Here is a 72,089-nt window from a genome sequence, read left to right on the forward strand (position 1 = left end):
CGCGTGGTTTTAGATATTTGGCAGGTGTCGCATGATTCTACGTGTTGTTGTACGCGTTTCATCAAATCTGGTACTCGGTGCCGTTCACGAATGCGGTCGTATGTTTTTTGTATGCCGGGGTGTCCTACTAAGTCGTGATTTTCCTTCAATAGTTCCTCTATTTCCTCGTCGCGGTATGTCTTAATTGGTTCCCACGCGAAATTTAATTCTCTCACGGTGTCGTTCAGGAATAATAAAATTTGTTTGATCGCGTTCTTTTCTGTTTCTGTGAAACTGTCGTCGCCTATACCTATCTTTTCGTTTGCATGGATAATCTCGTTTAACTTGTTCAACCATTTAGTTTCGTCGTAATTCCCTAGCTCTGTCTTGTATAATTGATAGAAAGATTTATGGTTCGGAGGCATTTTGAGAATTTTGGGTAACGCGTCGGTAGATTTTTTCCAATCGTGATATTTTTTTTCGAGTTCTATGTTCAAATTTCTGTTTCGTCTAGTTAAAACATGTATCCTAGATAGTGCGTCGGCTGCGGTATTATCTTTTCCTTTAGTGTACTCTATATCGTATTCGTATTCCTCTAGTTTTAGTCTCCACCTCATCAGGCGTGACGAGGGGTCTTTGCAATTTTGTAGCCATTTTAGCGCTTGGTGATCGGTTCGAATAAGGAATTTCCGGCCTAACAGATATTGTCGGAGGCGTTTCACGGCCCATACGATTGCCAAGAGTTCTTTTTCGGTTGTGGAATAATTCTGTTCGGGTGGGTTCAAAGTTCGTGAGATGTAACAACAGGGGTGTCCGTCTTGTGATAAGATAGCACCTAAACCTTCGTTACTAGCGTCAGTCGTTACTATGAATTGTTTTGTAAAATCTGGGAATTTTAACACGGGTGATGAGCAGAGTTTGTCTTTTAGTGTTTGGAATGCTTCTTGGGTTTTATCTGTCCAATGAAATGGTGCGTCCTTTTTCGTAAGTTCGGTCAATGGTTTCGCGATTTTGGAAAAATTTTTGATGAACTTGCGGTAATAACCCGCTAGTCCTAAGAAACTTTTGATGTCTGTGGGATTGCGTGGCTGTCTGAAATTACTAACGGCTTCTAATTTCTTGGGATTTGGTTTTACACCTTCGGCGGTTACCAAATGCCCGAGATATTCCAGTTCGGGTTTAAGGAATTCGCATTTATCAGGCTGTATCTTGAGTCCGACTTCGCGTAAACGTTGCAATACTATCGCGAGATTGTTATTGTGTTCCTCGATTGACTGTCCGAATATTATGATATCATCCAAGTAAACAAAGCAATGTTTATTTACGAGTCCTCTTAAAGCGGTGTCCATCATCCGTTGGAATGTGGCAGGTGCGTTTTTTAAACCAAATGGCATTCTATTGTAATGGTAATGTCCTTGTGGCGTTGAGAATGCTGTGTATTTTTTAGAGTCTGTGTCCATTGGGATTTGGTGGAATCCAGAGGATAGATCGAGGGCCGAGAAGAATTTTGCGTTGCCTAGTTGGGATAGTATGTCGTCTATGTCGGGTAATGGGTATGCGTCTTGGTCAGTTAGTTCGTTTATTTTCCTAAAGTCTATTACAATTCGCCATTTCTGTTTCCCTGAGGCGTCTGCCTTTTTTGGTACTACCCAGACTGGTGAATTGTAAGGGGAGTCAGATGGTTCTATTATGTTCTTTCGTAGCATTTCGTCCGTTTGTCGTTTGATTCCCTCTTTGTGGCATTCGGGTGGTCGGTAAGATTTTGTGTTAATGACTTTGTTTTCTTTTAGCGTTATTCTGTGTTTAGCAAGGTTAGTGCACGGTAAAAGTTCGGTTTCTAGGTTAAATACGTCGAGGTAAAACAGCAATATCTTTTCGATTGGTTCACGGAGAGTTTTCTCTATATGCGAGAGTCTGACTAGATCTTTAAATGTGGAGACTTGACCGTATGTATTTGAATTTTCAATGAGATTAGTTATTCTGGTTGGGTACTTACCACCATTGATAAAGCATATCCTCGTCGGTTTTCCTTCCAGATAGACCATTTTTGACAATGCTTGTTTAGGGGGTACGTTGTTTTCCTGTTGCAACAGGAGAATGTTATCGTCCAGTTTGAGCTGTTGGTTTGAAAGTTCGAATTTAAATTTAGATAGCGCCGGCACACCGAGTATGCCGTCCTCTATAATCGGAAAGTTATCGTCTACCACGAAGAATTCTATGACCTTACCGAATAGTTTTATTAACGCGTGTTCATTAGTCCTAAACTTAGAATGTCCCATCGAGAATTTTTGTTCTTTCACTATTGTTGGTCGTAATACACATCGTCTTTTGAGCACATTAATTCCTGCTCCGCTGTCAACGAGGAGTTCATGTCGTCGTCCGTCGGATCGTAGAACCACTGTGGGTAGTCTTCCTGTTGTGGCGTTAATTCGAAGGTCTGGTCTATTGGTTCCTTTGTTTCCTCCTTGTGTGTCTCGAGATTGTGGACTGCCGGTGGTCTCGGGTGTTGGCTGGGTGTTCGAAAATTTTTTACACTGATTGGAGACATGTCCGATTTGGCTGCATTTGAAGCACTTCAGTTGAGTTCTTTGGGTAAGTGGCGTTCGCTCAGCTTGCTGGAAGTTTCTTGGCATTGGTTTAGGTGTTCCTTGGACTCGGGTTTTAGCTCTCTCAATTGGTTGATACATTGTTCTTCCCAATCTTTTGTTGCGTTCGATCTCCCCTATGACTAATTCCGCCTCGAAAGCTGCATCTTGCGCTTCTTGAAGATTCTTCGGCCTTGTAGCTGATGTGCGTATCTCTATTTCAGGTTTTAAATTCAGCACGAAAACTTTGGTTGCTCGTTCAGTTTCAAGATCTATGGCGACTGCTCGGCGTACTGGATCGCGAATTTCATGTTGAAGCGCGTATATCAGTTCGTTGAGGTTGTGTCGGAATCTCTTCACATAATTGTGTACCGATTCGGTTTGTCGCGTACGTTGCAACTTATCACGAGCTCCATTGGAAGTAATACTTACGGATACAAATTTTCTGAGGCTTTCAAATAGGTCCTCGTAGTTTTCGATTTCAGAGTGGCGGATACTACGTTCCGCTTCTCCAATGATTCTTTGTGTTAAAATTAGTCGTAGTAATATGCGTTTTTCTCTACATTCGGCTCGAGCTTCCCTTACCCGTTTAATAAACCCTTCTACTCCTATATCATCTTGTCCGTTGAGTATAGGGATAAAGTCTAAGCAGGTTTTTGCGCTGTACATGGGGTTGTCAACACTTATTACTTCTTCTTCACTGTCCATATCGTCCGTTTTGTCAGATTTTACAGGTGGTCGCTTTATCTGAGTACTGCTGGTATTAATTTCATCTATCGTAACATAGGAGTCTAATTCGGTAGTAGCGTCACGTCCTGAATTTATTTTAGACATATGTTTTCCCAACAGTTCTATCTCCGCTGCAAGTTTTTTGTTTTCACTATCGGTTATTCGTTGCGCCTCTTCCACTCGTACCGCAAGAAGTTCGAATCGTTGAATAAGGTTCTCGCTTTGCTTTTTCATCGTGTCGAATATGTTACGAATCGAATTATCCATAACTCCGGTTGCGGAAACGGTCTCGGTTTCGTCTTTTCGCGATGTAGACATGATTCTAATTAAATTCACTGAGTCTGAACTATTTATTTGAGCTCGAAACGCTCGAAACGCTTGAGAAACTTGATTTTCTCGTACGGTAATGTACAAATGAATCTAGATTTCCAGCTTACCGTAGTAGCTATGGCCGTTGAGGAGTCTCTGGGATGTTTCCTCTCTGGTTGGTTCTAGATCCCGAATCTTATTCGTAGGCTTGCTCTGCGCTGACCGTAGTCCTCTCGTCTAGTTTCACCGTAGTGGAACGTTGAAAGTTGCTGCAGGGCTTCGTAGTAGCAAAGATTCGCAGTGGTCCGCTGATCCTTCAATCTTCAATGATGCGCGTACGCCGAAATCGTAATTTCGTTTTCACTGAAGCGAATGGATCCTGGCAGGATCGCCAAAATGTCACGTAATTTTTAAGTAATTACACGACTGTTGATTTTTTAGTATAGTCTTTATTCTTTAGACTCAGAGTTTTATTACAAAGGTCAATATTGTGACTGAATTGGAATTAGAAATAGAACCGGATTGAAATTAGAAATAGAACTGTCTAAACGGACTCGTACCATCAAAGAAGAAAGCTCGGTGTGGGTGTTCCCTTTGGAACTCAGAACGCGGATTCGTTGTCCACACTTTTTGGTGGAAAAGTGAGGGTAACGATCCGCGATGCCCATTGGTAAATGAATTAGATAGTAAAGACAAGGAGAGCTAGATATGGCTCGTGGGCATCCTTGTTCGTGGAAAAACTCTTATCTTGCCAGACACCCGCTTTCTCCGTATTAGGTAAGAGTCGAGTGCAACAAACATAAACCGAAAATATTTACGTGAAGGAAACTGAAACTGAACAGATTCGGTTTATGTTTGTCTTCCTAGGCCTGTTGCGAGTTAATAGAACAATAGATAGGTCTTGGCGTCCGGACTACGTGGAATTTTACAAGGACCGTCACATCTGGCGTACCACATGGCAAAAGGAAAGTTGGTACGTGACACGTGCATAGCACGTATACATATATATGCATGTGTTCCATATATTTTGTAGTCGCAGAGTCGTGCCTTAACTTCGCGGTTGCGCGCGTCTGATCGCAAATGGGAAGAAGAATAAAGAGTAGACTTCGTTTAAAGGATCTTGCTACGGAGTGGGGAAAGCAGTGATGCCTTTTAGTAAGCAGATTGTGAGGTTTTCCAAGTTTAGGGATAAGAGTAATTCCTGATATTTTCCAAGATTAGGATAGTATTCAAGGCGACGAATTGCATTAAAAATAGAGGTAATGAGAGCAATCCCTTTTATGAGAAGCTCCTTGATAGCTTTCTTACTTATCTGATCATGTCCCGATGCTTTCCTGGAGTTTAGACGACGGATTAGTTCTATAACTTCCAGAGATGAGAAAGGTTCAATAGGAGGAGACATCTGGAAAGGAGAGTGCAAGTATTCCGTTACTTCAGACATTAGTTAGGTGACTTGCAAACAAGTTGGCTTTTTGTATAGGGTTACGCGCCCACCCACTATGCGGACAGCCAATTGGAGGGATTATTTGCGGAGGATGGGTGAGTTTCCTGGATTCCTCAAAAGTGGTTACGTCTAACGATTGAATGCTTCGCGCGGCCTGTCCAGTCAAGGATGATCGGAAATAGTGGAATTTTTATATCGGTGTTAATTGTTTATTACAAATGTGGATGATTGCTGTTCGTTTACAATATTTGTCTAAGTAGTGACTATCAGCAAAGATGTATTGTTCCGAGTTGGTTAATATCAAGTCAGTTTCTATTACAGGCGCAATGAATACAGAGTTTTGTTTGGAAGGTATCGGATAAATTTTAGTTATTTTCCATTCATTCTTTTCCAATACCGGCACAGTTATTGTATATATATTTTTAGTTTACTTAGATCTAGAATTAGTTGAAAATTTTGAGCTGAAGGTTCGATATGATTAGTCATAATGTTTTGTCTCGTTATTTGGTCAAGTGTTTTTAAGAGTTGTTCAGGTTCTACAACTTGTGGATTTATGATTCCTTGTTTTCCTAACGTGACAGTGTTAAAAATTTCGTCGATGATAACATGGAGTTCCGATATGGTAGATTCAGTTTCAATTACTAGGGAGACTAATATTTCGTTTTTTTCATTGTGGTTTTCAATCTTGTGTATATCGTTGGCAAGGTTTTCAAGTTGATCTGTTTTGGTGTCGTCTAGCACAGTGACAAGTGACATGATATGATAGATAAAATATAATATAACATAATGCTACGGCGTCTTATTATTCGCATCGCGAGAGAACTTTATCTCAAAATAAATTAATAAATTCTTACAAACTGTTGAATTTTCCTGCAGAAACCCTGTGTGAGATGTTTCACACGTTGAAAAAATTGTATACTTATTTGTAAAAATAATTTTATCATGTTCCGCGATGATTAATAATTTTTAGCACAGATATTTTCCTTCTACTCTTCTACTACTACTATAGTACGGTACATTGCGGTACGGTAAGGGGTGGAGCATCAGTGACATTTGATTGGTCGACAACTTGCGCACTTTGCACAGTGCCCTATAGTGGGATGAAGGGATCACTGTATAAAATAGGCACGTCCTAGCAGCAAGGTTTAAGATTCAAGGTTCAGTATTACTGTAAGAGTGGAATAGTTCGTGTGGTTCATTCGTACGACGTCGTCAGTATCAGAAATGTTGCCGATGCAAACGATTAATCCAATGTCGTCGGTTCCATCGACGTCGCGTGGCATTCAAGAACGATGTGATCTTCGTTTTGAAACAGCAAGACTCTTGACTTTTCGAAACTGGCCTGTATATGTTGCCATTCCCCTTGCAGCAGCAGGATTCTTTTATACGGGCACATCGAATACAATCAAATGTTTCGTGTGTCAAGTGAAGTTAAATTACCGTTTAGAGCCTAATACTCCCATGCAAATTCACAAGGCATATTCACCAGAGTGCGGATTCGTCCGCAATCAAAATTGCGGCAATGTGCCAATGAAAAGACAGAGCCGCTTGGGATCAAGAACAGTTAGCAAAGAAGCAAATTCGAAATATGATACTTACGAATCCAGATTAGGCACATTCGCAACATGGCCTAATACACATATAAAAAGTGAAGAATTAGCCGATGCAGGCTTCTACTTCAACGGAGTAAATGATACGGTTGTCTGTCACCATTGTGGAATTGCTATGGACAATTGGAGTCCAGGAGAAGATCCGTGGAATCGACATGCAATTTCGTCTCCTGGATGTTGTTATACAATCAAAGCACGGGGTTTGGAATATATTAAGAATGTAACAGGCCAAGACTTCTACGAAACTCCTACAGAAGTAAGTAGAAAAACTTACACCCTGAACCATATGTATAATTAATAATTCCAATATATACTTATGTACATTATATTTATTACAGGCACGAATAGAAACTACAGTTGGCAATCATGAGAGATCCCATGATGAAAATGAAACTGACGAGATGACTCTCGTTGAGAAATGTGGTAAGTAGTGAAAATAAAAACACAGATCATTTTTTCTTTAATTTGTATGAAATCCGTATACGTATAACAAATTTGTAATATATATTATATTTAAATATACTATTTACTATTTTAGCTGCTCTGGAACAAGAAAATCAGGAATTGGAGGATGCTCGATCGTGTAAAGTTTGCATGAGACGAGAAGCAACAATTGCATTCCTACCTTGCGGACATCTCGCAACATGTAATTATTGCGCCCCTGCTTTTCTGAAATGCATAATTTGCCGGGAAGAAGTTAAAGCTGTAGTTCGTATAGCTTCTGCTTAACGCATGCACTTGTATATATATATATATATATATATGTAATTATGTACAAATAATAATAATTTTTAACAAATATTAAAACATTAAAACGTAATATTAAAATGTGTGATAATATGCAAATAGAAACATATTATTAATCTAATCTTATACGTTTTTTCTGTATATTTTTGACTTTTCTTTTATTTTAACTGTTACTTAATTAAACATTAATCTGAGTCATGTATCTTCTCTTACCTGAATAAAGTTAACTTATTTTTTAGTAATCTAACTAATTGTTCCTTGTTTTATTCCCCTTATTGTTAGTAAAATGAAACTGTATTATACATATATATTTCTAATCATAAAAGTCATAGCTTACTTTTTCTCTTATTGTACTTTCATTCTTTATGCTTCGCTTGTAATCTTCTCTATTTAAAAATAGCTACCGCAAGAAAAAGATCAAAGACAAAAACATTTAACGCTAAAGGAGAAACTATCAAGGGCTAAATCTGATAAAGACAGTAGCTCATCTTTATCCAGTATACACATATTTATGTTTCTAATTTCTGTATGATTAAGTTAAAATTACATACAATTATTATATAATTTACTAAATAGTATCAAAACAATATTGCGGTGACAATGGAAAAGATAAATCAGTTAGATCAAATGAAGAATAGCGAATTGAGTGATTGTCTAAATGTGCGTTCAATTCCGCATGATCCTAAAGCAAAAAAAAGTGTACTTATTAATAAAGTATTATCACATATCAAGAATACAACAATTTTACAGCCATTTCGTATTTGAATGTATGTAAATGTATCTTTATAAGCAAAGAATGAAATGTATCATATGTGTTCTTAAGTGTACTAAGCTGGCATAAGAAATAACACTAATATGCTATAACATAAGATATTATATTTTTAAATTTATACATTAAAACAGCTTTAGTATACAACAAATAAAATAATGATATATAATTAGATATAATTAATAAAAGGTAATAAATTCCTTTTGCGTCGCTGATTTTTTATGATCTGTTAATCACTTCGAATATAGCTTTTCTGTCAGCTTCATTTTTTATACCAATTTCAATTAAACATTCATTAGTTATAAGTCATAAACAAATCAATGTCAACCTAAAATAAATTTACAATATTAATTTGTAATAAAATTTTACACATACATACATACATACATACATACATATATATATATATATGGATACATTGTTCAAGAAATATAGGCACATATAGATCTAATCCGCAATGTTTCAGTAAAACAAACATTTTTGCTTCTTCTGAATTGAAAATTATTGCTCTTGGAGGTATCCTGTAACGTGGTGGCGTTGGTTTATTTTCCCCAAATACATTTTCATCATTCATAGTTGGAGGAACATTTTGTTGGCGCAATGGACTAAATTCAAGCACATATTCAAGACTAGTATCAGGATCTTCTTTGTCTTTACTTTAATATTTAAATCTTGTGACCGAATGGACTGTAATCTTTGCAAGCCATACGGTTAAATTAAAATATCCTAGTTATTTTGTATATGTTTCCATTGTGGATTTCTGGCATTGGCGGTAATAATAATCTCTTTCTCTTGGATCTTAGCTTTCACATTCCCTATTGTGTCAGAAACTTCCACTTCAAGAGTAATAGTTTTCCCTCTTAAGGTCTTAACGAAGGTCTGCATGTTGCTAGATCTGGGGAACTGTACAAAAAGACAAACAGATTGTATTGATGTACAATATCGTGAAAAAATGTGCAGTGGTAGTAAATCCTAAAATAAACATTTTCAATAGCTGTAAATTTTTAAAATTTTTAATTTATAAAAACATTAATCAGCTGAAGTTTTGTTAAACAAAATAATGAGGTCACAAAGTATCGGTTACTTGAAAACTCATATAATACCTTTTTACATAAACATGGAAGAAACAGCTGCTATACTTACATTTCTTGAAATAATTTATAGAATAGGGTAGACAGTTGCAACACAAGTCAATTTAAATTTCATTGATAAGCAAATATAGAAAAGCTTACAACATAATGCACAACATTAACAGAGAACGTTATTATATAGAATTATTACATTATTGCATAGAAAATCATTGACAAATGTTCAGAGTAATCCTTTTATATCAATTTATAATAAACCTTTGAATTTTTCCATATACGACTCTTTAAATCGCAAGTTGTTTCCTTGGATGTTATCGTTTTTCAGATGCCGTTTAAAGCTGTTATTACATTGGTTTTGCTTTTGATATTTAATTGATTCATACAGATTAATAAACTAATTAGTTTCGTATGCTGTGTATTTCACCACCTTGCACAACCATTTACGATACATTGGTTACGCAGATAAAAACAAACGTGACGGACGGGGGAAAACAGAAGAGAATCGCAAGCAGTTGTACCAAATCTGGATTTAGGAACCAGTGATGATACCAACATGACATTTATCTCGACAAAAGCCAGTTTAGATTTCCAGCTCAGAATCTTTGGTGCCTAAGGCGCATAAAATGCAAGATGCTAGAGAAAGATAATGAAAAATTCGAAAAACAAGCGAAATGAGAGCAATAGGATACCGTAGATACGTCGCTTCATTGAACACGAATATAAAGACATTCAACAATGAGAACGATTATTCATTTTAGCAATTTCAGGATTGTTAGTAACAAAACATAGGCATCGTCGATTTTAATGGTTTTACTTCGTCGATACTTTTTTTCACATTTGTCAAACGAGAACGTTCCCCTCGATAGTTTTCAAGATTTTACTGCTTTTCAAGCTAAGTGTATCGCTTTAATAATTGATAGCTTCGATCTTCGTTTTTACTATCATCTAGTGCATACGCAATTAACACTTTTAGTGCCACACGATAGTATATTGTTGCAAGGAACTTTTGCGAAAAGTACCAAAGACGATATATGATTGCGATATCTATATATATGTATAATAAATTTTTGAAGTTGGCCCCACAAAAGGTCACACCGACCCTGGTATGGATTACAGAATTCTAATAAGAGACAGTGAAAATAAAAGAGAGAGAGAGAGAGAGAGAGAGAGAAAAGGAGAAGAATATTCGATGTATCCTTTTCTATTTCTAATGGATATATGTTATTTTGATTAGGAAAGTTACATTTTGATAAGAGAAGAAAAGAGCAGAAGAACTTGTTTCGTAGTCGTAGGCATAGTTGTATACACAGATCTGAAAAGTCCTGTGAAGGAAATCAAATTTAATAATTAGTAATAGGAGATATGCGGTATAATTTATTTTTCAAAGTATAATAACAGTTTATTTTTTCAAAGTACAACAATGTAAAAGCTTCGTATCGCTTCGAAGTTGATGCAAATATTCAATAGAGGCTCGTTGGACGTTAATCATAAAGAGGTTTCCTTCAAGACATACGGGCAGGAAAGGCAGGAGAATAAAATTATCTGCTCATTCGTCACCTTTAGAAAACATATCTTTCCACTCGATTGTATTGGAGAAAAACTCATTTAGGCTAACGAAAATTCCATACAATCATAGAATGTTTAGCATAATAGCTGAATTTTCTTAGGAGAGATAAAGCGAATAAGAAACGCACCCGTTATTATAGAACCGTTATATATGGAAAGATTTTTCTTTTGAAATTCAACTACCTGTTTTCTTAGGAATTAGAAACATGCAGCAAGATACAACAAAAATGGGAAATTTAGAACGTTCACTTGTGGCCCTAAGAATCTTTGCCACCGAATATGCATAAAATGCAAAATGCTAGAGAAAAATAAAGAAAATTAAAGAAAAAACAAGCGAAATCGGATACCGTAGATACGCCGCTACATTGAACACGAATATAAACACTAGATATCAGACGTTCAATAATGAGAATGATCACTCATTTTAGCAATTTCAGGATTGTTGGTAACAAAACATAGGCATCGTCTATTTCAATGGTTTTACTTCGTCGATACTTTTTTTTCGCATTTGTCAAACGAGAACGATCCCCTCGATATTTTTCAAGATTTAATTGCTTTTCAAGCTAAGTGTATCGCTTTAATAATTAATAGCTTTAATCTTCGTTTTTACTATCATCTAGTGCATACGCAATTAACAATTTTAGCGCCAAACTATGGTATATTGTTGCCAAAGGTAAGGAACATTTGCGAAAAGTGACAAGTGACATGATATGATAGATAAAATATAATATAACATAATGCTACGGCGTCTTATTATTCGCATCGCGAGAGAACTTTATCTCAAAATAAATTAATAAATTCTTACAAACTGTTGAATTTTCCTGCAGAAACCCTGTGTGAGATGTTTCACACGTTGAAAAAATTGTATACTTATTTGTAAAAATAATTTTATCATGTTCCGCGATGATTAATAATTTTTAGCACAGATATTTTCCTTCTACTCTTCTACTACTACTATAGTACGGTACATTGCGGTACGGTAAGGGGTGGAGCATCAGTGACATTTGATTGGTCGACAACTTGCGCACTTTGCACAGTGCCCTATAGTGGGATGAAGGGATCACTGTATAAAATAGGCACGTCCTAGCAGCAAGGTTTAAGATTCAAGGTTCAGTATTACTGTAAGAGTGGAATAGTTCGTGTGGTTCATTCGTACGACGTCGTCAGTATCAGAAATGTTGCCGATGCAAACGATTAATCCAATGTCGTCGGTTCCATCGACGTCGCGTGGCATTCAAGAACGATGTGATCTTCGTTTTGAAACAGCAAGACTCTTGACTTTTCGAAACTGGCCTGTATATGTTGCCATTCCCCTTGCAGCAGCAGGATTCTTTTATACGGGCACATCGAATACAATCAAATGTTTCGTGTGTCAAGTGAAGTTAAATTACCGTTTAGAGCCTAATACTCCCATGCAAATTCACAAGGCATATTCACCAGAGTGCGGATTCGTCCGCAATCAAAATTGCGGCAATGTGCCAATGAAAAGACAGAGCCGCTTGGGATCAAGAACAGTTAGCAAAGAAGCAAATTCGAAATATGATACTTACGAATCCAGATTAGGCACATTCGCAACATGGCCTAATACACATATAAAAAGTGAAGAATTAGCCGATGCAGGCTTCTACTTCAACGGAGTAAATGATACGGTTGTCTGTCACCATTGTGGAATTGCTATGGACAATTGGAGTCCAGGAGAAGATCCGTGGAATCGACATGCAATTTCGTCTCCTGGATGTTGTTATACAATCAAAGCACGGGGTTTGGAATATATTAAGAATGTAACAGGCCAAGACTTCTACGAAACTCCTACAGAAGTAAGTAGAAAAACTTACACCCTGAACCATATGTATAATTAATAATTCCAATATATACTTATGTACATTATATTTATTACAGGCACGAATAGAAACTACAGTTGGCAATCATGAGAGATCCCATGATGAAAATGAAACTGACGAGATGACTCTCGTTGAGAAATGTGGTAAGTAGTGAAAATAAAAACACAGATCATTTTTTCTTTAATTTGTATGAAATCCGTATACGTATAACAAATTTGTAATATATATTATATTTAAATATACTATTTACTATTTTAGCTGCTCTGGAACAAGAAAATCAGGAATTGGAGGATACTCGATCGTGTAAAGTTTGCATGAGACGAGAAGCAACAATTGCATTCCTACCTTGCGGACATCTCGCAACATGTAATTATTGCGCCCCTGCTTTTCTGAAATGCATAATTTGCCGGGAAGAAGTTAAAGCTGTAGTTCGTATAGCTTCTGCTTAACGCATGCACTTGTATATATATATATATATATGTAATTATGTACAAATAATAATAATTTTTAACAAATATTAAAACATTAAAACGTAATATTAAAATGTGTGATAATATGCAAATAGAAACATATTATTAATCTAATCAAATACGTTTTTTCTGTATATTTTTGACTTTTCTTTTATTTTAACTGTTACTTAATTAAACATTAATCTGAGTCATGTATCTTCTCTTACCTGAATAAAGTTAACTTATTTTTTAGTAATCTAACTAATTGTTCCTTGTTTTATTCCCCTTATTGTTAGTAAAATGAAACTGTATTATACATATATATTTCTAATCATAAAAGTCATAGCTTACTTTTTCTCTTATTGTACTTTCATTCTTTATGCTTCGCTTGTAATCTTCTCTATTTAAAAATAGCTACCGCAAGAAAAAGATCAAAGACAAAAACATTTAACGCTAAAGGAGAAACTATCAAGGGCTAAATCTGATAAAGACAGTAGCTCATCTTTATCCAGTATACACATATTTATGTTTCTAATTTCTGTATGATTAAGTTAAAATTACATACAATTATTATATAATTTACTAAATAGTATCAAAACAATATTGCGGTGACAATGGAAAAGATAAATCAGTTAGATCAAATGAAGAATAGCGAATTGAGTGATTGTCTAAATGTGCGTTCAATTCCGCATGATCCTAAAGCAAAAAAAAGTGTACTTATTAATAAAGTATTATCACATATCAAGAATACAACAATTTTACAGCCATTTCGTATTTGAATGTATGTAAATGTATCTTTATAAGCAAAGAATGAAATGTATCATATGTGTTCTTAAGTGTACTAAGCTGGCATAAGAAATAACACTAATATGCTATAACATAAGATATTATATTTTTAAATTTATACATTAAAACAGCTTTAGTATACAACAAATAAAATAATGATATATAATTAGATATAATTAATAAAAGGTAATAAATTCCTTTTGCGTCGCTGATTTTTTATGATCTGTTAATCACTTCGAATATAGCTTTTCTGTCAGCTTCATTTTTTATACCAATTTCAATTAAACATTCATTAGTTATAAGTCATAAACAAATCAATGTCAACCTAAAATAAATTTACAATATTAATTTGTAATAAAATTTTACACATACATACATACATACATACATACATATATATATATATATGGATACATTGTTCAAGAAATATAGGCACATATAGATCTAATCCGCAATGTTTCAGTAAAACAAACATTTTTGCTTCTTCTGAATTGAAAATTATTGCTCTTGGAGGTATCCTGTAACGTGGTGGCGTTGGTTTATTTTCCCCAAATACATTTTCATCATTCATAGTTGGAGGAACATTTTGTTGGCGCAATGGACTAAATTCAAGCACATATTCAAGACTAGTATCAGGATCTTCTTTGTCTTTACTTTAATATTTAAATCTTGTGACCGAATGGACTGTAATCTTTGCAAGCCATACGGTTAAATTAAAATATCCTAGTTATTTTGTATATGTTTCCATTGTGGATTTCTGGCATTGGCGGTAATAATAATCTCTTTCTCTTGGATCTTAGCTTTCACATTCCCTATTGTGTCAGAAACTTCCACTTCAAGAGTAATAGTTTTCCCTCTTAAGGTCTTAACGAAGGTCTGCATGTTGCTAGATCTGGGGAACTGTACAAAAAGACAAACAGATTGTATTGATGTACAATATCGTGAAAAAATGTGCAGTGGTAGTAAATCCTAAAATAAACATTTTCAATAGCTGTAAATTTTTAAAATTTTTAATTTATAAAAACATTAATCAGCTGAAGTTTTGTTAAACAAAATAATGAGGTCACAAAGTATCGGTTACTTGAAAACTCATATAATACCTTTTTACATAAACATGGAAGAAACAGCTGCTATACTTACATTTCTTGAAATAATTTATAGAATAGGGTAGACAGTTGCAACACAAGTCAATTTAAATTTCATTGATAAGCAAATATAGAAAAGCTTACAACATAATGCACAACATTAACAGAGAACGTTATTATATAGAATTATTACATTATTGCATAGAAAATCATTGACAAATGTTCAGAGTAATCCTTTTATATCAATTTATAATAAACCTTTGAATTTTTCCATATACGACTCTTTAAATCGCAAGTTGTTTCCTTGGATGTTATCGTTTTTCAGATGCCGTTTAAAGCTGTTATTACATCGGTTTTGCTTTTGATATTTAATTGATTCATACAGATTAATAAACTAATTAGTTTCGTATGCTGTGTATTTCACCACCTTGCACAACCATTTACGATACATTGGTTACGCAGATAAAAACAAACGTGACGGACGGGGGAAAACAGAAGAGAATCGCAAGCAGTTGTACCAAATCTGGATTTAGGAACCAGTGATGATACCAACATGACATTTATCTCGACAAAAGCCAGTTTAGATTTCCAGCTCAGAATCTTTGGTGCCTAAGGCGCATAAAATGCAAGATGCTAGAGAAAGATAATGAAAAATTCGAAAAACAAGCGAAATGAGAGCAATGGGATACCGTAGATACGCCGCTTCATTGAACACGAATATAAAGACATTCAACAATGAGAACGATTATTCATTTTAGCAATTTCAGGATTGTTAGTAACAAAACATAGGCATCGTCGATTTTAATGGTTTTACTTCGTCGATACTTTTTTTCACATTTGTCAAACGAGAACGTTCCCCTCGATATTTTTCAAGATTTTACTGCTTTTCAAGCTAAGTGTATCGCTTTAATAATTGATAGCTTCGATCTTCGTTTTTACTATCATCTAGTGCATACGCAATTAACACTTTTAGTGCCACACGATGGTATATTGTTGCAAGGAACTTTTGCGAAAAGTACCAAAGACGATATATGATTGCGATATCTATATATATGTATAATAAATTTTTGAAGTTGGCCCCACAAAAGGTCACACCGACCCTGGTATGGATTACAGAATTCTAATAAGAGACAGTGAAAATAAAAGAGAGAGAGAGAGAGAGAGAGAGAGAGAGAGAGAGAGAGAGAAAAGGAGAAGAATATTCGATGTATCCTTTTCTATTTCTAATGGATATATGTTATTTTGATTAGGAAAGTTACATTTTGATAAGAGAAGAAAAGAGCAGAAGAACTTGTTTCGTAGTCGTAGGCATAGTTGTATACACAGATCTGAAAAGTCCTGTGAAGGAAATCAAATTTAATAATTAGTAATAGGAGATATGCGGTATAATTTATTTTTCAAAGTATAATAACAGTTTATTTTTTCAAAGTACAACAATGTAAAAGCTTCGTATCGCTTCGAAGTTGATGCAAATATTCAATAGAGGCTCGTTGGACGTTAATCATAAAGAGGTTTCCTTCAAGACATACGGGCAGGAAAGGCAGGAGAATAAAATTATCTGCTCATTCGTCACCTTTAGAAAACATATCTTTCCACTCGATTGTATTGGAGAAAAACTCATTTAGGCTAACGAAAATTCCATACAATCATAGAATGTTTAGCATAATAGCTGAATTTTCTTAGGAGAGATAAAGCGAATAAGAAACGCACCCGTTATTATAGAACCGTTATATATGGAAAGATTTTTCTTTTGAAATTCTACTACCTGTTTTCTTAGGAATTAGAAACATGCAGCAAGATACAACAAAAATGGGAAATTTAGAACGTTCACTTGTGGCCCTAAGAATCTTTGCCACCGAATATGCATAAAATGCAAAATGCTAGAGAAAAATAAAGAAAATTAAAGAAAAAACAAGCGAAATCGGATACCGTAGATACGCCGCTACATTGAACACGAATATAAACACTAGATATCAGACGTTCAATAATGAGAATGATCACTCATTTTAGCAATTTCAGGATTGTTGGTAACAAAACATAGGCATCGTCTATTTCAATGGTTTTACTTCGTCGATACTTTTTTTTCGCATTTGTCAAACGAGAACGATCCCCTCGATATTTTTCAAGATTTAATTGCTTTTCAAGCTAAGTGTATCGCTTTAATAATTAATAGCTTTAATCTTCGTTTTTACTATCATCTAGTGCATACGCAATTAACAATTTTAGCGCCAAACTATGGTATATTGTTGCCAAAGGTAAGGAACATTTGCGAAAAGTGACAAGTGACATGATATGATAGATAAAATATAATATAACATAATGCTACGGCGTCTTATTATTCGCATCGCGAGAGAACTTTATCTCAAAATAAATTAATAAATTCTTACAAACTGTTGAATTTTCCTGCAGAAACCCTGTGTGAGATGTTTCACACGTTGAAAAAATTGTATACTTATTTGTAAAAATAATTTTATCATGTTCCGCGATGATTAATAATTTTTAGCACAGATATTTTCCTTCTACTCTTCTACTACTACTATAGTACGGTACATTGCGGTACGGTAAGGGGTGGAGCATCAGTGACATTTGATTGGTCGACAACTTGCGCACTTTGCACAGTGCCCTATAGTGGGATGAAGGGATCACTGTATAAAATAGGCACGTCCTAGCAGCAAGGTTTAAGATTCAAGGTTCAGTATTACTGTAAGAGTGGAATAGTTCGTGTGGTTCATTCGTACGACGTCGTCAGTATCAGAAATGTTGCCGATGCAAACGATTAATCCAATGTCGTCGGTTCCATCGACGTCGCGTGGCATTCAAGAACGATGTGATCTTCGTTTTGAAACAGCAAGACTCTTGACTTTTCGAAACTGGCCTGTATATGTTGCCATTCCTCTTGCAGCAGCAGGATTCTTTTATACGGGCACATCGAATACAATCAAATGTTTCGTGTGTCAAGTGAAGTTAAATTACCGTTTAGAGCCTAATACTCCCATGCAAATTCACAAGGCATATTCACCAGAGTGCGGATTCGTCCGCAATCAAAATTGCGGCAATGTGCCAATGAAAAGACAGAGCCGCTTGGGATCAAGAACAGTTAGCAAAGAAGCAAATTCGAAATATGATACTTACGAATCCAGATTAGGCACATTCGCAACATGGCCTAATACACATATAAAAAGTGAAGAATTAGCCGATGCAGGCTTCTACTTCAACGGAGTAAATGATACGGTTGTCTGTCACCATTGTGGAATTGCTATGGACAATTGGAGTCCAGGAGAAGATCCGTGGAATCGACATGCAATTTCGTCTCCTGGATGTTGTTATACAATCAAAGCACGGGGTTTGGAATATATTAAGAATGTAACAGGCCAAGACTTCTACGAAACTCCTACAGAAGTAAGTAGAAAAACTTACACCCTGAACCATATGTATAATTAATAATTCCAATATATACTTATGTACATTATATTTATTACAGGCACGAATAGAAACTACAGTTGGCAATCATGAGAGATCCCATGATGAAAATGAAACTGACGAGATGACTCTCGTTGAGAAATGTGGTAAGTAGTGAAAATAAAAACACAGATCATTTTTTCTTTAATTTGTATGAAATCCGTATACGTATAACAAATTTGTAATATATATTATATTTAAATATACTATTTACTATTTTAGCTGCTCTGGAACAAGAAAATCAGGAATTGGAGGATGCTCGATCGTGTAAAGTTTGCATGAGACGAGAAGCAACAATTGCATTCCTACCTTGCGGACATCTCGCAACATGTAATTATTGCGCCCCTGCTTTTCTGAAATGCATAATTTGCCGGGAAGAAGTTAAAGCTGTAGTTCGTATAGCTTCTGCTTAACGCATGCACTTGTATATATATATATATATATATGTAATTATGTACAAATAATAATAATTTTTAACAAATATTAAAACATTAAAACGTAATATTAAAATGTGTGATAATATGCAAATAGAAACATATTATTAATCTAATCTTATACGTTTTTTCTGTATATTTTTGACTTTTCTTTTATTTTAACTGTTACTTAATTAAACATTAATCTGAGTCATGTATCTTCTCTTACCTGAATAAAGTTAACTTATTTTTTAGTAATCTAACTAATTGTTCCTTGTTTTATTCCCCTTATTGTTAGTAAAATGAAACTGTATTATACATATATATTTCTAATCATAAAAGTCATAGCTTACTTTTTCTCTTATTGTACTTTCATTCTTTATGCTTCGCTTGTAATCTTCTCTATTTAAAAATAGCTACCGCAAGAAAAAGATCAAAGACAAAAACATTTAACGCTAAAGGAGAAACTATCAAGGGCTAAATCTGATAAAGACAGTAGCTCATCTTTATCCAGTATACACATATTTATGTTTCTAATTTCTGTATGATTAAGTTAAAATTACATACAATTATTATATAATTTACTAAATAGTATCAAAACAATATTGCGGTGACAACTTTATAGGAAGGTACTTACTGTCTCACTCTACTACTAGTTTTACTGAATTACTTAATAAATCTAAATTTAAAATGAATAAAAATTAATAATTAGGAAACCGGAAATTTCTAAAGGAGCGTTCAGACGATCAATATTTATTATCAATACTATTGTCAATATATTAGGTTCTCAATATTGTATTGACAATGTACAGAGTATTTAATTTTGGAAAACTAAGGCCAAAGAGCGGTTGTAGATGACATATGTATACACTCATACAGAAAAGTAATTCAATACTGATATTTAAAACATTTCAAGCTCATCAAAATCGTTGCAGCATTTATCCAATTAACTGTGTTCGACGCGTATACACGACATTGCTTGATTTTAATTACGCATCCCGTAGGAGATTTTGAAAACTCAATTCCGCAGTTAACTGATGAAGATCGAAGATAGACAGAGGAACGAAATTGGGTACAGAAAGTCGGATCTCGCAACAATGTTCGTCTCTCTCTAATGAAATCTTTGTTAAATTTCTTAGGTGGAAAATCGTACACCGTTTGTCACAGTAGCTTTACAAGAGTGCGAACGAATGAATCTACTGTGTGAAGAACTTAGAAGATCCCTGCAAGAATTAGAATTAGGCTTAAAAGTAATGACAAATTTTTATGCATTTTTACATCTTTGCTGTATACTTTTTTTACGCAAATGCTACATGGTCTCTCGCATGCACGACAACTTCTAACAAAAAGGAAATTTCTCTCTGCCCCTACCGTCGGTGTACGCATTGTATAGACCTGCAGAGTATGCGTGAATTTTAATAATTTAATATTTGTAATATTTGTATATTTTTATAATTTGATAATTTAATATAATAATTAAGATAATTTGGTCCAATTCCTCGCTTACCCTCGTTACCCTCGCTTTTCTACCGAAAAGTGTGAACAACGAATCCGCGTCCTTAGTTCAGAAACGGTTCACCCACATCGAGCTTTCCTCCTAAATAGTTCCAGATGGTTCAATCACTTCTATTCTACTCCTCGGAGAGTCAAGTCACTGCTCTTACACTCCTCGGACAGTCAAGTACTTCGCTCTAACATACCTCGGACTGTTCTATCGCTCATCGGGCTGTCACGATCTTGGGATATAACGCGCTACACTATCAACCCTCGGCTTAAACATTGTACTTTCGGCCGACATCAAAACTTTTTCTGTCTATGTTGTAATCTGGTGTAAATATATCTATCTTATATAACTGTAGACTACAGTTATTCAACCACAAAGACCCCTATTATCCCAAAAGAAATAAGGGGATCGCCCTGCTCGCGGTGTCGATTCGTGTAATCGTAACGGGAATTTACGATTCCCGTTGACGCGCCTCAACGCGATCGCGTCTCCCCGCGACTAGACGAAAATACAGGCTCTTTAGTTCACATTTTTGTTCCATATACTTACCTATTAATTAAAATAATTAAATTAAAACTTTACTGATATTTGAGCACCCTTACAGACTTATCAAGTCACGCGTTCTTTGGGTACATTCGGTACGTGGTCGGAAATGTTCGGCATTACTAATTTTTAATTCCTTGTAACTGTTTTATTATTAATCATTGTAGGAAAAAAATACGTGTCACATATCTTTCTTTCCTAAATTCATTTACATAATTACTGAATAGAGTGCAAGTACCGAATTCTTGGAAAGTCACCTCTACCGTTATCTTCCATTCCTTTTTCTGGTCCCGATCGTTATACATACTGTATACTCAATAATGCTTGCCTATTACCTTTAGTTATACTGTTTATTGTGATATATGTAATAATGCTGCATTTTTATATTACTATATTTTATATCTTTTTTATATATGTAAATAATTTTGATCGTATAAGAGCAATAAAAGATAGATCTCTATATTTGAAAATTTGAACGTCACGTTCAAGATCAGGTTTCAAGGTCACCGCAACGTACAACACACTAGCACATAGTATGTTCTCCTTCGTGTTATGCAATTTTTTCTGAAACATCTCGTGACATTCGTGTTTTTGGAGATATTTCAGCGGTTCACGATAAACCGGACACACTGTATATATGTTTATCAGTAAAATATTCTAATTATTGCGTGTTTTACAAAACACAAAGATTAAAAAAAGAGCCAGAATTCTGTTGTCTTAGAAAACTCTCTCGTTAAAAATTTATTAAAATAAATTACTATTAGTAACTGTAGCGTTAATTTTAAATTAATCACGATATTAATGAAATATTTAATAGAGATACAACTTACAGAGTGGTTTCAAACTTTTAGCTGGTAATGTATGTGCATTTCATTTAAAAATGACAAACGGAAACATTCGATAATTACACAAAAGGATCCCATGCACAATTGCATAGGCGTCGTTCCCCCTACGCGACCCCTGACGTACCGGAAATCGAATATCGCTGAGACAATGTATCTAGATACTAAATCAAAACTAAAAATGTTTCATCTTTTACCCTTCCTAAATCATTCTTTTACTAATATATTTGTGAGATCTTTCTGATTAGGATGAATCCAAACAAATAATTTTGATTATATTTACTTATTAATACGTCTTTAATTATTATTTATATAGTAAGCAAATATGCCTATTGGTTAATTTTATTGATCACAAATCAAAAATAGAAAATTTAGGTATTTGAATTAAAGGTCTCAGCTTAGGATTAGGTTGAGATTAGGTTTAATGTTTGCCTGGCGCGCCGGCCTCGACACAAGAACTGGCGCGCCGGGGTTGAGGGCCCTCGGGGCCGTCCTCCCAAACTGGGACGTTTGGCTGGACGGCGGCGCGCCTCCCCTGACCTATAGAGTGACGCAGGTGCTCACGGGGCACGGATGCTTCGGCGAGTATCTGCGCCGGATGGGAAAGGAGGCGACCGCGCGTTGCCATCACTGTGACGCAAGAGTGGACTCGGCGCAGCACACCCTGGAACAGTGCCCGGCGTGGGCAGCGCTGCGACACTCTCTCATCGGGGAAATAGGGCTCGACCTCTCGCCACCGGCGATCTTTAAGGCGCTGTTGACGAGCGAGAGAGGCAGGAAGGCCGTAACCTCTTTCTGCGAGCAAGTGATGCTGCGGAAAGAGGCGTCGGAGCGGGAGAGGGAACGGGCCTCCTATCCCGAGAGGATCGGCCGAAGAGGACGCGGCGGTGCCCGTGGACGCGCCTATATGGGGCGCGGGTGAGCCGTAGCGACCTCCGAAGGGGAATGAAGTTAGGCGCTGGACCTTCCAGCACCCGGGAGATACCAAACAGTCCGGTTGGGGATCCGGACGCCCTCTGAGAGAGGGAGAGACGTAGTATAGACGGAATATTGCGCGGCGTGGGGGCCGGTGTGTCGCCGCAGCGGTTCCTGGGCTCCCCTCGACGCAGTAGAGACAGTCTTCGTGAAGGTTTTAGTCGGTTGGAGTCCGACACTACCACGCCGCCCTCCCCCCTAGAGGCGGCGGGTGTCCGTGCGGATTTCCTCCACGGAAAAATAAAAAAAAAAAAAGGTTTAATGTTTGCCGTATGCTTCGACTCTCAGTCGCTCTTTTTCTTTCACTCGCATTTCCTCTTCTACGTTGGGCATATCTAAGAACTCAAGAACTTTTAGAACAGTCTCTATATGCCTATAATTGCAACATTTGATTTCCGATTTCCGTGCAATCACCGAATGTTTCTTATATGTGTTTCTGTAACCTAATTTCCAAATTGTATGTTATATAAAATACTTTAAAATATATCATAAAGAAAGAAATCATTGTAGAATTATACCATACGATGAGTGCAATGACAAAGCGACATTCTCCTATGATACCATTTTAATATCTTTTTACAGTGTGATATCGTTGGACTATAACTTTATTTAGTCATGACTGATAGTGTAACTTTTTAATTAACTTTATGACCACTAAATTGGTGTATTTTATTACAATATTGTACTTTATAAAAGCGGAAATGGAATCGCAATTAATTGGGGACAATTCCAGGTAAGGAATAACTGGTAATAACAACAACAAAAAAGAAAACGCGTTGCTAAAGTCAAAAAGGGAGATTTGTCCGTTCGGTCATTTAGCGATGTTCTTCACAGAGAGATCTGCGCGTTCTGTTGACTAAGTGTTAAAAAAAGTAAAAAAGCCAACACCACACGGAGTTCCCAAGCGGTCACCCATCTAAGTATTACCCGTGCCCAGCGCTGCTTGACTTTCGTAATCGGACGAGAACGAGTATTTTTTTTTTTTTTTAATAGTTTATTTAGCCAAGATTTGTTTTTTTTTTTAATACATTTTTGAGATTCACAATAGACAATGAATTTGAGTATAGTGTGTTAGGCAAAAGTACCGATACGCGACGGTACGACGTAGCCATGCTCTATTATGTGTCATGGTTTTTCGGTTTTTGTGTTTATTTTTGTTTTTTGGATTTAAGTCGCTATGGAGCGTGGTTTTTGTGTATTCTTGTTTGTGTTGTATTTTGTCCTGAAACTTGGCCGCAAAACAGGACTCTTCGGTGGTTTACTTTTGTGCGTTGTGGGATTTTGGGGGGGGGGGAGGTGGCGGGATGATAGGGGCGGGGAGGGAGATGTTAAATTGGATTATTTACAATGATTACAGTATTTACATATTTACAGTATTTACATCTAGGTTACCCGGTGGTAGAATTGGTTTTTATCGAATTGGTAGTTTTGACTTATATTTTATTATGGGTTTGGAATCCACCAATATTTTTCTGTGTTTTTTCTGTGTTTGTCTTTAGTGTCTTTTAGGGGGAGGACCATGTTGTACCTCCACCTGGTGTCTGCGGTCTGTCCGTTTAAGTTTTCCTCGTAGAGTATTGTCTTTATCCCTATTTTTCTTTTTATGTGGAAAATTATCGGGATATTGTTTTGGTCTTGGACGTAATTTTTTTCTTCTAGGTATAGGTACCATACGATGAGTGCAATGACAAAGCGACATTCTCCTATGATAACCAAATTACTGTTAAAACTCTTGGAACATATTGCCGTACTTCTTCCATCATCATTAAATCAATTAGAATATGATCAATTTAAAACTATTGAAATAGTTATATACATTATATTCGAAATTGTTTATATTGAATGGAACTGCTTATAGAAAAAATTATAACTTTTCAAATTTATTGATGATAGATGAAGGGAGTTTCATAATCTTTTGAATTTTCAAACTTTAAATGCTGCTTTGTAATATAATGCCAGACAATTTGATTGTATATAATGTGAATAGTATATGTACGCTCACTTTTTCTTATGTATTAATTTCATTTTATTATTAAGTTGGTATGATTTTTTGAGAACGCGATGTAAACTTGTGAGGACTTATAAGCTTAAACGAAAGAGAGAGCGGAGTTCATAACCGCGAAAACGAGCAACGAAGTATTGTCTGAACTAGAAGTCATGTCACCCCATAAAGGAAGCAATAAATAATTGCATTAGATTTGATATATATAAATCTAATTAATTAGTAGCTATGTAAATGCTCTAATAAGTACAATGATGTACAAATATTTTTTATAGCTACTGAATGTGCGAGTATCTTCTTATATATATATATATGTCGGGTTAACTTTATGATTAGGGGTTAGATTTATGATCAATTTATTTTATTAGGGTGACGATATTCATAGGGCTCCAAATTTTCTTGTCTCAATTTAGAAATCAGTATATATTGAACAAATAGTACCTAATTGAGCAGTTGCAAAACACGAGAATATGTCTATATCAATCATGTTATATGAATTTAAGAAAGACATAAATACAACCATTGGTGTGAAAAACATTTACTATACTTATATTTTGTTATTTGAGGTTAATATTATGTTACGCTTGACGTTTCGAAGAAATTCTTAACATGACTTCTTAAAAAAAAGAGTAAAAGACTATTTATACAGTATGTCCCTTCTATCGATTTTTTTCACAAAATGGTCTGAGAAGTTAAAGGGTATAAAAAAACAAGTTTGCAATGTAATCAATTACAATTTTGTCTTTCAACGCTCTCAAATGAGATTAACAATTAATATAAATATCGTCAATTTCGTTTTATTCTTCCGATTATATCGTTATTTATTAATTATCATAGATTAATTATTATTGTTTCGAATGTTTATCATAATTGTTTAATAAAGTATTTACGAATTTATATTTATAACATTTTTTTCATATTTTTACTTATAACAGAGACGTATGCGGTTTCCTATGAAAATTTTATTACTTTTTATAAAAAGTCAATTTTTATCAAAATTAATTGCTGTAAAATTTCATTGTAAAATTAATATACATATATACCATGTCAAGGTAACGAAATCTCTGTTCTTTTATTTATATGAAATAATGTTTATATCTGCATAAACAATTATTTTTTATTTGTATGTTAAGAAATAAATATCTTATTATACTTCATTATTATACAATTTATTTAAATAAAAATAACCTTGTCGTAAGATGTACAAGGACTTTTAATCAGTTTGATAAGTAAATATAAATACAGATAGTTACTGATACAGTACATTACATAACAGCAATTTTAAATAACTTGTAGAAAATTTGAATGGTTTCAATGCTAGACGTATGGACGTAGTAAAGTGATTTAAGTTTATCTATAAAACTGATACATCTTTTTTAAATCATTTCTTCTGCTATTGTTTATGATGTGTTCTATGATACCTTATTTGAATCTGTGACCCACTTTCTTAATGCTTGAGATGTGCCACCGAGAAGCTAATAAGTTGAATTAATTTCACGAGGGAAAACTTTTAAAAACTCGTTTCCATGTGCAAAAGGCGAGGAGGTTTAACTCGTGCATTCATCTCGCATATAATACGTACCAACACCCGTGTATTCTCTCTTTCTCTATTTTACGGATTCTTTCATTTAATTGAGGCAAACTAGGTAAATATTTTCAGGACACGTTTTGTTACATTCACCTAGAACCTCAGATAGCCGTGCACTCTTCCTTCACGCACTAATCTTAAGCATTGGGTATATGCATGACTTAATTTCAACCTACTTTTAGAAATTTAGATTCTTACAATAAAAATTTATGCAAAATTTCCATCTTTGTAATACACTTCTACTAATTATCTATTTCAACGTTCTATACAATATTCATTACACCAATTATTTCATTCTCTTCGATATTGTTCGATATTGGCATTGTGTTTATTGGACTAAACGGTATTCTGCGAGAGCATTTTACTTTGTAAACGATGTTTAGAACGTGAATCGTTTTAAAGAGTGCTATTAGTGTTTAGAATATTGGCAAATAGAGTAGAATAGATTTTAATTAAATAACTTTAACTCAATAGACATTAAATAAAGTTTAACATACATACTAATTGTCAATAATAATTTTCTCGTATAAAAGGATAAATAAATGTAAGTAAGATAGAAAAAGAGTAAGATTGCGTGATTTTTGAATTGTGTTAAATAATGATTGTACAGGTAAATATTGCATTCAACGAATGTTACTCGCCTGAAACATCAAATTACAAAATCATTGACAGTATATCTATATCTTACATATACGTGTGATTGGTCTCAATTGTTTCATAAATTATGTTGCTCTTAAAATTTATACTTGCTGTTAAGAATAAGAAACGTTAAACCGTTCTACTTTTAGAAATGTTCATTATCTTGAAAAAATTGTTGCATGCAGTTATATTTAAGAAGTGAAATCAAAACTTAATATATGTGTTTTCATTCATACAAATTTTAAAAACCATACTTCCATTCTACCTTCTATTTTTCAAACGCCCTTTCCTTATAATTAGTTCTTTCCACTCACTCTTTTGTCCCATCTATCTTAATTAACTTAATTAACAAGGACGTTTTGTTAGAATGATCAAAATAAGATAACCTTCTATCAACAATCTCATTTTAAATCATAAAATATTACAACTTTCTGTCCATAAATAATTAACGATAATTTAAACAACTTTCAAAAACGCTTCCTCTGGATTTTCATCAATTTACCACGCTAATTACGCGAGTGTATAAAAGAAGTAATTTGTGGCTAAACAAGTTCGGGAGAAGAGAAAGAAAAATATTGCAATTTGAAAAATGCGAATTAAGTTGGGCAAGTAATTTTCATGTATATTGCGTCCCTCAGAAGATATTTCCACTTCAGGGTGGATTTGTTTGTTCCTGATGTGTGTATTATTGCAATGTTTTATCAGAGTATGAAGTACAGTACAGAGTATGGAGTTAGATATGTGACGATTTTTATAAGAAAACGAGATGAATTTAACATTAAAAGCATGTTTAACGCGTTTAGTACCGAATACTTTTTTAGCTCGTGAGAAAGGGGTTGACTTTAATTATATGTTAACAGTAGAAACATATTTTCCGAATATGTTTTGTAAAACGGAAATAATGCCAATTTTATCGAAAACATATTTATTGTTTAATGAATTAATAATTTAATGCATTATATATATACAATGTGCATGAACACTTAAATACCTTTTTTACTTTTAATGATACCGCAGCATCTTTAAAGCATATAACATGTATGAATAATTGGAAAGGTAGAGTATTGTTAGAGAAAGAGATTTTACACGCTCATTTTTTCTTAAATCTTGGAAGGTCACTATTATTTTTTGAAAGTGGAGTAATTATTCTTTTCTATCGTATTTTTTAATGCTGAAATACATTGAAATACAGTCGAGGAACAAAAATAAATGAATAGGTAGTGGAAATAAATGACCTTGAATATTTAATAAGTAATATAATAGCCACAATTATATTTATACAACTTTAACAATCAATATTGTTTGAACAATTTAAAGCTATGTACAACTTTTAACCAGTAATACAACCAAAAGTGTATTCGTTATTCCAAGAAAGGATCATACCTGTTAACAACAGCAAAGAATGCTTACTTAGTTGCTGTAATGAAAGTGAAGTATAAAATGTATATCATTCTAATAACTGTATGTAATACACTGTGTATGATAAATAAATATATACTATAATAAAACGAAAGAAAAGGGGAGCAAAAACAATAGAGAATTAAAAACCTCGCTTGACGATAGACATAAAATCACAGTTTTGTAGCCAAGAGGTCACAATTTCGATTCCCATGAGAAGTCTCCTCATCTTTTCTCTGTTCTAATGTGCAAATATTTTATGTACATGTACAAAAGTTCAACAGAATTATGTAATAATGAATCTAATTTTACGAAATATATATAATAATAACGTTTGTATACCGTCTTAATCTTCCACGATGAATTACATTATACGTGCCATGTCTGTTTTCATGACTACCTTGATATGATGTTAAATTGACATTTTATTCAAGATCCCACACAAGTAGCTAAAACTTGTTAAAGCTTCAAACCAGTAGGAACTAGAAAATGTTTTCATGAAAATTAAATAATGCATATCCCTGTTACAAAACTGAAGAAGCTTAAAAAGCTTCAAACCCACTTTTATTTTTTTCAGTTGACCTATATGTTCAATTCCCCGAAAAAAAATTTTTCCGCGCCTGCCTACCTTTTATTTTTTTAATAGATATAATAACATGGACACGTTTTAAATAATAAAAACTTTATTACAAAAAAGAAAAAAACAAAAAACTGAAAACTACAATTAATAGAATAATAATAAGGTTTCGCTATATCATATACGTGCGTTATGATACGAAGCTTTATTTATTTGTAGATATTATGGTATGAAAATTAATATTTTATTAAAAACTGTTGACACCTTCTCCGGCAATAGTTCACGTCTCCCAGGTTGAAAACCGCTGTACTAATCGATGCGACTTTTTGTTCTCTTCTCTAATATTTTCTCTTTCCTGAATCATAAACCTCTTTTGTAATAGCCAAATAACCTGCGACTTGCCCCCTTACTATACAAGCTGATTAAAGCTGATTTTCATCAAAAAATTAATATTTTAGACATATCAATTAAAAAATCCATTTAACGTGTAATCTCAAGAGATAAATCCCATAGCAAGTACTTCAATACCTGCTTCGAAATCAAGAAATAAATATTAGTTTAAATGATGTTTTAACTTTAATTTTGTCAAATTTAGTATATGAAATACCAGAAAACGAAATGCATAATCTAGTGTTTCGTGTTGTTCTGACATTTTGTAGAAAATCTTGTTACATGTTCGTTATTTGTTAACTAATTGTGAATTAATAATATATTTTTTAATTAGATTATTAATTTAATTTAATATTTGGCGAATCTCTTATCTGTTTGGTGAATCTATAATCGTAGCAAGATGCTGTTAGATGTTCGAACTTGAAGATCAAGGTGTTTTGATTGATTTGAAGTGCAGCCATTAAGTGGAAGCGTTTAATCCGCGATTGGTCGGTAAAAGAGTTCATGCGTGACTAAGTAATTGCGGAGTATTTAGGAAGGGCAGGAAGGCCGTAGCCTCCTTCAGCGAGCTAGTTATGCTGTTGTTGGCGGCGGTGTAGTGGTCGAGGGAGCTGGCTTCCCATCCCGAGAGGATTGGCCGACAAGGGCGCGGCGGTGCCCGTGGACGCGCCTACACGAGGCACGCGAGTGCCGCCGCGACCATCGAAAGGGGTTGAAATTAGGTGCCCGACCCTCCAGGACCCGGGAGCCGCCAAGCAGTCCGGTTGGGAATCCGGACGGCCCCTGGGAGAGTGCGCGACGAGACATGGCAGTACGCCGCGCCATTTACGGTCAGAATGTTGTTCGCGGGGGGCCCGGTGTGTCTCCACAGCGGTTCCCGGGTTCGGTTGGAGTCCGAACTACCACGCCGCTCTTCCCCCTAGAAGCGGTAGGTGTCCGTGCGGATTTCCTCCACGAAAAAAAAAAAAAAAAAGGAAAAAAGTATTTGCAGAGTATTTGAAGATCGACGAACTAGTCAACTGGAATATGAGACGATTGATATGACCTCATTAGATACCATAAGTTAGGATTTGAAGTAAACGAGGTAATTGCTAATTTTACTTAAGTAATTACGAACATATCCTACCCAAAGGGAACTAACTGTGTAATATTAAATAAAGGAAAGGTCTTTTCGTGTTTTTTAGAAACTGCTTTTAGAAATAATTGATTAAAAATTTTATTAAACTTCTCGAGATGATATTGAGACATCTCAAAATTCAAGAAACTTACTAAATCTAAAATCGATATTATCGCTTACTAATATTATTTGAACGATTCAAAGTTGAATTTACATAAAATAATTTGAGAACATATTTTACAAAATAACTCGATGCTTTTCATTCACATAAAGCTATATAAATGCATGATATATTTGAAATTTTAAATTTATACTTTTATAATTATAAATGGAATTTTAAATGCATACTTGGGCAAATTTGATTTAAAATAATGGATTATTTCGACTTTATTTTTAATTTAGATATGACATAGCGAAAGGAACTTTATTTTGTGTCAAAATTAAATAAATAATTAAATAATAATTTTCAACAAAATCTTCTACTTTAATTCTCTTCCAAATAAAATAACGAGCATTAAATATTATTTCAAAACAACATCTAACCAAATAAGGTAGGTGATATATCATTTAAATTATTATTTTTCAAATATAGATGACACCCATAAAACGGCAGTTAGGTTTCGAAAGAATGCCATGTTATCCGAATCCCTCTTATGTGAAACAAAGAATTACTGCAAAAATGGGGATTAGGTTCCATCAGTTAACAAAAGTATATTATATTTTCATACCTATAAGAAACATGTTACTAAAAAAATTAGTAATTAAATTAAAGTATTACATATTAATATGATGTATGTTAGTTTATAAATAGTTTAAAATAAAAGAGGCCATTGATTTTTTATCTGAAACGCTCTCAGTTGCTATTTCGATACAGTGAACAAATTTTCGAGTGCAAATGGTTAATACTCCATTGAAATGAACTAGAAATAAATTACAAATTTTAATATTTTTACACACGTTTTCTTGAATGAAAATTAAAAAAATCTCATTGCGTACCGTTACGTGCAGGTGCAGGAATTTGCCCAATTCTTGAACCGTGTATTATCTGTGTATCTGAGTGCATATTCGTGTTGTAAGAGCACCGTGTTACACGGGGGATACCTTTATTTTATTTAAATGATTCTCAAGTCTGGATGTAATAATAATACTATAATAACATAATAATTGTAGAATATAAACAGAATAAACGTATGAATTAAACAAAAATATATTTTAGATAATCTCATAAGAATTTTGTAGATACAATTTAATTTAGGAATAGTGTGTAAATTCTGAATTTAAAAAGCTATTCTGGAATCATGATCATGAATATATTAATTTAATACTCTCTTGCATAAATGAAATGTCAGAAAGGGGACAGTAGTAATTATACTGCGAATATTTAAGCATTTATGGAAAATTTAAACGTGGAAAGATTTAGATTCTATAAGACATAAAGGTAAATATACAAAATATTCAAATTAAGGTAATGATGCTATGAAATAGTAGTATTTCTCTCTTTGCATTTGTTATTTATAATAAATACATTTATAATAAACATATATAATTCTGGCACCCTATAAATTTAATTTGGAAGATCGTATGAATGTTTACTTGCATTGTTATTATATTCTGTTTAAAACACAATTTAAATTTTAAATGGTTAATCCTCGAGTTCGGTTCTTAATTCTACGGTATTTAATTTTAATTCTTATTGTATATTTTACTCGATAAATGTCACGTTATCGTAAATTAAAATGAAATGCTCTAGAATTAAGTAATTCGATGATGTGAACTGAAGATTAAGTATACTGTGAAGGAAAATGAACAAGTACTTTTACAAATAACTTTCTATTCTCATCTTTCAAGATGCGAGAAAGCTATAAAGACAAAGCGCTGTACATCTCTCGGAACATCGTTTTATTGTACGTTAAAAATTCCCTGTCCTGCTATCGCTTCATACAAACGACTACACATTCCGTGTTTCAGCAATCTCCTAATATCAAGCATAGCAGTAAGCAAGCATAAGTCGGACATATTACGCAAGACTATAGCAAAGGAGAGCAATGCTTTTGCTTTTATCCATAAACAAAAATGAGTGTTATGCATATGGACAGAAGTAAGCTTTCCAGGTTTGAAGAGCCAGTTAGAAGAGCTTTCGTAATTCGTGCAAAAAGTCCGTATGGGCTCTTGCGTATACAGTGCACTACCAGCATCAAAGGCTGCACTTGCGTGGAAGAATTCGTACACAGGTGCACTCCTGCCACATATCCATACTGTTTAATCACATTTTGAGAAACTACATTGCTTCTTTAATTTTATTTTACTCTTATATAATAAACGCATATGTAAAACAGAGGAATATTTATAGAAACTTTTTACGAATATGTTCTATGTATTATATAAAGCATCTTGAAATTTCATTAGTCTCATAATAACATATGATTATCACGATTATAAATCAATCAGAAAATATATATAGAAAGTATAGGATATTCATTGCAGACATATAAATATTTAGAAAAAAAAATAGTATACAGCATGAATAGACATCTTAAAATTTAAGAAGAAGAAACTAAGATTTAAGTCTTAAATATATGATAAAAGTTAAAGATGATTCTATTAAATATTCAGGTTTATCGATATAATGGATAATTGACTGCTTAAATACATTTTTGATATTGATATACATATATACTTGCATTAAATATCCCATAGTTCCTATGTATATTTTCAGATTTATATCAAATTTTATCATATGGTAGCTGAATCTCATTACAGTGCTAATAAAATTTCAAAATATTTCATACAGGTCACATAGATTTCCATAAATATGAAAATATTTATGGCAAATCTATATATTCCTTGTCATAATTTATGAAACGGAATCTATATATATTCCATATTTATAAAAGAACTCCTTAATGAGGCTTAATTCAAAGGGTTGTGCGTATCAATACGCAATTGTTAATTTATCATCTATACAAATTTTCCTATACATTCTAAATCCTTAATTTTCATAAATATATTATTTTGGCCAACGGATCGTTTCCTTGATGATCTGTATCAACCATTGTCATGTTCTCTATTAGTACAGTTTAATAATTAGAGGTATCGTTTACTATGATTCCTATAGTCACTAGTCTACATATAAATCTAAAGTACTTATTGAAAAAGCAATAACAGTTTTTACTATTTATTATATAAGTTGATACATATAATTACTATTTAAATATCACTGTTTACATCAATACCTAGTCTTTGAATCAGCTTAGAAGTAACCTTACTTAATTTAACTTCAAATTCAAAGAAAGAATTAACGTGTCGCGTAACAAAATACTTCTATGAAATTTTATCGCTGCATACTAGCTTCTGAAAACCAAGTTAGTTGTCATAATATTCTATCATAACTACATACTTATGATAATTATAAAAAATAAGTCGTTACAGTTCGATTTAAGTAAATTATTTATTTGGCAAATTTTTAATTAAAAAGTCGGTATATCCAGATTAAATTCTGCTTAAAATATAATTAAATTTTTAAAAAAGTTAAAAATTATGGTAGAGAAATATATAAAAACGAGTATAGAATGATCTCTTCGCGAAAGCGCGTCTTCCGCGTCGACACAGTGTTTAACTGTTTGAGATCGGTGACCTTCGTTAACGAGGACACGCAAAGACTCGTCTCGTTGCCAAGAAAGGCCCTTCGCAAGGGTGTGGTAAAAATTCCGGAAAACTCCTGGAAGGCAGCGATGCGCACGGTCAATGAATCTGCCGTACATGACCTATTGTAATAGAAATAGTAAGTAGCTCAGAAGCTGCCACGGGTGGGACAAATTTCTGTTACAACTAGTTATTTTTCATATCTACTTTATTAGCGCCATACTAATTATTATTTATTGGAGGAAATAAAAGTTACATCGTCAACAGTAATTTATATACATAACATTTCTATTGTTATTACATAAGCGCTCTAGAAGTATTTTATAAAACTGATATAAAAGAACGTTAGTATGCATCAAGCATGTTTCAAGCGGTTTCTTATTGAAACGCATAACCAAACCCATTTGAGTTAATTTAAATTCGTTTGAAAGTAAGTTTCAGTTCGAGTTAAAGCAGATTATTTTAATTTCATAATTTCAACGTACAACAGTAGTGAAGAAAGGAAAATAGAGACTGAAAAGAACAAATATCTGTGCAGGTTTCATTTCTTTATATCCTTTCGTAAAAACACAAATTTGGATAAGCCTTGCAGTATAATCATAAATGCTTGTATATGTTAAGCATCTTATTAGCATCTAACGTTTTTTAATCTCTGCACCTTCGTACAAGGAGAAATTCAACATGCTCACGGAATTCCACTTGAAGAAATCGATCGTTAGTTCGAGGAAAAATCGAACGAATAAATCGATAATTCATTACCGTGTCCCCAATCTCGATTAATGATGTTAGATTGCACTTCATAATCGTGGTAATGGTACACCTAAATTCGTGTTCGTCTCGTGCATACTGAACGTTACAGGTATGACAAATCTGCGTAAGTAAGCAGCACCTGGTGCCCTTTTTTACGAAAAACACAAATTATTGCAAATTAATTATTGGAAAAAGAAAAAACACGGGAAAGTTCAATAAATAAATGCGGTATGTTCGACTCGTTGGTTTATTTGCTAACATGAAGCCGAGAAATACATGCTTGTTAAGCGTATAAAACAGAGTTATGACGGAACTGATACGACAATCTCCATATATAAACAATAAAATTTTCATTGTTGTATTTATTATTTCTGCGAATGATTTAAAACGATCGAAACTATATTGATAACCATTTTCATTCTACTTTTCCATTGAATACAGTAATACATTTCATCAGTAAAAATAAGAGATTTGATTAATGTCAATAATTATTCTCTTTAATGCGTTTATAAAACTTTCGATAAATCATTTTCTATCAATACAACAATTCATTTCCTTTCGCATCGTCAATCGGAGAATTACTTTCTGTGAAAGAATTAACAATTTGTCCAATGTTTATTGAACTTCATTAAGTATAAAATTGCGCTGGGTACAATTGGTGCTCAAAGAGGGTCGAAGTACCTACATCTAAACTGTAGCAGTTTATTTACAACAATGGCTGGCATTAGCTAACAGCAGGAGTAAAAATGAAGAAATAAAGATTTCTTAAATTGCTTGGCAAGGTAGATACAACTAAAGCTTTGTAAAATTGATAATAATTTGTAAGGAACTGTATACATACTTAGCCCGCTGTAGTGAATCTTGGGCAAACATAATTGACATAACTCACAAACAGGTATTCCTCAGTTTTATTGCTTAAGTACGGCTATACTTAAAAGTCTGGGCTAAAGTATTAGGGACCTTTCCGAACATTCCGAAACAAAGGCCCCGATGTCCTTTCATCTCCGACATATGTATTTATATATTTCTCGTGGGTGTATTGTTTTGTAAATTAATATTCGCATAAATAGTTCATCTAAAACTAATTATTAAATTTAAAAAACGTAAATTCTTTACGTCTATCGATATATATGAAATTGTATCATGTAATTAATTCCACAAAGAGGTATTAGAAGAAAATTGACTGAAACATTGTAACTCGATAACACCAATTTACGAAGGTGTGTTATGCACGATTCCAGAGGTTCTTCTCCTCTCGACGGAAAAATCAATCTTAATGGAATTCTGACGTGCCATTAACAATCTCAAACTTCAATGGACGGAAAATAATATTCAGTCGCGATTCTATTTTACCTCCCTTGAGTGACCTTGAGCAGCAAAGAAAGTGGCGTTATACACACCTATACATATATATTTTACATATTCTCAAAATTTCATAACTTTTTGAATTTCCGGGTTGAAGATTCTTCTTCGTAAATTCTTACATTATACAAAGATATGTAGTTATATGCAATTTAAATAGAAATTTTTTTTTATCTGCTAAATATTATAATGGCTCTTTACTTTCGATTTATATTTTTTGTGCAGTTTTCCATTCCTTAATTTTTTGAAAATGTATAGAGATTCGCAATGTAATTATAATAATTTTCAGAATACCTGAAATTAATCGTAGGTATTAATAATTTGATGAAATTAGCGCTTTTACGTTCTTCGGTTGAAATGAAAGCTATATCGAAACATAAAATATTCGTGGATGGCAACAGAATTAAAAATGGTAATTGATCAATGCCCAATACCGTTTATTAGTTTGCTCATAGAACATTCTTTACTGAACACTCTGTATAGTCACGAAACTTCCTTCGTTATTATATAAAAAAATAAATATACAAAAAAGATAGCACGCGTTTACTGGTTTGATCATCGAGGATCACACTTACGACAGCAATATCGTCTTGAAAGTTCACGTAACGAGTTACGAATCGATATAATCGTTGATTAGCTAAGCGAAGAATATCCTAAAGGGGATGACTAATGGGGATTTGAAGGTACACGACATTAAAAGTACATATCCAGGTATCCAGTAACCGTACGCTACAATGCGATACATTATTCAAAAGACGGAACACGATGCTTTAATAAAAGCAAAATGTAACCAACGTGCTGGTAGTTTTTAATGCCATCGTGAAAGCGCAGTCGGTGATATTTTTGTCATCGCGGGGGAAATATTTGCTGAAAATTTCATCTCTCTTACCCCTGCTTTATATCATTTCCGCCAAAAGTTTTTTACCATTTCTGTCAGATTTTTTTCTTTCAATGTTTTGATCAAAGACCCGGAAAAATGCGTGTTTAGTTCCTTCGAAGGACGAAATTCTAATTTTCTTTATCTTTAACCTGATGAGTGTTGCAGGGTTGAAAACATGTCATCTAGGAAAGGTGAGTTTCATTTTAGTTGGTGTAAATTAAATAAATTAAAAAGTAATAGTAGATGGAATTATTGAATTTAAAAAAAGCAACGTAATTGCTTATAAAATTTATTGTGGAACATTCATGCTTCAACCGAAGTGTCGATGTTCTGCATCATAGCGATATTATGTTGGAGAATATATCATAATTTTATTTGTGACTATAATATCTATTATATTCCGTATATTATTTTTTCCTACGAAAGTTTAATCAAGATATCAAATCAAGATCATACACATTTCTTTATAATGTTTTTAAATGGAATTTGAATTATCCGTTACTTTATTGCAATAAACATCATTATCGGTATTTTACTTTATGATCTTTAAATTTTTAGAGAAAATTAAGTTGTTATATATTAAAAGTAATTATTAAAAATAATATTTTTTATTAATCGTAATTATTTTATCGCAAAGTAGAGATCAGGAAAGATTTATTACATGATATTAGAATTTAAAATGTTATCCGTCTGGCGGTTTTAATTTTGCAAATAATCTAAATAAAAGTATAACGAGGAATGTAGAAGTTGTCACGAGAAAAACGATTTCATCATTATATTGAATAATTTATATAATATCATTATAATGTACACTATAATGTGTAAAACATATTAGAAATATTTTCATTTTATTACAATATAAACAGGAGTGGTACGTTCTGTGATTCAACCATATATTCTCATTCATCCATCGGTCAAGATGGTCAATACATGTTCAAGTATATCTGCTCGAACCCGCGATAATACCAAGGAAGTATTAGTGCCGCGTCTAAAATCCTCATTACTAGAATACCTACCTCATTACTTAGGTTTATTGTTCTTTACGGTATTATACGGGATAAGCCGGTTGTCTCGTGTACGGCCGCTTTCGGCCAAAGTGTGACCTTTGGTCGGAGGCGGCCAGTACCCTTCCTTCACCCCCAAAGCATTTCTTCAACCAATTGGCAGGCAACTAAACAGCCGTTTCCCTCACTTTCTTAACGAAAATTACCATCAACCAATCCGCTCGTCTCGGACTTTAGACACACCTTAGTTTTCCTTCTCGACATCACCTTCATCGAACTTTAATAGTCATCGACTCTTCCGTCAAAACACATTTCATTCGAGTCTCCGAAGAAACAGACATGCACTCAACGCATCGTCGCGGACACTTCTAGTGTTTAAAAGGTGTTGAAAATAAACAGTTATGTTTAAAGTGTTAAGTGAGTGACATTCGGTGAGCATGAAGTGGCTCTTTTAAAGTGAAATCATACATCTATCGACGACATGTGAATCTTGTTCAAGGTTATCCAGAACGAGTTAGGGGAGTTCGACGACGATGAACACGGGCGCCGATTCGATGCACTACGCGAATATCGCGCTCTCGTCGCACGATTAACGAATCTCGTCGACAGTGAACGAACATCACCTCTCCTAGACATTCATAAATGGCAGATCATCCGCAATCTCTGGGCCGATGGCGATTAAAGTGACACAACTGCATTTACCCACATTCGACGGAGCCATGGAAAGTTGGAATATTTTCTACGACATCTTCTCTGTAGAAATGGAACGCACCGACTATTTGACACCCGTACAAAAGCTACAGTATCTCCGGTCCACTGTAATGGGAAAATCCGCGTACTGCATTCGATCGTTGAACACTGCTGACGCTAATTACACCCACGCAATCGCCATTCTGAAGGAGAAGTTCGACTGTCCAGAACCTAACCTCGATCTACGTCACTGGAACGCGATTCAAAACTATCCTAAGCTGACCAAGGAATCGTCGAAAACCCTGGAGTATTTGGTCGATACGATCAAGCAATATCTACGCGCGTTGACGAACTTAGGAGCGCCAACACGTCAGACACTATTCTTATGGACATCATCCTTTCCAAGCTAAGCACAGACGTCATTCGATATTGAAAACTCGTGACGTTTTCTGAAACTCCGTCGACGATTTCACCCTCTACTCAATTGAGGCTACACCCACCACCTCCCTCTATTCGCGAAACGAGTGATCAGCTGCGAAATCGCCAAAATTACGACTCGCTGGAATTGTTTGTCCCGCTGATCGGGCAAAGAAGCTGCTACAACGGGTTTGGTAATGCAAGATCAATTGGGACGAATGTCCTCCAGCAGACATACATTAAGAATGAAACAGATGTTATCCTCAGTTACCATTACGGAACAAGATCTGGTTCCTATGCAGGATAGTAATCGAGTCCGCAATAAAGATGGAATTACACGGCTTCGGTGGCGCCAGCGAGAAAACGTATGGAATCTATACTTATCTCCGCACCATGAACTTGACGGACACGTCTGGATGCAACTACTCAGAGCGAAATCAGAGGTAGCACGGCTCAAATAACATCATTGCATGACTCTAGCTGAGTGCTGCACTGCTTCTCACGTCCGTGATCGCTACAATACGTCGTGCTTTGCCAGACGACGTTACTCGGACCTTCCTGGTGCATTTTGATACACTACCTCTATTGAATTAACATAACTAACATACGGTGACAACCGATGTCGATAACCGTGTGGCCGAAATCCTGACGATTTGGCAACCAGAATGGTTACACCAACCCGAAGGATGTTCCCCAACGTGAAGCCCAACAGCATTAGTGGAAATACCGGAGCAGAGAAAGGCGATTTGTCTACCCACGACACTCGTCGATCACAGTTTGCTAGAGGGATATTCCTCCTGGCCCAAAGTGTTAAGAATCACCACTCGCTGCCTTCGTTCCAGAAGGAATTGGACAGAAGACTCAACTAGTTCCAGCATCTGTTAGCGTTGCTGTACGCCACACACACACACACGCACAAACTCAACTAATTTCAGGTAAACAAAATATCAAATTAAAAGTATATATTAAAAGTATAAAAAATATAGTTACAGTTACAAACATTAAAGATGACTAATGGTAAATAACACGACTTGAACATGAAATTAAAAATATTTTTTTACAATGTGGTAGCATTCGATTATAACTTTATTTATTCGTAACTGATAGTGTAACGCGGTTAGCGACATAGGTTGTCAGCGTATGGGGTGACTTGTTAATTCAATGGAGGTAGTGTGTCGAAATTCACTAGAAAGGTCCGAGTAATCTCGTCTGGCAAACTCGATGTATTGTAGCGATCAAGGACATGGCGAGCGGTGCACCGCTTAGCTCCAGCCATGGAATGACGTTATTTGAGCCGCGCTACGTCTTATTTTGCTGTGGGTAGTTACGTTCAGACGTGTCCGTCAAAGTTGACGGTGCGGAGATAAATATAGATTCCATACGTCTTTTCGCTGGCGCCACCGAAGCCGTGTAATTCCATCTTTATTGCGGACTCGATTACTATCCTGCATAGGATCCAGGTCTTGTTCCGTAATGGTAACTGAGTATATCTGTTTCATTCTTAATGTATGTCTACTGAAGGATATTCGTCCCAATTGATCTTCCATTACCAAACTCGAATGTCGAGGGGTGTGATGTTTGTTCACTTTCATCGAAAGTGAACGACCACCATCACCCCTTGATATCCATAAATGGCAGATCATCCGAAATCATTCATCGATCATCAGGATCAGAAGTTTCGATCATTCGAAATCGCGAATATCGCGCCCTGGTCGCACGATTAACGAATCTCATCGAAAGTGAAATATATGAACTCGAGTCCCGAACGTTCGTAATCTATGGTGCTAACCACTGCGCTGCCGTCGTCGGACATTAATTGGTGTCGTCCACCAATTGGTGGTATTTTGCTGTCGAGTGCTGCCACATATTTATACATATACAAATATACATAGCCAATGTTTGAAAATGTTGATTGAAAATATAACTTGTGTTAGCGTATTATTAAAAGTATTCTGTTTCGTTCTCCATATAATTAGTAGAAATTAATTAAACGTCTTACATTTAATATGGCAATACTTCAGCTGTTAGCTAAATGTTTATCTTATTACGATTGTTGCGATTATGTATATTTATTCTGATGTAATTATATAAAAAGTTAAAGAGAGAAAGAAAAAGTTTGTATTCTGTAGGTTTTTAGAGAAATTCCATATTTTTCGAATGAGTATAACTAAAGTGGAATATAAATGTGGATTTATTTTATTTACTAAATGCAATTTTTGTTTAGATATTTTATGTATTTGTAGATATTATGTATGTATAATACAATATATGATGTAAAATATTGTAAAATTAATTTATATATGTAATTTATAATCTGCATTGTTTTCCATGAGTTACATTCATACATTCAAGATAGGAATAAATGGGATTATATCGTAATGTCAAAATGAAGTCAACGCCTGTTAATCACTTGCATTAGAAACGAACCATTTCCGTAAATTATGTATCTTAGCTTATAATTTCAATTGTCAAATTGTCAATAAATTATCTATAAAAGTGTCCGTAGTTAAATTTTTTAAGTATAAATAATTAAATAATCTATAACTAAGTACTAGTAATTTTGTATTTATAGCAGATTGTAATGATGTATTGTCAGAAAATAAACGTATATTTCATGTAACAAATTAGCCATTTTGTTATTTATGCCCAATTTTCGATTAAATAAAAGAAATCAATAGGAAACCTGTAAAATACCGAATTTGCTGACTTCGTCTTTCTGAGTTTTCATGTTCCTTCTGAGAAAATACGTCTGATTTAAGTACTATAGGTCACCGACGGCGCCCTTCGATTATCAGACCAGTCGAATGCTTTCACCAAAGAGGTTACCGAGACCCGGTCATCGATCCTTTGCCACGCTCGTCCAATAGACATTTCTAAGGGTTCGGCCCATGACACATGAATAACCATCAGCGCTAATACTTGCCTGCAAGCTGCTTTTCGCGTAATCATGTCCTTAAAGGTGTTTAGATAAACGACCATTATCATTTGATCGAAAGTCTTTCCACACGTAGAAACTCTTTAAAAATTCTTTCATCTTTCTTATCAATGCATAGATTCAAGATCTAAAATAGTTGCTTTGATTTTCATTAAATATGCAATATATTAATTAGCGATGTTCGTGTAAAATTCTGTATTCGGCCACATGCTGAACAATTTGACATGTATTTTCCTAAATTGATAATGTATAAATATAGATTTCTATATATTCTTTATAAATCCTTCGTGTAATTTTCTTTAAGTTACATATTCGTATGATGGCTTTCGATACGTGAAAAATATTTTAATATTTCGTTTCTCGTTGAACTTCTATTTGCTCAGGTAAGTATTTATTATAATAATCTACAGGTGTTTTCTTATTAACTTGCAAAATATCATAAAATCTTGTAAGTAGAAACAATCATCTATCGAAAGAACGTTTTAAAACCTCCAAACTACATCTGGAAAACGTAATAATATACTTTTGTTGGAGACATGGAATTAGAAAATATTTTGTACTTTATAAAATAAATTGTAATAAATCACAATTAGCTTTAGTATCTGAGATATTCAGTGCGAAAGTGGTATAAGTCAAAGAAGTTGATTACTGGATGATAAGGAATAGAGTAAAACTGCAAGCATCGACTGGACAATTCTCACTTATACTCCTACCCACAGAGAAATTAATAAAGCTATATACTTATACCACTTTTGCACAAAACAGAATGACGGTTACGCTTTTGAGATGTGGTGCTAAAAGAAATAGGTAAAAAATAAAAATACCACTTTTGCATTAAAGAAATAATTCATATTTATTTCAAATTTATCTTTAACTTAAGAAATAATTTTATAAAGTCGTGAAATTACTTAGTTTTGTGTATGTATTTAACAATTAATTTTACGATATGTACAGTGACAGTTATATTTTCTTCGCTTCAGTGTTTATGAAAAATTCATTCGGTAGAAATTCAAGTCACGGTTCTATCCATTCTTTGTTATGGCACTTCATTTAAAAACTATTAAAACTAAACTATTAAACTATTAAAATAGAACAATAAGATATATATATATATATGTATGTCGGAGATGAAAGGACACCGGAGCCTTTCTTTTGGAATGTTTGCGAAGGTCCCTAATACTTTAGTCCAGACTCTTAATTATAGCCGTACTTAAACAATAAAACTGAGTAATAGCTGTTTATGATTTAATCCAATTATGTTTGCCGAAGATTTATGACAGTGGGCTTGGGTTCGAAGTGACATAACGGGTCACTGAACGTAGCCACAGTCACGGCAGGGGCGTGTACCTAACAGAGGTGTAAAGTAATTAAATAACTCTCCTTAAAAACAAAGATTGATTTGAGGGATATAGAGAGATACGGAGAGGAGTATAGAAGGGCAGTTCCACTTGGACTGAGGCTGTATCCGATACACATCGAGTTCCTAATTGCAATCGTCATCCCGTTGACCGTGTATTCGTTATCGAATCTAGACTCATCGTTATCGACATCTCAATTATTCACTCACCGATAACCTTTGCAATACACTCGCTTCAATAAATATCATCTGGTGTACAACAATGATGGACAACTCGCAGAAGGATTCATTACACGCCCCGTTTTGCAAAGACGATCCGACATGTATATAAATATTACACATATATTAGGTATATGATATAGTAATGTCATTTATGTAGTATTATATCATGTATTTACATAACGTATATGGTAAGTGCATTTTTGTTAATTTCTCGATCTTGAACAATTTGTTAGGTTCATTAATATATGTTTCTTAAAAACAAATCACAAATCTTTGAAATTTTGGAAATAATGATATAAATAATGAATTTCAACAGGATGCAAAAATACATATTTAATATTAAGCAAAATTGAGTATAAGATTGCTTGTCATAGTTGTGTCTATGGTCTTTACATATTTTACTGTAACTACAATATATCAAGGAACTTTTAGTTCTCCAAATCTTGGTTTTAATATTGCTCAAAGGAATCAATATACCATAGTATAATAACTGTAGGGTAAAGTACGATTAATTGAGTTACAAAGATATTTGAGTAGAGCAAAGTAATTCGCCTAATTTGGTGATAAAGACTCTTTAAATAATATTTGAAAAACACTATTTGACTCGTTATTACTAGGATGATAATCGTATACATTGACAGCCCGACAGCCATACATTTCGAGGATATAAGACAATGTAAATTATGTTGTGTTATTAAAATATATGTATGTGTATTGTTGATCATCAAAAATATTGCTCATCAAAAGAAAATAAGTTTGTTCAATCTTAACTTAACTCAATTGTAATTATCTTAATTCAGTAGCGTTATATTATTTTATTTCTAAAAGTTATTTTGTTGCCTATTTTATTAATCTTTATGTAATACCTGTTTAGTGATTCAAATAACTCTACCATAGAATTATTTAAATCATTCTTCTCGGTCATAAAGCTTTCTTCTACTGGACATTGGTTTGTTATTATATTAAAGACTAATAAACTAATGTTTATGGTGTTACTAATAAACAACAAGTTTGATTATTCAGCAGAGATTTGACATTAAGATTGAATTTTAAGACATTGAAACAAGTGACTTAGTTACTCTCACATACAAGAGTTAATAAAAGTTATTATTTAAAACAGTTTGTTACCTATTGGTTGTGTCAAAAAAGTTTTACATAAATTATATCGCATTTGGTGGAACTCATCGAATAGATGCAATTTGGTTCCTTCATATCTAATATCTTCTAAGATATTAACATGACCGTGGGTTTTTTCAAAGTCAATTGTTTTAATGTTACATTATAGCTGATGCAAAGATGAATTCAACGACTTGTAATAAGTTGATCATTAGTTAATCTTGAATCTTCTAAGATATTAACATGACCATGAGTTTTTTCAAAGTCAATGTATTTTGTTTTAATGTCACATTATAGCTGATGCAAAGATGAATTCAACGATTTGTAATAAGTTGATCTTTAGTTAACCTCGAATCTCAAAATACGCTGTTGCATATTTTCTGCAGTACTGCAGCTGGTACAATGTATAGTTCGATTTTGAGGTCGAAGGTCCTCGCTTTAAGGATCACTTTAATGTTTCAGAAAATATAAGATATAAAAGAAATCAGTCTGTATCCATTCGATGAGTCTTTTCGAATGCAACATAATTCATTTAAACGTTTTTTGATACAATATATAGGTAACAAATTATTTTAGCGTAGAATAATTCTTATTGACTTACCCTGTATCTCCATTTACTTCGTTTATATTTGTATAAGTTTCACCGATCAATATCCAATCGTTTCATCCTCGATTCCGAAAAAGATTTTAATTGCAAAAATTATTACAGACGTACCTGCCTCGAAACTATCGCAATCTCTTTCAGATTTTCATCTAGAGCTACTTTTATCTCCAACTGGAACTTTACTTCGCTTAAAAAGACTTGTTGGAAACAAGTTCCCTCGAAGAAGTTCGTGAATGCTTGAAAAACAAATTGATGGTAGGTTACGGAAGAAAAATCGTGCAGTGCCATAAATTTGCAAGGCGAGAAAATGTCAAAAGACAGAGTACGATAAGTTGGCCAACAAAGAAATTTCTGCTGTTCGTTGCAAATTTATGTTCGACGTAGAAAACAATTTAATATTAACGCGCTATCGATTATTCGTTTGATGCTATCGCCGTTTTGATCCGGAATCTGTGTTCGCGTGTACGCTTCTTTGCTCAGCTGTCGATCCGCGGATTATCAGGGACCAACGCGTCTACGAAGCGTACGTTACCTCCAAGAACTTGTAGATTTGCGGTGCATCCACGAATTCGTTTCGAGAAACATGCAGACGTTAAGCGGGAACGACAGATAATCGTAGTTTCGAAAGGAGAGGAAAGGATTTAACTTCGATGGATGCGGCGATTCTCTCGAACTTCACCATCGCTTATGTCTTTACGCTGTAATGCGCTCAAAATATTACAAATTATTATTGAATAGAGGATATTTATGTAAATTCATATTTTTATTTGTAGTGTTAAACAAATGAAATCTGAATGGAATTTCATTCGTTCTTATAATATTATAATTAGACTGCAGATTTTTATGACTTCATGCAAAATTTAAAAATATGAAAATGAAAAAAATGCATATAATACACAAAAATGTAGAAAATATCTGAAGTAGTGTACCTGTTATAATTGAAAAGGAGTTACTATTTAAATTCTACTTTTTTGCTTATGTCCACAAAATTATAATTTCACATAACAATCCACAGTCTAATTATAATACTATTTTTAATGTTTTATTAAATACGTTTCTTTTTTATATACGTGGAGAAATCCTCATGAACACTTCGCCCCTCTTCTGGAAAGCGGCGGGGTAGTGTCGGACTTACCGACTAATACCCCATGGTGGCTACCTATGGCTTAACAGAAGCGCCCCCGGAACCTCATTATTACTTCTTATAGTGGTTATCTTTGTTTTAGCTTTCGAAATGCTTAGACAATCCGAGAACTATGCTTCTATTTATAGTATTGTTGGATGTGAATTTATACTTTTTAAACTGATATTATACCTATCGTTGCTCTACTTCTTAACTGTCCCAACTCTATTTAAAAAATATAATTAATCAATCCATATATATCTCATCGGTATAAAGAATATAAATTCATTATATGATGAATTAATACGATGAAAATTGTATTGTTGGAAAGCAAGAAATATTAAATTCTTTCAAGTCTTAACTTCATTTAATAATATTAACCTCCATAAATCTTAAACTCAGTTTTCTCAGCTTACAAACTGGCGAAGGTAGAACAATTAAGAACCAGAATGAATATATTTTTATCATAATTCGGACTGGTGGTCTGAATGGTGGACAAACTATACGACTTGTTACATTATCAAAAATATTATAACTTTATTTTGGATATTTTGTATGTTTTGTATTTTGTATTTACATTTCACATAAATGTACAAATATTTACAGCTTAATTATTATGCTACTAGGAGATGTAAACAATTTAACATACTGTAGGTTTCGCTATTAATAGATTATTTTTTATATTTTGTTATTTTTATATCATTATTGTTTTTTTATTATTTTTGTTAGTATAGCCACCAATGTGGCAGGTACGCTACTAGGGGACCGTGGTAACCTAAGCGGGGGAAATAGAAGCAGTAGAGTGCGTAAATGAGCGATCTAGAGATCACGACGAAAAGTAGACGTGAAGCACATGAGTAAATAGAAAATAGAATATCTTGTAATAGACACTAATTATTTTAATGTTACGTATACATTAAGTGTTATAATAAATAGTGATACAAAAACAAATCTACCATTATTATTATTATTTTTTTACTAGACTATTAACTTGATATTCAGAGGTTATTAAAAAGTACTCTAAAGTACTTATCAAAAGTAATATATCCATTCGTGTTTAAGGAAAATATAAAGGCAAAGTAAAATGTTTCATAAAAATATACTATATATAAAATATAGCTATTCTAATTACAAAAGAAAGCTATTATCTTCTGTAACACTAACTTTTGATGAATTAAGATTTTTAGAACTTTTATTTAATCCTAAAGCTCCATCAAAGTCGGAAAATTAATATAAATGTTTGTTATGTTTTCCTCCTATCATCTTTAACCATTTTAGCGCCACGCAGCGCGAACGTGCTGTTGGCATACTGTGGTGAACTGTGTCACGATGTTTGATCACGATCGTCAATTCGTAATGCACTCGGTTTCGAATATAGTTCGTCGCGAGTCATATCAGAGTTTCCTCTCGTAGTTACCTTTTTTTCAAATGATCGTAAACCACCTGCATAAATAAGCTGTTTTTATTGAATTTATTTTTAGTTACATATACTCCAGAAACATAATATAATATTTCATTTATAATAAATATAAAACTAGATTACTAATGCTCATTCTCATGTCTATAAGTAGGTCTTTCATTTAGTTCACCTATTGTCCTAGTTTCTTTCTATTTTTTTATGTTTTTAGGATGATAAATGAGAAAAGTAAACAATATATATTAAATCAAAACACAAAAATGTAAACAGACAAAGACATTAAAATTATAGTCATGGTTTCACAGGATCGTGACATTCATTATTTTTAAAACAGACATGTTTATGAAGACATAATGGATGAAGCACTTCTTTTCGCTGCACACAAATTAAATTCAATCGTTTTATACCGATAGTTTTAGTGCTACAAACTACCTATTGTCTTAAATTTCTGCCTGGTAGTCGTTAAGCCAAATATTCTGTCATCATCACTTAACATATGTTGTTTTTTGACTTGCATCCATTCAAGCTCTATTTCAGATATAATACTTGATGTAAATTCCCATCGAGTCATTGGCTTCTTTTTGGTAATTTCATTATAAAATAGATATAGAATTAAATAGATAGAATTTAATACCATGCGGGCAATGATGTGAAACGTAACTTTTTTCCAATATTAAGATAGACGTATAACATTTTGTCCGATTCGTCAACTCGCCCATAAAACGATTATAACAGTAAACGATGCATGATTTTACTCTACTTCTTTCGTTTCCATTTCGCCTTTTTAGTTACAATGGTATTGCCATTTGAAACGTGCGTCGAAATTAATTTGAATACTCTATTCGCGTGTTCAACTATTGGCATAAATTTTACGCATGGGTCGTATTTTTTATGGTTTGGTGGGAAACATTATTTATCATCGACTAAGTGAAAACAGTGATAGATAAGCTGGAATGTATTTCGCGAAATCATTTTTGAAAACCAGGGTATGCTGCTTGAATTTTTCGCCCAATAAGAAAATATTGTTGGTCGCCTCGTTATCTCATTTCTTAATAAAACTGCTATTTTGCAAGGAATGTGCCTTTACTTCGGGCAAAGTAACTGGTTTCCATGGTTTCATTCGAGATCCTTGGGTGATTTCACGTGATTTTATTAGTTGTTCGGCGTACTTATTCGTTTCGCGAACCATAAATGTTAGCAGGGATGAACCGATCAACAGATTAAAATAAACGATAGGTTTAGATTCGTTAGTTAGCGATGACTGTAGCCCAGTGTCTTCGGTAAAGGGAAATAAGTTCTCTTGTTCACCTATATCATCAATAAAAGCACTTGCAGATGTAGCAGAAGAGATAAAATTGCTTCGCTTTTAGACGTATCAAAGTTGTCTATTCTCTTCCTTTTTGAGACTGGAACGATCTCACTACAGCTATCGTCAGATTCAGAAATTGAATTAGGTCTCCAATTTGACTTTGTCTTTTCTTTTTCGTATCCATTGCCCTATACCGGATACACGAAAACAAATACTTAAATTAATTAAATGAAACTAATGTGTAGATTACCTCTTGAATTGGAAAACTAAATCCTGTATTATAGAATGTTATCACGCAATCAAAACGCAAAGCACGAATATTTGGCAAGCTTTTGAGAGTTTAATATAACGTTTCTGATATGACTGATGAAATAAAGCACGATCGCGACGACCGGCATTTCTCGCAAATAAATGAACGAAGCGCTATCGCGCAGCGACACGGATTCTTAAAAACCCCTAGCACTAAAACGGTTAAATTTAATTTGTACACTATCTCGTAAATGACGAGTCATAATTCATATTATCTTTATTGTAATATGGAACAGACTTTAGATGGCAACAAAAGGAGACAATTTATCTACGCGTGTGAAACGAACGATTAAGTAAAACTGCTGTCGTAAGGATGGGACAGAGTTCTCGAGTGATTCTTCTGGAAGATGTTTATTCCTTGCAGAAACAGCCGGACTGTTTACAAAGAAGAACGGAATCACAAAACCCTGGCAGAGAGAATTAAGTTTTCACAAGTAAAAGCATCGAAATGGCTTGGAAAAGTGTGGGAGAAAGTTGGTGGGCGCGAACGAAACGGAAGCAGAGGTAGGAGAAGGAACCGGAAACAACACGAAAAGACAGGCTCCTCTCTTTCTGCTGCGAATGCCTCTCGGTTGAATGGTGCTCGATATTCCCTTTTTTATCTTTAATTCCCTTTTCTGTCGCAAGAATGAAGACAGATTGCCACAGCGCGGTGCTCCGGTTTCCTTTGCTTGCGTCTTCCAACTTCGTTCCATCCGATTGCTTTTCTCTTTTCATTCGTATCCATGGAACGCGTTCTATCCGTTCATTCCTATATTCTTTTTCCCTTCATTCGCCTCTCAATGAGAGAAATCCTATCTTTTTCGTCATATCGATCACGACCACAATGTACGTTTAGTCGGCAGTAAGTACCTTATTCGACAAAGACCACATAGTTCCAGGGTGCAGTTTCAATTAAAGCAACGCTGTCACACCCCCTTTAATGCTCTTTGGCAATGCAATTAGCCAGGCACGGCACTTCTACCAAGGGTATCCCTTAAAAGGGTTGAAAGCGCGTGATAATTAAGATGCTACGCCACTTGCAAGAATAATTAAGTACTGACTCCGGATAGCGGTCGATGCTTCTTTTCTTGGAAAGTATATGCGTACACCATCACTCGTGAGTATTCGGACAGTTGCTTTTTTTGACAGAATGCAATTTAATGAAACCTTTCAAACTCAATGATTCGTACTCGCAGTATTGTATTTTTAGAAGTTTCTTCGAATATTTGTTTTTAGTAAAATTAGTCTTAATTTTAGTATGTAACACATGATTTATAAAATCATTAAAAAATATATTTTTACTACGGATAATTAAAAAAAAATTTCTTTTTCACGAACTAAAAATAATACCGTCTAGCAAGCGTTAGATTAATGCATATGGAATAATTTTATTCTTTATTATCATTGCAGTAGGATAATAAGACGATACGAGTTACTTTTTTAAGTTAATATAGAATAACAGAATTGACATCGCATTTCGTGGAACTGTTTCATTGATAGGAAAGCCCTTTGACTTTAATGGTTTTGAATACACTTCATTTTTGTCCAAAACGAGATAAACGAGATTATTACAGATTTCCGCTTTCGGGGATATGCATAGTGATATGTATATCATAATGGTGAAAATTATGTATCCTCCCAAGTTGAAGATTTTATTGTTTATATCACATTTCTCTCGATGCTCTCAATTCACACTGTCAATCTTAACACCTGTGGATAGGCCAACCATTTGAATCATGTATTTAACTGTAATATGCTACTGTTTTAATACACAGTTCAGAAATTTATTTATGTTATTTGTGTTAATTTTAGTTCGACGAATTATTCTTCTCAAAATGCTTTATAACTGTATAAATATAGATATAAATTGATAGCATAATTAGAGTAAAATTTTTAATCAAAATTCAGTTTATCAAATATTTATTATTTATTTATAAATTAAGGACAATTTGTTTTAGTAATTTTTCTCGAGATTATTTCCTAGTTTCCACAAATTTATTCAAATGCTTCACATATATTTCGATTCTACCATTGTATATTTATGTACGATATCAGATACAAGAAATAAGAGCTTCATATCGTATACACTTTAATAATTTATGACAAATTAACTTTCCAGCAATTATTACTAAAATAGTTTACATCTAACGAGGTTTAAACATTTACCCGATAAGCACGTATTTTACCTAAACGTACTATGAAACCGTTTAACAGAAACCCAAATAAATTTTATAGTACCCGTTCTAACATCCATTATACAACCTGGCCATAAATCTAATTCTGTATTTATTGTACGATGGATTCAAGTACTACAATAGTTACCTAGAGTGGAAACGTTCCTTTGTAACAAATGCATTTACAAGTTAATACATTCGTAACCGCTAACGTAAAATTGTGTGCTCGTATGATCATATAAAATCACATCATTTTATAATATTACAAAAAGATGTAGGAAATTTCGGTTATTTATGAATTGTGCTAATGATCAATTCTCTTATTCTTTTTATCAATGACAAGTGATTATAAGCAGTTGGTTTATGTACATTGATATGTACGAAGCATAGGACATTTATGTACCGACCTTGCTTTTGAAGCATTGCTGACGAGCGAGAGGGGCAGGAAGGCCGTAGCCTCCTTTTGCGAGCTAGTTATGCTGTGGAAAGAGACAGCGGTGCGGGCGAGGGAGCGGGTTTCCAATCCCGAGAGGATCGGCCGACGAGGACGCAGCGGTACCCGTGGACGCGCCTACACGAGGCGCGCGAGGGCCACCGCGACCTCCGATGGGGGTTGAAATTAGGTGCTGGACTCCCCAGCACCCGGGGGCCACCAAGCAGTCCGGTTAGGAGATCCGGACGGCCCCCGGGAGACGCGACATGGCAGCACACCGCGCCACTTGCGGACAGAATGTTGTGCGCGAGGGGGCCTGGTGTGTCGCCTCAGCGGTTCCCTGTCAATCCTCGATCGCAAGAAGGACGGTCATCCGACACTACCACACCACTCTTCCCCCTAGAAGTGGTGGGTGTCCGTGTGGATTTCTTCCGCGAAAAAAAAAAAAAGAAAAAAAAGGACATTTATGTATGTAGCCAGGCGGTCTTGCACGACGGCTCGTGGGTGCGGTGCGACGCGCGACCACCGCGGCCCCAGCCCCTCGTGTAAGTTGCGCACTTGAATGCCTTTAAGATTGCGTTAGATCAAAATCAAGGTTAAGTCGGCGGACTTTTAGAATACGATAAAGCCTCTGAAGAACATTTCGAAAGATTCGTTAATAAATTATCATTCATGGGAGAACAGTTCCCATAAATGTATACATTTAAAAGGGGAATATTTTGAAGAGGACTAATTGCTTGTACCATTATCTAATAAAGTCTGCTTTCGACACAACCAGATCGCATATTTTTTGATCACGCGTCGTATATCTATAATCATGGGCATATTATTAAATAGTTGTGAAGCTGAGATCAAAACACAATGTGTATTCTATTTCTTCTCAACTCTGTACAATCACTTATGCTGTTGTCGACATTGAGTTCAATTAGTAACAATAGTTAATATAAGTTGCGTAATGTATCTTTAGAATTGATATTGTAACAATATGTATTTGCTAATGGCTAATAAGCTGATGCGACGTTAGATAAATAAACTAAAACGAACTTTTATAATCATTCTGGTATACACATGTATATAATACATACTGTAGTGACAATAAATTATAAGCATTTTTTCCAAATTTATAATTACTGATCCATGAATTAGACTGCGAATTCTTATGCATTTATAGAAAATTTAAAAGTGCAAAATTGCATAAAATGTACATAATATGAAAAAAAATATATATATATATATAATAGCCGAAGTGTAGTACTTTATATAATAATTAGGTAGGTAAAACAATTTTTTATTGAGGCTCTACTTTTTCAATTATATACTCAAAACTATGAATTTGCATAAAAATCGCAGTCTATTGACGATGTTTATATGTAAAATATAATGTTTGCTACCTTTTCGAATATTCTACATTCCTTACATTTACTTTTTGTCTTATTTATCTATCTTAGATCTATGTCACCACATATTAATGTATATATAATATTAAACACAAAATATAAAAATCATTACCTATTCCGTACTGTTTCATCATTTCAAATACAAATAAATAAATTAATTCGCATTTGCGAGAAATTGAAAAGCGCAAAGGTACACAGAATGTTTAAAACGTAGAATGTCAGATCTGAAATATTTCAACTATAAAATAATTTCCAGTTATTAATATTCAAATGTTAAAATATTTCAGATCTAACATCCGAGGTTCAAACATTTAGTGTATCTTCGCATCTTCAAATTTTCCACCGATGCGCAAAAATTTTCAATCCGACAATTGCCAATAAATTATCGATCGCAGAAGTGTCAACATTTCAGTCAACCAAGAGCATCCTACCACGTAAGGTCAAACAGTAATTTTTCCAAGAATATGATTTTATAACCACCCTGTATATCGTATCAGTCCAAAGACCTTTCCCCTTCTTTTTTCCTTTTGTTGAGAGGAACACGATCGAATGTTATTGGCCGGAGCCAAAAATTGCCGGTACCGTTTATCTTGAATCTCGAGCGAAAGATGTATCACGATAAACGACCCGATAAAAGGGGTTGGAAGGAGGTCGTGGCGTGGGTCGGTCGCCACGACAGGATGATGCAAAAAACCACTTCGTCTTGACGGTTTAAGAGGCAGTCGCTCGTGAAGCCATACGCGTCGAACGCAGCGTCGCGTTTTCGATGATAGAAATTGAATTTTCCCAGTTTTCCAACCTGCCGATTCGATTTGTTCTGTGATGTCAGTGTCCGGTGAAACTCTGGCAAGTTAACGATCGAACGTAATCGATTCTACTCCGAAGGAAAGAAGATAAGAACGGCAGAAAGAGTCGAATGTGAATTGGAACGATCAAATAGTAAACACGACGGATGTGTTTCTCGGTAAAAGAATAAAATGAGAGGTTAAAGAAACTGGACAGAAGGGAAAGTTTATTAAAGAAAAGTTGGGTTTTTTATTCACTGTTGTGAGCTATACAAGATAGGGTAGGTATACACGGAAATATACAGAGTGTTTTGTACACTAGTAACTTGTGTAAATTAAAACATGAAGCATATTGGAAAATTATTTGTGAGAGCATCTTGATTGAAATATAATGTGTTGTATAAATTTACAGCCAGCCACAAGAGTTTATATACAGGGTGCGGCCGAATAACATGTACAAGCGAGCACGAGGTGATTGCTTATGAAAAAATAAGAACAAGATATGGAATAAAATTTGTTCATCTTCTCAATCTTTTCAATAAATCGAAAATACAGAATAAAATCTTTTCTCAACTTTGTTTCCAAAGCAATAAATTTGAAAATTTATCATACGCATGTAAATACTAGATCGATTCTTAAACTAAACATGTTCAAACTCTGTTTTCTTGAAAATAAAGCCTTAAGCGGAAAAATGTTATTTTATATTTTTTATTTACTTTCATTTGTACAATAATATCCTATTGATCGTTCACTCATGCTCAATCGATAATTAGTCATGTTCAGGTATACTTGACAGATTTTCAAACTCAATTTTCTCAAAAACTAAACCTTAAATGAAAAAATTTGATTGCATATTTTTTTCTTATCTTTTCATAAGGAATCACCTCATAACCACTTGTGCATGTTATTCGGCCGCACCCTGTATATCTATTAAGTTTGTCATATTACAACAAACAGAAATATACGGAGTGTTTCAGAAGATAGGGTGCAAAAGCATTTTAAAAAATTGTTTGCGAGAGTCTGTTGATTAGAAAATGTATTGTGTGAGTATATACTTAACCATAGCAATCTATACAAATCTCTCAAATTTGTAATATTATAACAGAGAGTGTAATACTTTTGTCACCAAATTTTGTATTAATCTAATTTAAATACATATTTGAAGAAATAACACAGTTTATCAAAGTTCGTCTTTTTTATGCGCTTAAATTATATAAAGAATGGGATAGGGCATCTTACAAACGAGAATGTAAAGCTCTTTGGAAGATACTTTGTGAGAGCATTTTGATTAGAAAACTTACAGTCACAAAATTCTACACGTACTCCTTAATCCTTGTTAGAAATTATCATCAAAGGAAATCGCATGAACAGAAAGAATCAAATAAATTATCATTTGCGGATAACATTACTGGATAATAATATTAAAACAAGGGTTCAATTTGATATGCGTATTAGACCAAAGATGTTAGCTCTAGAAATATTTTTGAAACCAAATTTTGTAATAATTTAATTCAAACACTAGTTTCAAGAAATAATATGTTCCATTTATTATATTTATTAAGAAAGGGATAAAAAGCTATGAAATGTTTCACAAGAGTGTACATACACATACTTGTTATATCTTTATGAAATTATGTAAATTAGTTAATTCATAAATAACTAATTCGCTAGTTACAGAATACTATTCACAAAGCTTTCAAATTTTAATATCTATTGTAAGGTATAAAATGAAGTGTGCTGCAAAATAAAATGACAATATTTAGAATTTAATAATCAATATTATTCTTGTATAAAATGAAAATTCATTTCAGTCATTCATAAATTTACAGCTTTATACAAAATATTGTAAATAACATGATGCAATTATTTATTATACTTGCAAAGTTATTATATCTGATTACCAAATGTTTTTCAAATTTAAATGCCTTTATGTGGAAAAATAATATGAAATAAACACGTTTATTGGAAAATAAATATTCGGAGGCACAACTCTAAAATGCTCCATATAATGTCAGTGGTTTATAGATTGGTTCAAGTAACGCAAGGACCATTGTTTTTCTTTACATGGGGAAATCCTCATGGAGTGTCGGATTTATCGACTGAAACCCCACGGTGGCCGCCAAGCTCGTTGCGGAGGGGCCATGGGACCGCTCTAGCATACTCACTAACCCCCTCCGCGTTGAAACTCCGCCGACTCGACCTTGATCTTGATCTAACGCAATTTTAAGCGTGTTCAAGTATACAACTTGGATTCAATTGAACAAATCGAATTTATTGATTATAAAATTCTTTGTTTAAATAAAGAATGAATAGAATGAAATTTTATCACGGACTTTTTTGGGCAGATGGAAAACGTTTGCAATAACATTTATGTACATTTTTAAATTCATTCCAAATTTTACTGAAATAATCATGATAATTGTCCCTCATTACAACGTTAATGAAATTGCAGCAAGTTTTATGTAATATACATAATAATACATACATATATATATATATATATACATATGTCGGAGATGAAAGGACACCGCCCCCCCCCCCCCCGTTGGAATTATTTGGAAAAGCCTCAATACTGTAGCATTTACGAAATAACCCAGACACAGTCATTCGAAACTTGAAACAATGAGTTTAGGCTCGAGGCGACAACCGGTCGCCGAGCGTAGCCACGGTCACGGGATGAACGTTCCACCTAACAGAGATATAACGGCCCCGCAGCTCGCCACACACAGACCCCATTCTTTGGGCAAGATGATCGCCAGATGCCGATGCATCGTTTACAGTTTATGTTCAGATAGCCTGAGGAACCGTTACAAATCTTAGGACTTAGTTAACTAAAGTCCTTCAGATTGATAAACAGTCTTTATTCTATCAGCCTGTAAATCTGTAACCTATTGCGGGAAAATATGGGAAACCTGATTTGGTCACGTACGACGCTGCCTGCTAGGAACTCTCTCTCAAGGGCGGCTAACATCCTTTTCTAACCGCCAACATAGAAATTGACCAATTAACAGCAACGTCTATTTCCCTCACCCTCCGAGTGGAGGCTTTCTTTGATGAATCCGATGATCTCGTGCCCTTAGGCACACCCCATCATAGTTTTCCTCTGCAGCGTTGTCGTGACGGAAAGTCATTCCTTTTCTGGCAATCTCATTAGCTAAACGCCTAGTGTCCTAGTACTATCGGAATAATCTCCATCTTAACAAAGAGTCAATCAAACGATCCTTGTATCACGAGTAGTAAGTCGAGTCCGACTTAGACTTTGAAGCAAAGTATATTCGTTATCCCGTGGACCGTGGATTCGCTATATCGAACCTAGGGCCATTGTCATTAGCGTCCAATTACCGCGTCCGCTTGTCAATCTCGTATCAGCCATATTTGTGTAATAAACATCTGTGCGACAACCATGAACAACACTGGTGAAGATTCATTAAACGCCCTTAACGCCAACCCGACATATATAATATATTATTACATAATATATACATAAAAATTTTTTAAGATAAGAGTTTAATATTTTGTGAATTACTCGATGCAATATTATCAATTCCTGATTAGTCTCCAATCTCAAAAATAAAGTGTAAATTAAAACGAAAGAACTTTCTCTTTGTTTTAAAAATGGGTAAATTTTGGTACTCGTCGGGAGCGAAAGGTTCTATTAAACAATGGGATTGTAAGAGATAAATGAAATAATCATTTATCTGAAAAATGATGTGGAAGTTATAAAAAATGTGGTTTAGTACAAAATCATGATCATGATTGTAACTCATTCGACTATAATTTATCGCTCTCATCTTTTATTCATTAAAAAGTAAGAATCATATTGTAAAACAGTTTTCGTTCCCAATAACAAAAATTCGCCTAACTTTAGTCGTCTTGTTGTCTTATAATGTCTTGTAATTTACATTTTGCCTTTTTTTTTTTTTGGAATTGGACTCTATAACCTGGTATAGTTCATAAAAAAGATGAACTATATAATATATAAATATAAATATAATATATAAAAAGATGAAAAGAGATTGTATGTCTTCGGGTAAATGAATTATGTTCTAAATTATACAGTTAAGTTAATACAACATTCGTCCATTTTTAACATTGTCGTGTATTTATTTTTACTTACTACTAACTATTTATTATTAGAAATTGTGCAAAACCCAAAGAAACTCACTGCACGAATCAAAGACATAAGCAAAATTTGTATGGCTTAAAAGAAATGGTTTCCTTATCATAATACCGTAAATACTTTTTCGTCTTTATAAAATCGCAATTTCTAAATGGAACAAGAAATAGTGACGAGAAAATTATTTTCGAGATATATATAATGGAGATGTCTATTTATTTACTTACTATTAATTATTACTAACACCCATTCATTACGATTATTCCAAACAATTTTCTTTTATTATCTCTACAATTTCTTGTCTCTCGATGTTTTTAACCTCACAGTTATTTTTGCAACAATTATCGTACATATTCCTTTAACACATATCGGATGATATTTCTCAAATGAAATTGCCAGAAAATTTTCAAGTGGAGACACCTTCGTTATAACAGCATTACTCGTGACATTATCCCCTTTGGTACTTGAATATCGTGCTCTTTCATGTTCCCGCTTTTCTGTCGACATTTTCTTGGCAATGCACTTAGATGCTATTACTGACAACAGCGTGGCGTCAAATAACGTGTCGACAATAAAATTAAAACTATCCCGTCGAATGGAGTTAAATGTGCATTCAAGCGCCTTCAACATAAAATATCGCGACAATATTTTGTCGAATCCAGATATGTTTTATTCCAGACATTATTCGATCCGCTTTATGAGATATTGACGACATCATTCGCTCCTACTAAAGATTTTGCCTTCTTAGCCCCGCTACTGTCCTCGAATTTTTATGTGCGAATCATGCTTTGGTTTTAAGAAACAAAAGGACGTTTAATGTTTGAAGAAGGTTTCTAACAAAAAATTGTAAGAAATTTGTTAGGGACGGAAAAAAAAGATTGGATCGAAAATAGTTCAAAAAAGAAAACAGCGGATTCGAGTATTTATTCGTTCTATACTTTGGTAATTCATAATTAAACTAATAAGTATTTCATTTATAATATTTTTCTCAGTTAACTTATATTTTCAAACTTTGCTTCTTGATATTGTGATTATGCAAGGGGATTCCGAGAATATGTTCAATATTTTCTCGTCACTATTTCTTGTTCCATTTAGGAATTGCGATTTTATAAAGATGAAGAAGTATTTACGGTTTTCCTGCTGTCTTTCATTCGGTTCATGTGGAACCCATTTTCCCACCTTCTGGATCTTTCCCATGGCTTTCAAACGTATGGAGACGGCTTCTCGTGTCGCGTTTAATCGATCAGCGAGTTGTTGTTGCGTTTGAGCGTCATCCTCATCCAACGATGCTTGCAATTCGCTGTCTTGAAATTTTTTCGGTAGTCTTCCACGTCCTTCGTTCCTCACGTCAAAATTGCCACTTCTGAATTTTTTAAACCACTCAAAACACTGTGATTAACCAAGAGCATGCTCACCGTAAGCTTCGACAAGCATTCGATGCGATTCTGCAGCAGTTTCCTTCAAATGGTAACAGAAAATCAATGCTGTCCGCAAATCGTAGGTTCCAGGCACAAAATTCGACATGTTCAACGCTATTACAAACTATGCTATTGTATGAAACTTGTATTGTTGTAAGTCGAAAATGTTTGTGAGATGTCAACAAAGACTTTGGGCATGAATGACGCAGTTTAGTGATAACTACATTATCAGCTAGGGCCATCTATAGGCAAATTCCGGTTTCATACTTACAGACCTGATATATTATAACCTGTTACTTCAGTGTTATAATAAGTCAACCACCTCTATTGTCCTAAATGAAACAGGGGATCGACCAATTCGTGACGTCGATTATCGAATCGTAATGAGAATTTACGACTTTCGTTGACGCGATCTACCGCGAACGCATCTCTCCGCGAACAGTCGAACGGTAGATATAAAGGATATTTAAAAGGAATTGGAAAGACCAATGGAGAATTCAAAGAGGAATTATTCAATTGATCAGGATAATTACTCTTTCCCAAAATATTGATCTGTGAACATTTTATGATTCATAACGCAATTACTTTAAATTGTAATCCGCATCTCAAAAATTGTTCTTCTTCTCGAATGAATTTCTACACAAGTTACACTGTCCGAGGATTAATTGCGCAAGAAAAAGGAGCATATCAAGTAGTTCATACGGAGTTTGGACGATCGATGAAAAGGGAAACGAGAAAGACGAGACGTGACCGAACAAAATTTCGAACCGACTTCCCCGTGAACGCAAAAAAAAAGAAGCAAAATGTCTGACGAGAATGCCGGATACAACCGGCTCAAATGATTCTGATCCAGAGTCTATTGCACCCAAAGTTCATGAAGAACTTTAAAGCAATCCTAACTCCATATGACTGTTCTCAAATCGTGACCGCAATTTGTCTTCATTCGCCTCGTTCGCAACAACGGTTTCCAAAGTTTCGGTAGAAACGATGTTTCTTTGCTATTGACATACACCTACACAGTCGACTGTCCTTCAGCGTCGGCATAAAGAATTTGATTTTGTATAAAATAATTTCAACGACGAAATCAAATCGTTTCCGTGTAACGCTTTGTTCTTTCAACTTCTTTTAACTTCATTTCATACAAAAATGGGGACGAGAATTCGATTGAAAAAAAATACGTTGATAACAGTTCAATGGATTAAACGTCTCTTATTGCATTGTGTGCATACACATTCTAGTTTGTCCGCGATATTTAATTGTACACTTGGTAAAACGCATTGTAAATTGTTTCGATGTAAATTATCCATAGTCTTCGATTGCTAAAAATTTTGCTAAATCCTGCAGATTCTCGAATTTATTCTGTTCTTATTTTAACTAACGAAAAAGATTTTTCGTATTTCAGGAAATTGTTATCTACCAAATTAAAACGAAAAATTATGCAGAACAATAGTAATTTTTTCATATTTTACTCAATCCTGAGGTATATTTTAACGCGAGAAGAATACAATTGGCTTCGAAATGACCAAAAGAATCAGAGTTGAGTGCAGTTTAAAGAAAGAATTTTTTAAGCAGTTACTATATTGAGTAACAGTTATTTTACAATTCAAATAACATAGTATCCATCGGCAAATAAACTATTTTTCTTTTCGGTAAGCTAATACTTTATTCCTTCCTCATCTTCGTCAAATAGAAATTCATTTCATTTATATGCTTTAAAATGACACCGGTTTTCCAAGTATTTAACTCCATATGTATACGTTAGAAGAATCAACGATAATTTAAAAGGAAGGAAAGTAAAAGTAGCAAAAATGAATTGTAACGGATGTTACGACCGTTCGCGGAGTGACGCGGTCGCGAGGAAAACGCGTCAGCGAAAGGCGTAAATTCTCGCTACGATGCGGCTAATCGACGCCGCGAAATACTCGTTTCACTTGTTTCGATTAAGATAACAGGGGTAGTTCAATGAATTTAACACTGTGTTAACAGGTTAATATATCGTGTATATTTAACAAGCAATCATGCAATAATATGAGCGTCACAAAGTATTTGGCGATGAGTACAGTTAATGTGTCAGAGAAATTAGATCCGACTTTACGATATCTCTCAATGAATTCGTTGGATTAAGCGACTTTATTCGTCAGAATTCTCGATGTATGCAGTTAGACCTTACAGACGGATTGATTTAAGGGTAGAGTTGTTGATTGCTCTGACGATGAAAACGAACTGACTTGAAAGTGACGATGCTGTGTCGGAGGAGGGCTAAAGAAGGGTGTGTCTAACGCACGGGATCATCGGGTGAAAGAAACTTGCGATCACAATTTAATCATCGTGACATTTCACAGCAATTTAGCTATGTACAAATGACTTTTCGCACAAAAAGAAAAAAGTAAAAAAATGGGCGGAGCAGGAAAAAGCAGAGCAGGAAAAAGATAAAATAGATGCACGGCGTAGCACGAAATACGAGCTGATGACGACTTTGGTGAGACAAGGGCTTGTAATTGACATAGCAATTAATTTAATTGGACCGCTCTAGGGTTTTTGCTTTCTCTTCTTTTTGGGCGGATTTTATCTGCACTCTTTCAATTCCCTTTTGTGTTTTCGTCGACTGGAATCACTGATCATGGCGAATTTGTTTCTTCGTTGCTTACAATGCTGTTCAACTATGAAAAGAAACCGCGTCTGTCAAAGAACCTATTTGTGGTAAATCGACGTAGATTTTTACAGTTTCTAGCATTAACATTTGAAAGTCACAGAATAAAAACATAATAAATCATATTTTCGATGTTTTACAGAGAAATAATTTTAAAATTCCAGGGTAAATCGTCGGGAAAATGATATTTCATTTGCTTTACGTTTAATTTAATTTATAATACAGGGGTTATTAGGCAGAAGAGTGCGAATCGTGAGATTTTAAATTTAAGGCGATAAAAAGATTATTATAGGCGGGGTTTCTTGGCGATACTGCAGAATTTAGAATAAGTAGTTATCTTCTTTTAGTAATGTAACGGCACTCAACAATAAAATTTTCCAGCGGATCCAACGGTCAGTACAAGTATCACCGAAGCATAAGTGCCGACAGGGCTAATGAGTCATCGATATCCTTACGGTCCTTCCGCGGAATATTTGGAAGAAGGCGTAGGTGGCAACGGTCGCGGACGCCTAACGAACGCGTGCGTAGTGGGGATACCGAGGAACAAAAGAAACGAATCGGATCAAGAAAACAGTTGAATTGTTTTCCCAGAAGGAAGAATGGTCACTAGGAATCGAGAATTATACGAAAGAGTCGAAAAGCGAAGATTGTTGATAAATATACAGTTGAACACCACCGAGTATTATTCTGGCACCCTACACATCCTATACCAAAATCACCTCAGGAACATCTCGCTGGATTTTAGTAAGATATCTAGGGCAAGACAAGATGAAACTTATATTAAACGTTCTTATTACAAGTTTTAAGACAATGTTATTCATAGGGTATAGGATTCTTAGAAGCGACGTTTTGACTGTACCGTAATAATTTTTATATAATGATAAGAATAATTATATAATGTAAATAATAATGTTAAATATTTTCGAAATATTTCAGGCGAAGAAACGTAATTTCAAAGTAAACATATGAAACATGATTCTTTTAGTTTTTTATAAAGATGTAATTAAATAAGTAATATAGTATTAATATAAATGACGTAGTAGGTATCTGGGTATCTTAAATTTCTTAATCGATCGATTTCATTTTATCGAAGCAAGTATCAGATAAATCAGGAAATCAAGTTTTTCAATCTAGTAATTGAATCTGTTGATTTCCTGCGCAATATCCTAAATCTTAATCCACGATAGTCGAGTGAATTGTAAGTGAGCTTTTTATACCTTTCAACAGAATATCACGTATTCCCATATAATAGAAGAAATATATCCGTTTATACACAGTTTATCTCATTCTTGTATCATTAATTTAACAGTTCATTTAATCACTTTAATTATTAAATACATTTTTATAAATATTATTATTAACAGCTATAAAATTAAATCAATAAAAGTAACTATCGTAAAGCTAACTCCCTGAAAATACATAAAATGATGGAAGAACTATCATATGAAAGGGAAATGATAGATAGATCTATGTAGTACATATTTATTTTTTATACCTTTTTTCTACAATTAAGAGATGCTGTAAGAAAACATGTAATAAAATGAAATACTATAAAGTAAGAATACATAAATAGATAAATATTACTGATTATGTAAGAGAAGAAACTGTTGATGCAGATGTTTCGTAGAACATAATCAGAGAATTTCACTTAGATGAAAATAAGCAAGGTTCGTGTAAATGAGCGGTTCTGCTTTAGCTTCGAAAGATTGACCGAGGTTGCTCCAGAAGCTCTATCTCTTGAAAAACAGTTTTTACATATAAAAAGAAATTAAGCTACTGCGAAATCACCTAGAAACATTTATAAAAATGCAAAGCAAGGATATGGCATGGATTTCTGCTCTGTGATATGGTAAGCATCGTATAATATAATTAAACACATGAATTGCTCTACGAATTGTATTACGAACAAACTTTATTATGTAATTATCCAATTAGCAAATTGTACTATGAAAATTAATTATTTACATAATTGGTAATTACCTAATTATACCCTTATCAATTATAAATACTTTGATACAATTATCCAACATTACTTATTTATTAATTATACAACAGTATTTATACAACTAACCTTTTACATAATTATCAATGTTTAAATTTTTTCATTTTGACAAATATATTCGTCTAACGTATAATATATTATAACTAATATCTTTATAGGTATGTATATGTATAATAAGTCATAAATAGTACATAAACTGTCAATAATCATTTGATTTTTGGAAAAATAAACATCGAAAATATAGTAATTAATCATAAAAGAAATATTTGAATTCAATAATATGTTATTATATAAAATTATATTATTGTATAAAATTGGTAGCATTATTAAATGTTTCCAATTGTTTCTTTCTTTCTCAATGGATATAGTCTTAAAACTATATGATGCATTTGTACGAATATATAAGTATTTTCTGGCAACAGAATATAATGTTTTGCATGAACTGGCCATTTTTATTATATTATTATTTTCTGTTATATAATACACGTAAGAAATGAATTTGATTTACATTTGCAAGATTATTTACTTCTTTATCTTTTTATAATTTTAATTTAATAAGAAAGTATAGATAAAAGTCCACTTGGCCCTTTAAGTTGGTAATATAAAAGTTAGCAATTAAACTACTTTTTTTTTTATTCAGCTCTAAAAATTCCTCATAAAGAGTTAATGTTAATACTAGCTAAATTGAAATCAAAATCAAGGAGCACTTCATTAAATCTATTGACTCCACTCGACTATTAGGTATAAATTTTGTTTATACAATGGCTTTTATACCTCATTTACATCATGTATTAAAAAAGTGTATAAAGGTCCTAACTACTGTGAAGTTTACGTTCACGTATTGATTACAGAAAAATATTTTTAACGAAAAAGATCATTTTATTAGCATACTCAAAACTGCCTCCTATCAGGGATCGAGCTACATTTTTGTGCAATATTTCCCTGGTCAAGGTCCTCTTTAATAATAATACGCAAATTAATAGAATTATAAGAATTAACAGAACTATAACAAAAGGCCGCAAATAATACAATAGTAATTTAGAATTTTGCTGGATTCCATCACATATAGGTCAAAACAGCAACTACAGAGCAAACTGATAACTGTATTTGTATTCCATTTACTGATTTTCGTGAATCATTCGAGTACGAATGTAATTTGTATACGAAGGAATAAGTAAAAACACAAATAAAAAAGAAGGAAGGGCAGAAAAAGGAGTAAAGAATACGTAAGCTTCATTAAACCTGCATATTGTCTTTTGCTTTTTCAAATTACACAATTGTTTATAACCTGAGGTATTATTGATTCATGAGGATCAGGACTGGGTTCCGCACTAATGAACAATCGATAATCATCGTGTGGATTCTCCGAGCATTGTTCCATCTTTTTTTCTAATATAGGCAACCATTTCTTCACCAAATGGACATTTTGCAAAATTACCCAATGTCCTTCGTTCGTCGAAAGTTCTATGGCTTCTTCCGCTATGGGTTCCTGACCTTGACCCAGTGATACATTATGGAAAGTCCTTCCTCCAAAAGTGAAATCCAACTACATTCCCAGTTTATCGACGTCCTGAATTTTTATCGTTGTCGTTATTGTAAATACATATTCGATGTGATTACGTTGATTTTCGTAACATGTTTTTGTGTAATTCATTAGGTATCGATAATTCTTAATTTTAATTATCTTCGATTAAGGTTATAAACTGATAAACAAAAGATATGTCGTCAAAAGCAACAGAGTATAGGAAATGAGAAGAGTAAGAAGGTATTACAATTATATTGCATTAAAGAAAAGTTATTAAATGTTGTGCAGTTTGGTTATAGGGTTATTGGTTGTTCAGGGTATTCAAGAATTATATCTCATGACTTTGGTAGCTAATCCTACACCTTCAGATCGGTGGAGATTTATTAAAGAAAGATACCGTATAATAGAATTTCAAAGCCAAATTTTTTGTATTCATCGTGTAATGAATATCTAATGGGTCACGTAATATCTGCAAGGAACCATGGATCGCAAATGGATCGTTCTTTTCGAAAATGATCTTAAAGTTCCATTGGCTCTTATATTGAAATTACATTAGAAAATGTTTACATTTCCCAGTTAGATCAAAACTAAGTAATGCCATATTAAAGAACAAACAGAAAGGTATTTCTTTGAATATATGATAATCTACGCTAAATAGAATGAAGCATCTAACTTCATCATCTCAAACATCATTACAAAATGACTTACTTCATGGAAAAATCTTTCGCATAAAAATTGAATAGCGTTGAAGAGAATACGATTTGGTAGGTGGAATTACAGAAACGTTAATTACTCCATGATTTCGATGTTTTCGAATATGTTGTAGAAATCGATATTTCAAATAACCATTTCCTATATAAGAAGTGAATTCGCTTACTTTTCGGGATATTCGCGAAAAACTATCGATATCACTACAGTGAATTCTGCATTCGCAGTTCTGCAACTGTGACAGCGTATGTGTTAGTTTTAGTTAGTGGTTACCGATTACCGGTCACTTATCTTCTCTTTGAAAACGAGGGTCGGGCGGGTTTAAAGGCTTCGTGCACAACGTAACATGCGAGGCTGCAAGAGTCTGTTATAACTGGTAACTTATAACTCGATTAAAAGTGAATATCATCAATGTATGGGGTTCAAATATGAAATAATTAAATAAATGTTAATACACAGAAGATAAGTGACCGACGACTGGCAACCAGACCGACGCATACGCTGTCACGGATGAATAATCGTAGGCAGAAATATAATATAATCGTGCCGGTAGTTTCTTAACAATATATTGAAAATTAAACAAGTTCACTCCTTATATATAGTATAGTAAATAGGTAAAAGTTGTTCAAAGTATTTCTACAACATATCCAAAAGTCATAGAAATCCGAGGGTACAGTAGCGGACAAAAGTTTAAGACGAAATGGAAGAAATAAATAATTGATTTACTTTCCATAAAAAATATAAATACGGTGTTCTACTTTTGGTATTAACTAATTGTACATTTGTTTGTACACTTAGAAAAAAAATTTCATTTTGATATTTTGCTCAATAGCTAAGTTATAAAAAAGGAACGAAATCTGTATAATATTTCGTCGGTCAAAAGTTTAAGACTATACAAAAAATATTAATTTTTGGTTAAAAAATATACACAATTTTTGTTTAAATTCAATATTTTGTTCAATATCCGTTATTTCTTATCCCTTCGGTACATCTTCTTGGCATAGAATCTATTAATTTTTTATATTAATCTACCGTAATATTATTCCAGGCTGTTTCAATCGTAGAGTAAAGTTCATTTAAATTTTTCGGTTTATAACCTTGTACTGTCTTTTTTATGATGCTTCACAAATTCTCGATTGGGTTAATGTCTGGTGATTGCGACGGCCACGGCAGCACGGTGATATTTTCTTCTTGAAAAAACTGTTTCACAACCCGAGCCGTGTGCTTCGGATCATTATCATTTTGAAAAATAAAATCATCACTCATATTGTTGCGTGCAAAAGGTAACATTGTGTTCTTGAGTATGTCCTTGTATTGAAAACGGTCCATAATTCCATTGATACGACATATCGGACCAGGGCCGCTTCGAGAAAAACACGCCCACACCATAACGTTGCCACCACCATGTTTAAGAGTTTTTAAAACGCACTGTGTTTTCAAACTTTCGCCAATTCGACGTCTAACGTACCGTATCCCGTCAGAACAGACGCGATTGAATTTCGATTCGTCAGAAAACAATACCTTTTGCCAATCTTCACTTGTCCAATGCTTATGAGCTTTAGCAAATGCAAGTCGTCTTTTTCGATTCCTAGAACTCAGCAGTGGTTTCTTTTGGGGTTTTCGTCCTCTTAAGTTAAAGTCTTCTAATCTTCTCCTAACAGTTCTAGCACTAATTTGTGTATCGTTTTCATAGTTTATCTCCGCAGCAATATTATTTGCACTACGAAAACGATCCTTTTCGCTCAATCGATGAATCCGGCGATCCATTTTCGGTGTTGTTTTCCGTGGTCTTCCGTTTTTCGGTTGATCGCAATACATGCCTGTCTTTAAACATTTATACCAAGCTTGTTTACAAGCTGTTTCTGACCTGTTCACTATATTTGCTATTTCGGTGAAGGTTTTACTTTGCTTTCGCAGCCTTACGATTTGTTCCCTTTCGTTTTCAAGTAAATTCTTTGATTTACCCATAGTCTGTTCCTACCTAAATGAATTTTAAGCAATAAAAGGTACACTAAACAATGATTTTGACATTCCAGAATCAAAATGTTCAAAAACTGTACTCGTACTCACGTTTTACACAGATCGTCTTAAACTAATGTCCACTGTTTACAAGTGCTAGGCGGTAACTAACTGTTGTAACTCCTACATTGTTTGTATTTAACAACTGACTGTCTGAGGTTACGAAGGTCAAACATACAGCTACGTTATTCCAAAGAGACAAACCGAATAGAAGAACAATATGCGTATAAGATGTTTGTAATCCGGTTTACAAATCATCGTCTTAAACTTTTGTCCGCTACTGTAGATAACGTTTCTACAGTTTCATTCTATATAGCGTTATATATTGCATACAATATTATACAGATATATTATTATTATAAGTTAATAGTGCTATACATTAGATAAAGAAATAAATAAATAAAAAATGTTCAATAAGAACTCCTGATGTTCTATCAGCAAAATGACGTTCAGTCGCGCACGACTATTTCGCACGCGTGTGTCACGTAATTTTTAAGTAATTACACGACTGTTGATTTTTTAGTATAGTCTTTATTCTTTAGACTCAGAGTTTTATTACAAAGGTCAATATTGTGACTGAATTGGAATTAGAAATAGAACCGGATTGAAATTAGAAATAGAACTGTCTAAACGGACTCGTACCATCAAAGAAGAAAGCTCGGTGTGGGTGTTCCCTTTGGAACTCAGAACGCGGATTCGTTGTCCACACTTTTTGGTGGAAAAGTGAGGGTAACGATCCGCGATGCCCATTGGTAAATGAATTAGATAGTAAAGACAAGGAGAGCTAGATATGGCTCGTGGGCATCCTTGTTCGTGGAAAAACTCTTATCTTGCCAGACACCCGCTTTCTCCGTATTAGGTAAGAGTCGAGTGCAACAAACATAAACCGAAAATATTTACGTGAAGGAAACTGAAACTGAACAGATTCGGTTTATGTTTGTCTTCCTAGGCCTGTTGCGAGTTAATAGAACAATAGATAGGTCTTGGCGTCCGGACTACGTGGAATTTTACAAGGACCGTCACATCTGGCGTACCACATGGCAAAAGGAAAGTTGGTACGTGACATTCCCCCCTCCTTAGATTGAACTTGGTCCCTCAAGTTTTCTTCAGGAGGCCCTTTGTGAAATCGCACTCGATGTGATTTGAAATTGCAGCTGATTCCTCTTCTCTTTGGGGGTGGCATGTATTGGTTGAGGTACAGGTGTTGGGTGTTGGTGGAACTGTTAACTAAGATTTCATTTCGGCGAAAAGAAAAGGTTAGATTGATACATAAATGGTTATTCTGGCAAAGAGAAGTGTCGACCTGGAAAGTAGGGTTTTAAACGATTCCCATGTATTTTTTTTTCTTGAATTAAATAGTATGGAGTACATACTTTATCAATCGTGTACGGTCCCAACCATTCCACATCGAGTTTGTGTCTTTTATGGTCGTTATGTATTAATACGGAGTCTCCTTCTTTGAATACTGATTGCGGCTTTATGATTTTTCGTTTCTGATCGCGCTGATATCGCTGTTTGCTTTTAATTAATGTTTTACGCGCGCGTTGGAGTCTGGAGTCCCATTCCTTTTTACGGAACGTGACTTCGTCTGCGTATGTGCGTTGGGGATTCTTGGATATTGTGGAAGGGAGATTGGCTTGGTGTCCGAATGTGAGTTCGAATGGCGTGTAACCAGTGGAATCATGTATCATGGTATTGTATGCGAGGCATACAAAATTAAGCTGATCGTCCCATTCTTCATCTGAATTTCGCTGTATAGATTTCAACATGTCCGTTACTACTGCGTGTGTTCGTTCTAAAGATCCGTTACTCTGTGGGTGGAAGGATGTCGTTTTGATGTGTTTAATTTTAAACGCGTCTTCGTACTGTTGCATTAAACTAGATATAAAATTCTGTCCGCGGTCGGTTAGTATTTTCTTTGGAGCGGAAAAGATATAAATGTAGTGGTTCAAGAGTGCGTTCCAAATTGTCTCCGTTTGTTGAGTCTTTAGTGGCACGAGTATTAAATATTTTGTCAGTTCGTCATGTATGGACAAAATGTACTGATTGCCTTTCTTTGTCTTTTTCAATGGCCCTAGTAAATCCATAGCAATTTTATCGTTCGGTTCGAGGGGTGTGTCAGTGATACAGGGTTCTTCGCGCGGTCTGATGCGCGTGGTTTTAGATATTTGGCAGGTGTCGCATGATTCTACGTGTTGTTGTACGCGTTTCATCAAATCTGGTACTCGGTGCCGTTCACGAATGCGGTCGTATGTTTTTTGTATGCCGGGGTGTCCTACTAAGTCGTGATTTTCCTTCAATAGTTCCTCTATTTCCTCGTCGCGGTATGTTTTAATTGGTTCCCACGCGAAATTTAATTCTCTCACGGTGTCGTTCAGGAATAATAAAATTTGTTTGATCGCGTTCTTTTCTGTTTCTGTGAAACTGTCGTCGCCTATACCTATCTTTTCGTTTGCATGGATAATCTCGTTTAACTTGTTCAACCATTTAGTTTCGTCGTAATTCCCTAGCTCTGTCTTGTATAATTGATAGAAAGATTTATGGTTCGGAGGCATTTTGAGAATTTTGGGTAACGCGTCGGTAGATTTTTTCCAATCGTGATATTTTTTTTCGAGTTCTATGTTCAAATTTCTGTTTCGTCTAGTTAAAACATGTATCCTAGATAGTGCGTCGGCTGCGGTATTATCTTTTCCTTTAGTGTACTCTATATCGTATTCGTATTCCTCTAGTTTTAGTCTCCACCTCATCAGGCGTGACGAGGGGTCTTTGCAATTTTGTAGCCATTTTAGCGCTTGGTGATCGGTTCGAATAAGGAATTTCCGGCCTAACAGATATTGTCGGAGGCGTTTCACGGCCCATACGATTGCCAAGAGTTCTTTTTCGGTTGTGGAATAATTCTGTTCGGGTGGGTTCAAAGTTCGTGAGATGTAACAACAGGGGTGTCCGTCTTGTGATAAGATAGCACCTAAACCTTCGTTACTAGCGTCAGTCGTTACTATGAATTGTTTTGTAAAATCTGGGAATTTTAACACGGGTGATGAGCAGAGTTTGTCTTTTAGTGTTTGGAATGCTTCTTGGGTTTTATCTGTCCAATGAAATGGTGCGTCCTTTTTCGTAAGTTCGGTCAATGGTTTCGCGATTTTGGAAAAATTTTTGATGAACTTGCGGTAATAACCCGCTAGTCCTAAGAAACTTTTGATGTCTGTGGGATTGCGTGGCTGTCTGAAATTACTAACGGCTTCTAATTTCTTGGGATTTGGTTTTACACCTTCGGCGGTTACCAAATGCCCGAGATATTCCAGTTCGGG

The 72,089-nt window shown here is 34.2% G+C and overlaps 4 protein-coding genes across 4 annotated transcripts; all 4 read left to right on the forward strand.

The window, feature by feature from the left end:
* Nucleotides 1-6,270: 6,270 nt before the first annotated feature.
* Nucleotides 6,271-7,385, forward strand: LOC132915357 (E3 ubiquitin-protein ligase XIAP-like). The gene is made up of 3 exons (XM_060975160.1): nucleotides 6,271-6,912; nucleotides 6,995-7,079; nucleotides 7,195-7,385. The coding sequence occupies exons 1-3, from the start codon at nucleotides 6,271-6,273 to the stop codon at nucleotides 7,383-7,385; spliced, it is 918 nt and encodes a 305-aa protein (XP_060831143.1).
* A 4,616-nt stretch (nucleotides 7,386-12,001) lies between these two features.
* On the forward strand, nucleotides 12,002-13,116 carry LOC132915358 (E3 ubiquitin-protein ligase XIAP-like). The gene is made up of 3 exons (XM_060975161.1): nucleotides 12,002-12,643; nucleotides 12,726-12,810; nucleotides 12,926-13,116. Exons 1-3 carry the CDS (start codon nucleotides 12,002-12,004, stop codon nucleotides 13,114-13,116), a joined length of 918 nt encoding a protein of 305 aa, XP_060831144.1.
* A 4,628-nt stretch (nucleotides 13,117-17,744) lies between these two features.
* LOC132915359 (E3 ubiquitin-protein ligase XIAP-like) lies at nucleotides 17,745-18,859 on the forward strand. Its single transcript, XM_060975162.1, has 3 exons — nucleotides 17,745-18,386; nucleotides 18,469-18,553; nucleotides 18,669-18,859. The coding sequence occupies exons 1-3, from the start codon at nucleotides 17,745-17,747 to the stop codon at nucleotides 18,857-18,859; spliced, it is 918 nt and encodes a 305-aa protein (XP_060831145.1).
* Nucleotides 18,860-38,743: 19,884 nt separating this feature from the next.
* Nucleotides 38,744-39,172, forward strand: LOC132915361 (uncharacterized). The gene has a single exon (XM_060975163.1). The coding sequence runs from the start codon at nucleotides 38,744-38,746 to the stop codon at nucleotides 39,170-39,172; it is 429 nt and encodes a 142-aa protein (XP_060831146.1).
* The last annotated feature ends 32,917 nt before the right edge of the window (nucleotides 39,173-72,089 follow it).

This window comes from Bombus pascuorum, chromosome 16, assembly GCF_905332965.1.
Source record: "Bombus pascuorum chromosome 16, iyBomPasc1.1, whole genome shotgun sequence".
NCBI lineage: Eukaryota > Metazoa > Arthropoda > Insecta > Hymenoptera > Apidae > Bombus > Bombus pascuorum.

Coding starts and splice junctions, on each gene's coding strand:
- LOC132915357 (XM_060975160.1), top strand. CDS start 6,271: ATGTTGCCGATGCAAACGATTAATCCAATGTCGTCGGTTCCATCGACG. Junction 6,913..6,994: donor TCTACGAAACTCCTACAGAA/GTAAGTAGAAAA, acceptor TATTTATTACAG/GCACGAATAGAAACTACAGT. Junction 7,080..7,194: donor GACTCTCGTTGAGAAATGTG/GTAAGTAGTGAA, acceptor TTACTATTTTAG/CTGCTCTGGAACAAGAAAAT.
- LOC132915358 (XM_060975161.1), top strand. CDS start 12,002: ATGTTGCCGATGCAAACGATTAATCCAATGTCGTCGGTTCCATCGACG. Junction 12,644..12,725: donor TCTACGAAACTCCTACAGAA/GTAAGTAGAAAA, acceptor TATTTATTACAG/GCACGAATAGAAACTACAGT. Junction 12,811..12,925: donor GACTCTCGTTGAGAAATGTG/GTAAGTAGTGAA, acceptor TTACTATTTTAG/CTGCTCTGGAACAAGAAAAT.
- LOC132915359 (XM_060975162.1), top strand. CDS start 17,745: ATGTTGCCGATGCAAACGATTAATCCAATGTCGTCGGTTCCATCGACG. Junction 18,387..18,468: donor TCTACGAAACTCCTACAGAA/GTAAGTAGAAAA, acceptor TATTTATTACAG/GCACGAATAGAAACTACAGT. Junction 18,554..18,668: donor GACTCTCGTTGAGAAATGTG/GTAAGTAGTGAA, acceptor TTACTATTTTAG/CTGCTCTGGAACAAGAAAAT.
- LOC132915361 (XM_060975163.1), top strand. CDS start 38,744: ATGGCGATTAAAGTGACACAACTGCATTTACCCACATTCGACGGAGCC.